Below are 72089 nucleotides of genomic sequence, written 5' to 3' on the forward strand. Positions count from 1 at the left end.
TTGCAGCTTTCAGTCCATACAGAGAAAGCAACCGTAAAGTGACAGATAAAAAGGCGTTTCCTCATGTGTGTTAGCCAGGAATATTTTTTTCTCCTCAGGTACGGATAAACGGATGCTATACAAGAGGCACTGTACTCCCACATCCTTTACAGACTTCTCTGCAGTGGCTGATGTCCCACACACTTGTTGCCGGATGGCAATGTAGTATGTAACTTTGAGCACTGACTACGCTCCATATCATCCACGTTAAAACTTCTAGATTTGGAGGAGCTAGCCATAGAGAGATGCAAAACAGTGGCTACAGCTGGTTCATCTCTCCATGATGAAATGTGTTGGTAGAGTCCAAACATCACCTTCAGCAAGAAGTCAGTTGAACATCAAGTACTCTGGGGAGTGTAGCAAAAAAGTGTGCACTACCATATAAGAATCATAATGGAATACTGAGCTATGCTACATGACAAAGAGCATCTCAACTCAGTCATCAGAAATTCATAATCATGGGAGGCTCTTCCTCACATCCCAAATCTCTTAATAAGTTACCTCAGGAGCTCCTCAAACATAAAAAAAAGGGAAAATTAGTTAGGAAAACGAAAAACACATTCAGTCGCACTCCAAATGACCCACCTTTGCAGATTACATTAAATCCAATTGCTGACAATTCCACAGTGGATGTAAAAATGTTGACAATACAAGTCTTTGCTCAAGTTACACAATGCTCTCAAGTTACATGATGCTCTAAAATTCAGCAAAGAGTAATATGAAAAACTGTAGCATTCCCCAATATAAGTGAAGCTTTATCACCCTAAACGGAATGTTGCAGCCTAACTACTGGGAAAGACACCTTGTGCTGCCTTCCAGCAACAAAGATTTTTTTCATTTCATAACTTCTTTCAGAATACTGCAGCAGTGCTCAACTGTTACCCTCCTATACAGAGGGCATGCCCACAATTCATGGTCTTACAGCCCCTGGAATTAAATGCTAGTTTCCATGTTTTTGACCACATCTCTAGGATATGCACCATCTTGTTGAACCTGTTTTTTTTGTTTTTTTTTCTGCCAAGTCCCAACACAAAGTAAGACAAACCCATCAATCGTGCATTGCATTCTTTTAAGAGTTCCACTGCAAATACCATCCTCTGCTTCTCAGCTAACAGACACAGTACTGTTGCCACAGCTAAGGTGCTTGGTTAAGTACAGACCATGAGATACACTCATGTAGTTCAGTGAACAACCAGCAACAATAAGTCAAAGGTCATTAACAGTATCTCAAGCAGAAAATGCAGCTTACTGTTGTCTGCAATTACACAAAAAGTATCAACTAGGAAATCAAGAGTACACAGAATGAATTTGTCAGAGTACCACTCTATTATAAACTGCAAACAGGCACATATGTAAGCCAGTTTTGTTACTTGCAGTAAACTGCAACAGTAGACTGCAAGGAAAACACAATGCAGAGACAAAAAAACACAACGGTGAGTCAATTTTACAAAACAGTGATGTACAACAGAATCACAATCTTGTGAAAAGAAACATACTAAATAACAATTTTATTCCAGTAACAGACCACGAACAGAAAAGTAAATTATAGACTGAAACTTGAATGATACCCCCCATGTTACAAGATGGTTCACAAAAAAAAGTCTGAAGTGAGTAGAAAATAATTGTGCTCAGAATACCTTTAAAAGTGTACACAGCAGGCAATAATGACCACACCTCTCAACCTCTTAGCACAAAGCCAAACATAATAGGGGGACAAAGCCCCAAAAATAGGGGCATGTTTTAAATATTGCTTTTATACACTGGAATAAAAGGTCTTCCTGTGTTATCATGCATTTTTGAAGGACATGAAGTCCAAAACTCAAATGCCTGTCATTTAGAGAATTCAGCGCTCACTGATTTGCCACAAAAACCCAAAAACCCACAAATATTTTGCGGAATGGACCAAAAATAGGAGTCAAAATCTAAACATTCTGCGAAAACCTAGACAGTTGAAAATGACATTAGCAAGCCTCAAGGCCAGTTTGTAAACAATTGTGTAATAGTTAAGAGACAATCACTTGGAGGACTGGAGGAAGGGTATTACTCATTCCACATTCTTCCCCAGGAAAGAGTGCAGCCATCAAAAAGCATGACAAAAGCAACCAACTCACATGTTACTTTGCTACAAGAACGTAAAAATACCAGTAGAAACAACATGAGCCAAAACCCCACACAAACTACATAGCCTTCACGAGGGAGAACAGTACCTCAAAATTTCAAGGATGCATCAGAATTCTGGAAATCTGTGGTTTGCAAACTCAGTGACACTTCTGAAGTCCTCACCTCTGTGCTTAAGTGATATACATTTCACTGCAGCACTTTTGAAAATTGCTAGTCATATTTCATTTAATTCAATGTTAGTTTTTATTTAACCTTCTGTGTAATACATGTAACAGAAACAAATGTGATGTCAAAAACAATGGCACTATTCAAACTCCTCTCCTACTCACTAAGAGAACCACTCAAAGTAGAAATAAGTGACTGTTTCAAGTTTTAGAATAGTAATTAGTTTTCACTGTATATACATGTACATTTTATATATATATATATATATATATATATATATATATATACACACACACTATATATATATATATATATATATATATATATATATATATATATATATATATATAAATAATTCACTGGGTAAAGCATACTGCAGATTATTTTAACTTTATATTTTATTACCCAGCTGCAGCGTGTTTGCAATGGGAGCCCAGGGAGAAAAAAAATTAAGCAACATTTCCACATGCACTAATATATAATACACATGTTAATACAGAACCACTGCTGTGAGGTTAGAATTGATAGTAACTGCTTTAAGGTTTGTGCAAGGAGGAACATAGAGCACTGCTTGTATAGCAGTTTTCAGTCAACCTTATTTGAAGAACTTGACAACTGCACTACATGTGCAAACAGGGCAGACAGACAGTGTGGTTATACAGAGGAGACCAAATGCACTTGTCATACAGAAGTATTAGGACACAACAGCACATCATAAAAAATTATCACAGTCCTGGGGTACTATGATCAGTGTACCTGTGATGCCACTCAAACAGTTGTTTAACTGGGTGAATGGGCTAGTACAAGACCAGTTGCAATGAAAAGCAAAAGTTAGTGGATACAATTACTAAAACAAAGTATTTTATCTTAAACGCTGTTACGGCATCTAACGTCCTTGACTGTTCAGATGGAAGACTGCTCCATATGTTACCAACTTGCTTAAAGACGACTGCATCACCATATTTGTTATAACCTATAGGGCAGTCTAGAAGCTAAGCCCATGGATGAGTAAACTCACTTTGCTGGGTGGACACATAAGAAAAACAAGCTACTAAAGAACTCCAGTTTGATACTTAGTTTGGACCCTTTCTGAAGCTTGGAGAAATGCACTTTGGGTATAGAACAAGCCTGGCAGTCATTTACATTTTTCCTTATTTTAGAAAAAGAGCTAAAGCACAAAACTGAACTGATATATTTTGATATATAGAACTGGGCAGACCTACTGTTACAAAGTTTCCAAGAATAATCCCCATGTACCTGAAGAAGCTTCACTAAAGGCAGAAATAAGAGAGCAAAGTCAGGAGCGCAAAAAAAGGCAAAAGCACAGGTCCAAAGAAGAGAAGCTCAATTTATCCAAGATGTGCAGTGGTAAATGTCACAAGACAGTTCAGTAGCAGGACCTGAACAGTGTGACATACAAGGAAAGACAAAATGGCACTTGACCAGAGGAAGGAAAATGGTAAGATTTCTTAAATGAAAAAATGAGTAGCGACATGTTCCAAACCAGGGTCATAGTCGGGCTTAGGCATAGGCCAACTAGGCGGCCACCTAAGGCAACGTTTTAGCAGGAATAAGATTACAAGATCAACTGGAGAGCTCAATCTGCAACTTTTGAAGAATGCGGACAAAACAGTTGCAAATCATTAATACAGATATACTTGGGGCAGTGTCACAATATTACTAAACGCCAGGTTGAACAAAAGAACTGTAAAGTGGCTATATAACAGACTGCAAAAAAGATGATGAGAAATGTATGCAGGAGTAACACAGAAGAAATTTCAAGAAGACAAAATAAAAAGTGGACAAGAAAAGGTTCAGGGACAACATGGCCAAGCAAGAACAGAGCCGATTAGTTTCAAGACATACCCATGAAGAAAGACAGTTCCAATACAAAAGAAGAAACAGGAGGCAAGATAACTCCAGTAGAAAGAAAACCTAAACTGTTCTATCTGTAAATATTAAACTGTATGAAATTATGGAAATAGGGTACTTTTACACTGATGCAAAACGGAAAAAAGGATCTTTCTTACCTGTAAGCAAAATGTAAAGTATGTGAACAGATATCAAAGAATGCAGGCAGAAATCATGACAAAGCATAACAACACAGTCCTTTGGAACAGGATATGGGTTATGCGGCAGAAAAACATATCAGGCGCACTTATAAGGGCACCCAAAAAGCATGGAAGAATGTATACACATGCAACATGGAACACAGAGTGGAGCGTTTAAAGGAATGAAAGTACTAGGACCCAAAGAACAGCTCTGTGGACAGATCATCTACCAAACTCATGTGGGCAACAAAATATTGAATGCAAGCTTGAATAACTATGGTAGGGCAAACTGTTAGTGTACCACATTTTTAAGAACTTTCCTCAGTTTGAAACTTAAACAGTTAATGTTCCCTGCTGCTGCACACTGAACGGATCTGTCATTTCCAGTGCTAAGAATTTTAACTCCTACTGTGGTAAATAATACTGATTCATCTTAAATCAAAATGTGTACAAGTGCAAAGTAACACATTTTAACTATCCTGTAAAGTGTCCTAGTTGAAATGTTAATATGGAACAAATGAGAAAAATACTATGAAAGGCTGAGTTCCAAATTATGGAGATGGTTGAGAGCTACGTGGAAAGGTTAGACATTTACAGATTAAGACCATCTTTATATTCTTAAAAAAGGCATTGGTGTAATGAATAATCACATAAGATCTCACAGCAGACATCAGTAAAAGTATAAAAATGCAGGGATGGTACATATAAAATTGAAATGGCTGCTTTAAAGAAAAGTTGTGGCAAGATCATAAGGTTCTGCTGCCATTTTACAATTCAATAATGGAATGGTTGGTTACTCCCAAAAAACACCTCTCTATAATGAAACCTGAAATTGCATGAAGTATAACAGATCTGCTTGTTTAACTTATAAAAAGTATTAAATTACTGTTCTACCTTAAGTCATTTATAATACGGGGAGTTTTCTCTTCTAGTTCTTTCTGAAAATGCATCTTGCCAAGAAGGACTAATTCAATACAGAAGCAGCAGGTGTAAAAAAAATGGAAGGGTGGTTCAAAAAGTGAATGTACTGAATATGAGGTAAGAGAGAACAGAATGGAAGGACTTTCGCGGATAACAAAAATGAGTAATGCATACACAGGAAACCTGTGAATTTGATATATAACAAAGCAAATAGACAGCAAAAATGCATATCACAACATGATACACACAGTACAATGTACACATCAGTGAATCTAATGTTAAATAATGCACACAGTATCATACATACAGAAAACACTACTGTAGTATACAAGACTATTTACAGAAAAAAATAAATAAGGAAGATGGCAGACTTAAATGTCTTTGAATTATACTTCCCATATGGGTTGAAGGTTGACTGTGTGGCCACCCCCATCCTACAATGGGTCTACCTACCCCTCCTAATCAACCCTGGACGTGTTCGGACTGACAATAATCAGGGTGACCTGGGACCATGTGTCATCCTTGCTATCATGATGGGTTGTAATGACCTACTCTCATCCCCCTCCCAGAGTTCATCTTGTTACATTCAAGGGCTACTATGAACCAAGCCTCCACACAGGGAACATCTACACTAATGTCCTCTCACCAGGACGGGTAATGTTTTGCTATTACTGACATCAGACAGTTATGGCAGTGGCATATTTAAAGGGATAGAGAGCATGCAGATTTGGAAAAGAAGTCTGTGAGGGTCATACTGGAGCCAGCTAGATTGGAAGTAGAGATAGCCAGGATGGGAGGAGCATTCAAGTACACTATAAAAGGAGGCAATATTCTCCTCCAACAACCTATTCTTAAATGCATTTGGAATACATTAACTTAATCACGGAATACGAAATAAGATTTCCCTGAAAGTTGAAATCCAACAAGATTTTCAAAAACTTGGTGCACTTTACAGCAGAAAGATGCAATGCACACCAAAGAATGGAAAACCTATATAGTCCAGACAGTAATTTATAGCCCTTTCTTTATCCAAACAGCAACCTGCATAGCATAACAGCCATTGTCTAGCACCCTCTCACTGATTTCAATTCCATAAACTAACTGCCCCTTTGCCTCGATCACCTCTGCCTTTCCCACTGCATACAATGCAGAATGCCTCCTCTCCTCCAAACACCACTGTATAAACCAACCAACACAAATTGTCACCTCCATTTATCCCTTTATACACATTCTACCTAATGCTCCCGCACACTATTTCATTAATCTGAAATGCTGCTCTAGAAATTTCTTGCTTACAAACTATATGTTTCCTTCATTTTTTGGAATGAAAAACAGTGTTACATCTTTTTTGTTGTACTTCCAGTGTTTCTTCTTATTTAAGCAACGATTTCACTTTACAATGATTTTGTTTACTTTTCATCAAGCATTCTGACATGTATATCTGAATGGTGTGTATCTAGAAATGGGCTGAGCTTGAAATAGCACCTGCTAGCTCAGTGCTTGACCCCAACAAACAAGTACATACATGTATATACACATATTTTAAATAGCTTCATAATGGAATCTTCCTACTTAAACAAATCCATAGGTACATTTAACAGCTGATGTTGCTCCTTTGCTGCGCCTCTGTAATGCTATAAATTTTGTGGGCTAAACAAGCCTAGTTAACCAGATAAATGTCTGCAAGACTCAGCTGGTCATTCAGACTAAAAAACCACTAACCATCACCTAGATCTATTTTACCTGCTATCTTGACATCATCCCTCCAGACAGCTAAGATAGTCACTACTTAAAATGAAGCAGCCAAAGCAAAACTCAAAAAACAAGGTAAAGTCTATTATTAAACAGTAGGTAAAAGAGCATGGAATCTCTCTCTAGATTTCATTCTATTTAATTATCAGCTGTAGTGGAGATGGTGAATTTACAATCTACCCTGTAAAAGCAGGATGTTTGCCTTTCTGCTTTTTAATTTATCTTGCCTGTCCATGTCATCTAAAGCTAACACCTTCAGAATTATGTTATGTGGGGTATCCAATAGGATTTTGTATACACTTGTAAAGTATTCTGGGTAAACAAAATCCAGTTGTCTTCAGCTATGAAGATATTTGTTGTATTTCCTGCACTACAACATCTAGTTGACAATATATGTTTACAGGTAATACAGCTCTCCTGTGCCTTCACTTAGTGCAGAATATAGTATGCTGTGTACTGTTACTGATGTGTAGGTGTCTGAATAGCACAGGTCCATGGTCTATGTAGTTCCATCCATCATTCCTCCCATGATGTGGGGCACAGGTTGGAGCTCTTCTAATATTGGACAGGCCTTTATTAATGAAATTAGTACAAAAACACTATTTCTATACCAGAAAGTCTATAGTGTGACACTATGTATACCATCTCAGTGAAGTTATTAATTCACCTTTCTATGAAAACATGTCATGTTCTCTAAATGGCTGCAAAATACATTAACTTGATAAATGCAGCTTCAGTACTACAGCATAAGCAAGTTCATTTTCAAAGTATGGCGTTCCACTTGCTAAACACAGTAGACAATGTGCATTTCCAGTAGGAGATTTTTGTAACAGTGACCTATATACTGATTTTAGTGTAAAAAGATGTTATGATAGGACTTTTCTGGTTCAAGCAATAATTCAAGTCACCACTGTTAGCAAAGTAAAAAACCAAAGCAGCACACTTTTTTTGCATTGGAGACGTGTATAGTAATGGGAATGTATGCATCTCCAGTGGCTTACTAGAATTGCTTTGGAAAGTGCAGCAAAATACCTTAAGCTACTTAGTTTATGAATTCAAGAATAAAACAAAATTAGCCTGACAGGGTGGGAGGCTGGCATAATGGTTAAGGTGTTTATCTTACAAACATAAGGTGCAGGGTTTGATTCTCACATGGGGTAATTGGCTAGGCTGAAAATGGTCCACAAGGGCAGTTAGCCTAGTACTAATCTATGAACCTACAAGTCTCTTAGCAATCATCTTCCAAGACAAAGGAATAAACTTCTGAGATCAGGCATACTAACTCTCCTTGTACTGAAGCATTACCCTTGCCAAGGATATGGAGTTACCTAGTAGTAGTATAGGGAGAGCTAGTATCGCACATACTCTACTACACCTTTAATCACATATCCTACCCCAGCTTCCCACACTCAGAGCTGCCATTATATGTACACCACAAGACGGTGCTGCAGTGACTGCAGCGACTCCTAATGTATAAAAATTACTACTCAAGATGCTTTGCCTTACGAGTTCTGTACTATTAACAGTTTACAAAAATACTGTGAGATGAGTTGCTAAAGAAATCTTTTTTCACTTTCTTTTTTCCTTTGATTCACATATAATTTGTTCAGATCTGTTTGTTTAACTTAAACACGTATTAAATTAGTTCTCTACCTTCTTAAATCTGATATGAGAGTTTTCTCCTCTAGTTCTTTCTGAAAATGCATATTGCCAATAAGGGCTAATTCAATCAGCATGTTAACAATCTGTGTTTGAAAATACACCTTCTTAACTGTCTGTCGCACACAAAACTGTGAAAACTTAGTACTTTTTCTCTGCCTCTGTAACATTAAACACAGGAGAAGTGACTGCAATACAAAAAATAAGGACTATTCAATACAGTAACAATTTACTCAAGCGAATAAGTAATTACAGTCTTTACAGCAAAAAGCATGATACTAGAAGTTAAAGGTGCCTCTTCTGATATAACCACCTTTTTCCCCAAACACTGCAAAACATTTAAAGATAAGGCTACCACAATAAAAAAAAATACATAAAAAGTTGATCTAAATTCATTTCAGATTGACAGAGAAATTATCAAACAGGCAGAAATGGTTTCCTTCATTGTAACAGCTGTAAAATGTCTGTAAAAAACATTTTCTACGAGGCAACTCTGCTGGGGCAGATAAGCAAGATGCTCCAGCTAGACACATGCCCCCTTCTGCTTTTATAATCAAAGGCAATGAAACGACATGCAGGAAACTTTGTGAGGAAATTCCACACAGCTGAATTATCAGCTGACTTCCATTAAAGAAGATCTATGCATGGATGAAATAAATGTATTTATGGAGAAATGAGGACACCCGAGATTCAGTTTTAGAATACTATGATACTCCTCCAATCATCATATTGTTATATGTGCAAGACAAGGTCTGTCTATATTGTAGCACCTAACATTTTATAACTACACAACATATATACATACAAATATATAAAATGAAATACATTTATGTGCATATCAATATAATACAATATATGAACACATGTAAATACATGCGTCTGTATATATACGTATGTATGAACAATTTATGAACACATTCACTTATGCGTGTATTTATTAACACATTCACTTATGCGTGCTAACATACACACACTTTGTCCTGAATGTTTATTAACCTGTAAACAAAAAAAAAAAATAAAACTCCGCTAATTCAAGAGGGAAAACTTCCAAAATGTTTCCAAACAAAAAAAAAAAATACTCTTCTTGCACATTTGTGGAAGACCATTACTTTCAAGTCAGCAACACAGCACATTTTAAACATACATTTACCTTTTGCCCTTTTTTTCAGGCAATGCGTCCAACCAGTTAGACTAGTCAGTCACATCTTTGCATCCATGGAAATGCTGCAGCTGTCAGTAACAAACTACACATCAACTCTGTTAATCTTTATCCATTTCAAACAGATTCTCATTTTAGGTCATATCAACAGTGGCAGAGTGAGCACATGTCAAACTGCAATCTTTCTGAAGAGGTGAATACTAAAATGTAGGCTTGTAACAACATCTCTTGTACAACTACAAAACCTACAAGCCCTACTACAACTCACATAAACAAGCCATTTTTTTAACAAACACCTGAAAATAATTAATGCCTTCGCTTTACAACAGAAAATGTACCCTTATCTGTGACATTTTGTAAATGATACAAATACAAATTTATTTCTGGAAAAATGAGGAGACACCTGGGATTCGACTTAATGTGGACTAATTCCAAGTAAAAATAAACAAAATAAAATGGGAAATACTTGAAAGAAGTAAGGTTCATATGTGCTTATCCCAAAAGCAGGCAGCATCATGCTGTGGTCAGTACAGACAAGTGGGCAAGTTATGCAGTAATGTTTTATCAAGTTGCTCTGTCTGCAAGCTTGCTTTACTACCATGACGAGGGTCACAGAGCCAACGTCAACAGAACAGATGCTCTCAGGTTTGGGAAGCATCCTTCATACAGTTTTATACAGAGTAATAAATAATGCTGATCTTACTGCAATACAATAATATTTGTGTGGCTCTGTCAGCTCTGATTTGCATTGTGCGAATTGGCACTGCAAAGAGGGCAGCTCCCCTGAGACACACAGCTACCCCAGAGAAAATTAAGTGGATTTGGGCTCCAACCCACAAAAAGGAAGAACATCACAAATGGAAAACAATTTCAATTTAAATCAATGTACAATTTGCTTCAATGTGACCTTTGTGAATTTTCTTTTGTCAGTATTACTTTGTTTTTGGTTCTTATTGTGCTAGTTTACGTTTCCTTGTACTGGCACAATCAATAATGCTCTTAACCTCAAATAGTGACCTCAAGGTCAGATGCTGTATGATTAGCTGATTTTGAAACTCTAATGACTGGCATTATTTATTAAATGCAATCCTTGATGCTTTACAAGAAAATCAAAGGACAGGGCAAAAATATAAGGCAAAATTCAGGGACATTCAAGAGGTATGTCACAAACTGCAACAGTGGCTATCAAAGAAATACCACATACTGCAAAAGTTTCACTCTGCTGTGAAACAATGCTTTGTTTTTATGTCAACTATGTTCCCAAGATATTTGAATGAACATTCTTTCACATTATCTTCCTGTATGCACAACATTCTGCCACGTGACAGAAAAAAAGAACAACAAAGTAAACTGACATGAAAGCATTTTAAACCAAATCCATGTAAACTAAGTAATTAAACAAAGCAATGAATACTTAGCATTTTTATCCAAATCCATGTCTGATTAAAAAGTTTACATACCTAACAAAACACAGCAATGAATACTTGTAAACTTTCAGATCGAAATCTCTAAAGACAAAAAAAGTGTGTGCACGTGTGTGTGTGTGTGTGTGGGGGGGGGGGGGGGTACTTCCTGGCATATGACTTTTCTAAAGTTTGCTGTAACTCCCTAACTGGTACATGATGGACTCCCCGCTGTCTAAAAAATTAGCACCAAAGGAAAAGAAAAAAAGAGACAGAACTCACTAAGCACTCTTCAATTGGGTATCACAATCTGTTGGCAGAAGCATGTTTGATTAGCTTTTGAAAAGGACATAATAAAAAGCAAAAACAAACAAGACAATGGCACAAGAACAAAGGCAACTGTGCGACTTGATCTGTATGATCCTACTACTCCAAAGTCAGCCTGCCATTCATTCACTTACATCCTGCTGACTGGTCAAGCCCACTGGAATGAAACTGCATCATTTTAAAAAGAACAAATTTGGGAATGCCTTTGCAGAAAGAGCAAAATGGTAGAGTGCAAGTGAAAAAAATACAAAAATCTGTTAGGGCAATGCTTGCAACACTTCTAGGAAATGAAAGGCCAAGTTCTAACTCAATAAATTTGCTGTGCCCAACATATAAGCAATTTAGAGTTGTTGGTTGCAGAGGGACGGTGTACACCATAGCTTTCATCATCTTATTTCAAGAATAAGTGAAAAAAAAAAGACCCTCACATCATCAGTACACAATAAATATGACAAGTAATCACGCAACTGACAAAATAAGAAAAGGCATACACACATGTCATTCTGAATGTCTGATCGTACTTATTAATAATTGCAGTTCTCAGTGTTTTGTCAAAAAAGGACAGGGAAAAACTCTTACGGAAAGTCGGGACTGTTCATGAAAATTAAGGACAGCTGACAAGCACACAGCACATTTCCCCACAAATAATGACAAAATTCATACTTAATCAGAATCCATAAGGAAAAAGAGGGGAGGATGAGAATGTACATACATTTTAAAACAGTACGCTTGGGGCACTCATCTCTCAACTTCAGCACAAGAAGTCTAGACAAAGCCAAAAAGAAGGAAGGGACTAAGGACCAAAAATATGGGCAGATTTTAAATATTCCTCTTATAAACCCAGAAAGTTGTTAGAAAATGCATACTAATGCAAAACCTGCTTTAAGAAATATGCTGAATGAATGAACTCTGAAATTAAATGCCTATCATAATTTAGTGGCTTCATTCCTCAACAACTTGGCAGAAACACAAAAATTAGGAAGAGGACAAAAATACTGAAGCAAAAATCTGGAAATTCTATCAAAATCTAGACAGTTGAGAAATATGTCTTTAAGGTATTCTTCTACCAGTACAAACCAATTATCAACCAGAGAAGCTCAACCAACTAAATTTGCTGCCATGATTTCTTCGGGTGAATACACATACTCTGTTGTGCTTCAGATGTCTCATTAGCCTGTTTCAAGATCTTAACATTAAAGCACAGCTGTAAATGCAGACTTCAATTTGCAAACTACAACTGTAAACATGTCAACATTCTCCACAACAATGGCAAAATTTAAAGATACCAAACTGTTTACATATCATGAGTTTTAAGACTGACATAAACACAGCCCAACAAATCACTAGTCAACTAAGCAGCACACAGGACACAACAGCTGAAAAAAAGTTACCCATTAAAAAACTGATCAACAGATGCATACTAAGCTGACAGTAGCTGCTCATCTGCAGAAGTACCCTGCAATGCAATATGCAGCTTTGCTTTTAAAGAAATACAACTGGAGAGGGAGGGTACTTTCTATTAAAAACTAGTAATATACACCAAGGCTCACCATGAAAAAAATACTAGTAAAACAACAAGCACTCAAACTCCTTTAAAAGCTGGTAACAACATTACACTGATGTTAGTCAACCTTAATTGATACTTTGAAATTGTCATCATAAAAAATTATTAAATCCAAAACTTATTTCATAATACTGCTTTTATGTGCATTATACCAACTAAGTAGCTTTGCCCTGACAAAATACACCAACAGACGCTAGAATACACACATATTTCAAAACACAGAGCTTCATACCACCTTATGTGTATTGCAAATACAGCACTATAAAATTAATAAAAATGAGGTTTTCAACAACCTCTCTCGATGGTGACATGGACACTTACAAACCTCTAACTGGATACAATTTGACTTTGCCAAAATAAATTGTACTATTTTACAAAGGTAAACATAAACAAAGCCCACTAAAGCATTACGAGTGCGAAACCTGCCATTATGTTTAGGGACGCACAAATATGACAATGCCCAAAAACATCAGCATGACTAAATTCTGCAATCCATCATCATAGAACATATGGAAAGATGTAGTTAGGACAGCATTAACTTTGCTGTCAACTACCGCTCAGATGAAAATCTAGCACAAAAACTATTATCCTGTAGGGGACTTGCATGCACATTTACAACAGAATTTTTTTTTCTCACCAACATGGAACCTCAGGCTAACAGAAGGCAAATAGGCAGGTCATCCCTTCTCCAGTTATGATCTCTATCAAAATCACACCCTACAAATACGCACACGCTGTTGTAAACATTTATAACCACTGTGGCTACTCCACACCAAGAATCTATTTATAAATAAGGCACTGCTCCTCTGTCTAAAGAATGTTCTTTTTTTACAGCACAGATGTTCATAAACATGTTAACCACAAGGTATCACGTTTTACACACCATGTTATCTGTTCAAGTTGCCATTGTTTCCTATAAAACATTGTATACAGTTATTAATTTCTTAATTATGTACCCATATAACATAATACTGATTCCTTTAAAAGTGTGCCTGGATAGCAAGCAATCCATGCAGAGTATATAAAACATCAGATTAAACATACCACTGTCTAGATCTTCCATGACAGTACTAAATAACCTCCGTCATCCCGGTAAATAGTTCTTCTTGATATGGTCATTACTAACATGGGCGACCATTGCTCTACACCAACAGTCAGCTCCTCCCTGGTTAGATCCGACCACAATCTAATCACCCTGGAAAATCCACATCCCTCCCACCCCCACCCCACCCCCCACCCCCCAGCAAAGGTGACAACCATGAAAAACTTCTCCAAAGTTAACTTTGGGATCCTAAAACAGAGGTGGCTAACTTCACGGCACCCATGCAAATGGAGAATAGTTGCATGACTGCAGAATCATACACCAATGCACTGCACGAACACGTACACAAATGCATGGATCTCACCATACCAAACAGAACCAAGACACTCTCTTCCAAAAATAGGAAGCCAATCTGGTGGTCATCTGCCATAAACAAACTCTAAAACAGAAGGAGGAAACTGATGCGGAATAAGGTGAAGTCCCAAGACTGGAAAAACTCCCTTATCTGCCTCAACAAAAAGTTGAGATCCCTCATCAAATTCTCTAAAGCTAGATATGAAAACAGAATTGCAGCAGATAGTAAAGACAACCACAAGGCCTTCTATAGTTATGTAAAGAATCTCCACGGCAATACCCAGATTTGCTCTGAGCTACTGTACAATGGTACCTCCTATACCGAACCAACAGATATTGCCAGTATACTGGCAGACAGATTTAGTGCCAACTTTACCCCCCCCCCCCCGGGACCAATCACAATACCAGTAGATTGCCAGCCACCCAGTATTACTACACTTCACAGGTTAAAACAGTACTCTCCAAGGCCAAGAATACAGCTTCTATGAGACCTGACAATATCCCTAGTTGTGTTCTATATGAACTACAGAGTGAACTGGCACCTCACCTGTGTGCTCTGTTCAATCACAGCCTCACCTCAGGCTTTGTCCCTGCCAAATGGCGCACTGCTACAGTTATCCCTCTCCACAAAGGAGGAGCGACTATAGACCCTGGGAACTATCGCCCCATTAGCTTGACGAGTCTGATATGCAATGCTATGGAAGGCATCATCATGGACCTAATAAACAAGGACATAGGGAATCTCCAAACTCTGGATCACACACAGTTTGGTTTTGTGAAGGGTAGATCATCCCTGCTCAACTTGGTCGACTTTTTTGAGTCAGTAACCAGGGCTGTGGATGAAGGCAAGGTGGTTCATACAGTCTACCTTGATCTGACCAAGGCTTCTGATACCATTCCCCACTCAGGAATCATAGAAAAACTCACTAAGCTTGGCATCAACCCCTACATCACTAGGGGGGGTTGCAAACTGGCTCACAGATAGCTGACTCCATGTCAGACTGCTGATCAGTCACGAGTGGAGTCCCAAGGAGTTCAGTCCTGGGTCCTCTCCTGTTTGGTATCTACATCTCTGAAGTCCAGCTAACACAAAGGGACTCTGGATGACAAAGTTCGCAGGCGATTACAAGTTGGGAACTATTAACATCCTACAGAATAGCCTCACTGTGACCAATGACTGGTGTCAGAACCATGGCCTTAAGCTCAATGCCAAAAAATGTGTTGTCATCCCCTTTGGGAAAAACCTGGTTTCTGTGAATTACCATATTTATGGTAGTCCACTGCACAAAAGACATTATAAGAGATCTGGGAACACAGATTGACGGCAACCTCTCTTTTAATCACCACATTGCCACTGTGGTCAGAAAGTCCACCTATGTGGCACATCTCATTACTAAGGGTTTTGCATCCAGAAGAAAGAGGTCATTGTCTCCCTCTACTCTCCCTCAGTAGGCCAATCATAGAGTACAATGCCCCATTTGGCATGTACCTCACTAGACACCTGCAACAACCGGAGAGGCCACAAAAGTACCTCACAAAGGGGATCCTAGGCCTTAAAACACTTGTTCTATATGGACAGACTCAAAAAAACTCCAACTATTTTTTGTCTCATATCACCTACTTAGAGGCGATCTCTGCTTGACTTACAAAGCCATGTCTGACTCAGCTCTGGCAGAAATGCTAAATCTAAAGAAATCCCAATCCCTCTGCACCACACATTCCAGAGACCTCAACCTCATTACCACAATTAACAGAACATGCTGGAGGGACAGGTTAATAACCCAGAGACTGCCCATGCTATGGAACAGACTTCCCGTACATGTCAAGCAGAGCACCTCGCTGACCCACTTCAATAGAAATCTTGATGAGTGGATGGGAAATCACCCTGGGAATAACACCAGTGGCTCTACTCGACAAAGGCACTGGGAACGAAGGTTGTGGCACTATGCCAGGGCAATCCTATGGCTAGGCTTGTAAAGGCGCCAGGGCCATTAGCCTAGTACACACCTATGGGTAACTCTTCCTAGTTTAGTTCATTTTTCTACTGTGACTGTTGTTGTGTCTTTCGGCTTTTCCCGGTTAGGGGTCGCCACAGAGGAACTCCGGTCCACTAATGATTGGTAGTTTATTTTTACGTGCCAAGTTACCAGCCCTGATGCACAACCTTCAACGAAGGTGCGCCCATTCACGCATGTCTCCACGCAGAAGACGCTCTAGCTGAGAATCAAACCGTACAGTGTCTTACTGTGAGGCGACAACGCTAACGCAGCACCACCACCGCGGGTTTTATTTTTCTACTGTGACTGTGATATACTGAAACTGTACCTACACTGGAATGTGAGAAATAATCACAATTAGAACCACTTAAAAAGCTTCTCATTAATTAAGTGATCTTAAAGAAGAAAAAAAATCAACCAAATAATTCAGCTCTTGTAATTAATATAAATCCAAAATAACATACAATAGTCATATGACCCTTCTGAGAACTGACCCAACCAATCTTAAGGTCTAATTTTTTCATCAAAAAAAATCCTGTTTTGTAAACCCTGCAGCAACCACTTCAGGGAAGGTAGTCCAATAATATAGCAGGGTTACCACCTGTCCCGCTTTGCGAGGGACAGTCCCTCTTTGGGCAGTTGTGTCCTGCAAAAAAAATGTAAAAATGGCAAATGTCCTGAGATTTTAGAACAAAATTATTTCTTATATTTTATGTAATAGTTGTATAAAGCAGTTATTCTGTATCTGAAACACCTAAATGTTATAAGAAACAGAATAAGCAACTAAAATGCTACACGAATAAGCTTTTATTTAGGCAAAAAAGTGACGTTATGTCCTCTGTACTGGCTGTGTGTATGTTTCGACCTGCAAAATCTGACGTTTCTACCAAAAATGTCCCACTTTGGGCATTTGAAAAGGTGGCAACCCTATAATATAGCCCCCATCTTCCAAAATGCATTTCCTTTGTCCTACATTGGGCCAAATTCTGTACATAAGTTGCCTCCTTTTCTACTGTCCATTTTCTGAAAAACGGTACATTGGAAACCAAATCCTCAAATGTGAACATGAACCACAAGAACTTATAAATATAGTTCTCCTACCACACAAATTGAAACAACTTTCCAAATTAGTCTAAGAACACTGATGTAAATAGTTGCAAAAAGTTAAAGCTCAAACAAGCGAAACTCATATTATTGGCAAAACAAATTATCATCCTAAAGGTCATAGTCCGTGATTCAGAACTTTAACAAACCACGCAAATGCATCGCTTAGAATGCGTTTAATGCGCAGAAAAAAAGTCAAGCATCCTACACTACAGTGCAGTTAAACAACTCCCATCAGCAACTCTCAAAGTTGTTGGCTTAGATGCCGTTTCTAGATTGTGGGCCTCAAGTAAAACAGTCACTAATTGATAAGCACACCCAACTGCCAACCGTGTTTTGTGCAACTAGAGTGTATACTGTGCTGTGGTGCTTTCTGCTGCTGGCTTGGAGGCAGTGTAGAATTTCGTAATGGAATGTGAACTGCTCATCCGGATCTGGGCTTTCGTTGTATCTGTAGCAGCTAACCAGTAAGAAACAAGGGAGGGGGAAATCTGCTGACCAAGGAGAAGCATTTCTCTCCTCCTCTTTTATAACCATCACCGATGTTAGTGTACTACACATGACAATAACAGCAAAATACACAGCACTTGCCTTAAAGAGTAAAACACAACACTGTCATATTTTAGATCTGGTACACAGATGGTGGCTGGTTATGACAAGAAGGAAACAAAGTGTTCCAAGATTAAAAAAAACTCGTACCTGCAACAACGAGGAAACAAATGCACAGAGATCAGCAAAATCCTGGCACTGCGTGAATTCATGTGTGTTTTACACCTGAGTATTCAAAAAAACGGAGATACTTAACGCACGCAAAAGTTAAAGACTTTTGCGTGAAAATACATCTGTCCCCCGAACAAACTTAGAAGCCCAGAAACGAAGGCACGGGAGCAGTCCTAAAGGGAGACAGTGCTAATAACGAAGTCCAATTCGGTGACTCCCTAGCAACGGTGAAGATCACGTCTCCTAAGCGACCGGACGAGTTCACATCGATCGAGCAACACTGGTGAAACTTTTGTACAATCTCTCCCCTTTAAAAGTGCAACAACATGAGAATGACAGCAATCTGGGAAGGTCGGAAGTATTCGCTGTCCCAAAAGGTGTGTGATGCTCTTCCTAAATCAACTTAAACAAACTTATATGACACAAACTAAATCATCACCACCCGCGGTGAAGGCCACCTAACAGGGCTAAACACAACACATACGCACAAAGACAAATCTTACTTGTCTAAAGTCCAAGGAATCCAGGGCACCTACTTTCGACTATCTTCCTCATCCGCAGGTCTCCTGTCCTTACTCGTGACGCTTTCGGTCAAATATTTACCCTTCTCAACTACCCCTTCCCGCTGCTGTTCCCTACAAGCGTGAGGAAGGTAGATGAAAACGTCCTAAAATAAAAAAAAAAATCCATGCATGCGGAGACGCTACATCTCTCTCAATTTTTAATTAGTCTTCACCTTGTCTAAAACACAAACCGACTGAAGCTTTGACAAAGGTCAACTCTAAAAAGGGCAATCTCCCCTCCTACTCCCCCCTCCCCGTTGGTATCAAAGTGCATTAAAGATATGGATGCTGCCTGAGGCACGGCGTAACACCACCCGTAGCCCTATACTCGCAGCAACAAGTACATCCTTCTAAAGTTTCGGTCCCATACGGTCCAGCCTTGTCTAGCTTTCTTGTTTTATTTCTATCGAAGTTGTTTGCTGCAGGCCACCATCACGCATTTGTACTCAGTTAAAAATAAACTCGCATCAGATGAGCTGGCCGAATTCCTGAGCTCAGACGGGTTTATAGGATGAGCATCAGGTCCAGGCAACGCTAAGGGGGGGAGGGAGGGAGAGATGGAGACCCAGGCAACAGCTGAGGAGGAGTACAGAATTCACTGACAACATCCTTCAAAACAAATACATCTTGTTAAGGCATCACATAACTTTTTAAAACTCACCGCAAACTCTTGTGTCAGGCTCAAACAAGACAGCAGAAAGGAAGTGGCACGCTGAGTGGCCTGGCGAGGAGGAGACTCCAGTGGCTCGTAGTGGAGCTGAGAGGGAGGCAAGCAGCGGAGCGGCTCATCGCAAAGTTACTTACGTTTAACTTCGGTGGGGCTGGGCTGCTTACAGCCAGACATGCTGATGATGATGGTGAATGATGGACTTAAAAAAGAAGCTGTAAAGTCGTTCCGGGAAGAATCAAAATGGCGTTTTCACTGGATGTGCAAAGTTCATCAGTGTTTCGTTTTACACCTCTTCTTCCTTGATGGAGAAGATGGACCTAAGGAGTTTTCAAACGCCCTAGTGCGAGTGTCGTTTTCCGATCTCTAGCCTCTCCCCCTCCCTCGGTCGGGGCAGCCCTCTCTCTCCTCTCTGAACCTGATAAGTAGACACATCACGTGTTGCTCCTGCTAGGCTCCTGGGGACGTGTTACGGAGGCTACTGTTACTAACAGCATCTCTACAGGGAGGGGTCTTCTAAAGCTAAACTTTTTACATTAATTATCCCAGCTGCTTCTCTGTGGATCTCTCTCCTCCGGTCCTGTCAGGCGCAGGGAATGGGCACACTGATGGCAGTAACTGATTGTAGGGTAAAGGTTGTGTTTCGGAGGTGGGCTATCGCACAGGTTGCTGCTGACGACATTAGTAGTATTTCTCCACAGGAATTTGTAGCGTGATACTGTCTGGCCCCACGTTGCTGCCATTATATGGTACCATCACAGTTGCCGCCTCCATTACTAGCGATGCACAACAGGACCAACAAGGAAGTTGCGCTGCTAGATTTACAACTTCTTAGAAGTTACTGCAAGTTAGCTACTCCATGTCGAGAGGCGTTGCTTATTCTAGAGCCATGGGTACCAGCGGATCACGGCCTTACATCCGTGAATAATGACTTAGTCGGTTGTGTAAGAGTACGACAGTGCAGACTTTTTTTTGCTCACTGGGAATTTTGTAAGCAGTAGGCATGCAAAACCAAAACTTAAGACTCAAAAATTACTTATCTTAGCAGTAGCTAGCTGTGGGTATTTGTGAAAGCTATGTCGTGCACCTCCACACTGGTGGTAGGGTACCCAAATGTACACTATACCCTTTAAGCAGCTGGAGGTTTGCGAAACCATCTAATCGTTAGGCATAATCGTGTGTAATGATGAAAGGGAGCGGGAACTCGGGTGTTACTGAATCTGAAACATCCTCCCCCTTTCCCCTTACAGACTTCTCCCGGGCGTATTAAAATACAATCCCTCTTAACTTAATATAGTGACTTTTTATATATTTTTAAACCAGAACTAACTAGTCTGTTATACGGAGAAAATATTCTTTGGAAACTTGGTATTGTTCACCTTTATCCTGAACTATATACATTACCTGTCCACTTATTTTTTTTTGACTGAGCAATTTAATTGGACAGCTCTTGGCCATCCTTAAAAAAAGTAGGCGTTTTGCAAATTTTAAGCTAAAAAATTAGATGTGTTCATTGGCACGTAATTTTAAATAAAACGAATTCAGTGCCTGGGATTAAAACGTTTGTATGTAGCATCACAGAGGCTGGAAAGAAAGCAGCAGATTGTGCACTGCAGACTGTGTTGAAGTGATACAAGAACCCACAACAGGTAATGTTCAGGATGGTAGTAACCAGGTGTACCAACCACAGGAACAGTCAGCAGAATGGATTTTTGCCTCTTAGTTCGATTTACAAACCATTATATTTCTAGTTTGGTGTATTACAAGATACTTACTTCATAGTGCTGAAGGCTACAGCTACCTTATACCTAAATAAACTTGTATGCGTCATACATATTTTTGTCAAAAGTATTTATTTCTAGAATTGTCAAAATCAATTTCACTTCTAATGTGATTTGTCAGCAGTATGAGAATACATTTCCTGGTTTGCCCAAAAGTGTATTTTTTAATTCGGTGGGGCGATGAAAGTGTGCAGAAAGTACAGATTTCTTGTTTTGGCGTTGGTAATGTAAATGTATTTTTACCTATTATTTGCTTAATTATGATTTTTTTTAGAATTTTCCGTTGAATTTCAGCTGTATTAGATATGGTGGATGGAACTGTACCCCTCAATCATTTAGCTCTAGAATTAGAAACAAAGCCAGACTAATGCTGGATAAAGGCCCAAAAATCAAGCCACAAGTTTTAGATATTATTTTTGTATACTTTAGTTAGGACAACCAATTTTGTATTGACATGCATTTTTTGAAGGATGTAAAGTCTGAAACTCAAATAGCTGTCATTTAGTGCATGCAGTCCTTAACAATTTGCCAGAAAAAACACAGATTTTTACAAGGAACAGACCAAAGGTATGGCATTCTGCAAAATCAGTGAGAATTGAAAGGTATTGCTGGAGCAGCTTTAAAGAATCACACCAGCCCATCTTAAAATATTTCTATTGTACCATAAATGCATTTTCATTTTATAGGCTGCCATTAGATCCTGGAATGAAAATCACTTAAATCAGGACATAGCAGTTTCATTGAGATTTTAAGATGTAGCCAGTATTCCAAAGCTGTCCTGGTATTTGTATAAATGGTACATATTATGCATGTTGGGGGGGGGGGGGGTTACAGAACACAATATAACAATTCACTCACTGCAGCATACCTCATCACTGTGCCATCTTCTTGGTATTACTGTTCTGCTTAAACTTTTCTTCTGGCAACAGCGGACCACAAATTGGTGCCAAAAATAATGCAACAGTTAGTAAAAGTAAATTCTCAGTAGAAAATATATGTTCTCCATAAATAATGAATATTATAACTTAGTTTTAACTCATTTGTTAAGATCGGGACATTAATATATTCCTGATCATCAGTGGACATTCTAAGTAAATTCATTTTAGATTACAGTTTTATGCCATTTAAATGTATTGCATACCACAGTTTCTGTCTGTTTTCTGTTTTACATTTCTGGCTGAGCTGCTAGCATTTCATTTTCAGTAGATACTCCAATGCAGTACTGCAGTTCTGCAGTAGCGCAATATCACTAATGCTCTGTATTTGCTAGTAGGATCCACCTGTTCATACTATGAGAGGATGCTTAAGAATGTGGGAAGAATCTGATTCTGAATTACATTGCATCGAAGCACAAGACACAGTTCCATGACTTCTAATGCAAACCAGATATCGCTCCTCATGGTGAACTATGTATAGGTCTACATTTTTTCTAATTACTTATTTATTTTCACCACTCACTCCAATTCTAATAATGCTACATGGCAGTGATATGTGCAAAATACTCACTATATGATTGACAAAATTGCATATACTTTTAGAATACACAGTAATATTTCCATCACCACCATCTTTAAATAATCGTGGAATATCTGTGAAAGGATGAAACCATTATCTTTGTGTGTCTTCCACTCTTCTATGATAAATTTGGGTGAATTCTTGCCTTATGAATTTCAATTATTACATTCTTGATTCATTGTTTGTTGGTAGCATCCTACAATTTGATACCACATCATGTAATTATTTTATTGTAATTAGAGGGCATTTCTCCAGGAAGATATATTCCTCAATAGACCTTCCTAGTTGATGAAAGATCAGCTAAATAAATGAATATACAATCTAGCTTGCAATCAAATATCATTTGCAAAGTGTAAATTTAAGGTGAGAATTATAGTCTGGTTATAAACCAACCAAGTAACAGCTTTCTTTAATTTGAAAGCAAAATTTTAAAGGGTACATTTCAAAAATGTTGGATATGGTTAATTGGCATTGTATCAACTCATCGGATATTTGCCTTTTCCATCAGTAGTACTGGAGGTCAAGATTTATTAATTACGTCTTTGTTAACTGGGTAAGTAAATTTGATCTTGGGAGCCTTTCCAGCAATCACTCGGGTTAAAAACACTGAATTTGACCGCTTTGAAAATTATAGTCCTGCATATTAGAATTGAAGATGAACAGCTGACTCAAGTTCTTCTGTATGTCACAAATAAAGTACTGTCAGTAACAGCAGACCTTTTCTACAAAAAGTATTTTTACACAAGAGTGTTAGGTCTGGTGTTTAAGTTTAGTTCCAAGATGCCTGTAATCAATCCTATGAATGTGACATCATCATCAGAATCAGATGACATAATAGCAATGTTTCAAATGCAGGCATGTAGCAGCATGAGGAAAAGTAGGCAGACTTTTTAACTCATAGGGTTGGATCTCCTATCTTTTAAATATTTTAATGTAATGTTAATACTCAACCACAATTTGTGTCTAAATGCCACACTAGGCATTGAAGAAGGAATAGTGAATCAGTTAAAACAATCAGATTTCCATGTACTTTTTATTTGATTCTGAAGTAAGTATTTTATGCATCAAGGTAGAGGTTTAACTGACTGTTCTTTTTGTCAGTAGTTTACTACTGAAGACATTGCCAAGTTCATGCTTATGTTTAAGCGTTATATCCAATACACAGATTATATTCAAACTGCCTTACAATACTGACAACATATTGGGCTAAAATTCATTCTTTCCTCACAGCATATTTATTTTACTGATTGAAACTTGTGCTTTTCACATGTGCCCTCTTGAGTTTTACTAAGCTGTAAAATTGCAAAGTTCACTCATATTCTGTCATGCACAAAATCACAATTGGAACCCTTAATTCAGAACACAGCATGTTTGACTGGCCTTAGTTGGTTCTTGAATGCAGCATTGTATTGTAAAATGTCATGAAAATAATACAATTTTCATCTTTTCTGCACAGCTACACCCATATAACACTGTAACACAAGTGAAAGGAAATGAAATAACTTAACTGATTGAGTAGCCTATATCCTAGATACCCATTTTCTGCCTTGAGATGACATCTTAATGGGAAAATTTTTGAACAAAAGGAAGAGGACCATAAAGCAGAAACAGAGCTAGTGGAGCTCTAGCTGAAATATGTGTCAGTCACAAGTATGAGTGGCATATTCATTTAAAAGCCACAACTTGCAACACAATTTCTTCTTAAAGTTGTTGTCTGAGTACAAGTAAATTATCTATCTTATTCATGCATAATTTCTCTTAGGGAATTCTGCAATGGACTGCAGGCCTGTCCAGCACTAGTACTCTGCCTTATGCCCATTAGTCGCTGGGATGGATTAGACTTTGACTCCCATGCAGCCCTGAATATGATGACATAGGAACTGAAAAAATAATTGAATGTTGCATCATTACTCTATCAAGAAGGGCTCCTGATTTCTAGCATCTACAAGGAAACTAACTTCAGGGGATGAGCTACAACACATCTGTAGTGAGATATAGTAAGATGCTATTAAAGGTGTTTTATTTGATCATTGTTTTCCATTTGCCTTTTCCACTACTAACACACGTGACCATGCTCATGTTTTCACCATCTAATCTTAACATTGTACTGTCAATTGTCAATAAAGATAAGGGTAATTTTAGTAAGTTACTGCAGTTTTAAGGCATATTTTTCTTTGTATGTATGTATGCCTGGTACATGCTCCTGTGATCAAATGGTCAATAAAACTGTATGTTCACTCAACTACAGTAATTATTTGACTAAACAAACAAGAATTAATTATTTAGTAAAGCAACAGTTTCAGATAAATAAGTAGAATAATATAGCTTTGTCTGAGTAATTAAAACTTGATACATTTACTAGAAGCAGATTAAAGATGTTTCACACACCTCATTACCACAATTAAGAGAACATGCTGGAGGGACAGGTTCATCTTCCAAAGACTGCCCATACTCTGAAATAAGCTTCCCATTTATGTCAAGCAAAGCACCTCACTGGCCTTCTTCAAGAGAAATCTTGATGAGTGGATGGGTAACAGAAAGTTTACTCCAGGGATCATTCCAGTTGCCATATTGGATAGGGGCACTGTGAACTAACATTGGGTGGCACAGTGCCTGGGCAATTATTTTGGGCTAGGCTTGTAAAGGCTCCAGGTCGATTAGCCTAGTACACACCTATGAACCTATGGATAGATAAATAGTCATGCTATTTCCTTTAAAGCAGTGCTTTAACCATAGCATTTTTATTATATGTTCTTTAAACAACAATAAATTGGATTTTTATATATATTTTATATGAATATTTTGCTGTTTTTCCACACAGAGAAGTATGTTGCCTTGGTGGAAACATAATTTGAGACTTTGTTAATAGTAGTAATGCCTCATACAGATACTGGACCAAATGTAGAGAGGAGCAACTCAATATATTTTTAAACTTATATATACGCTGCACTAATCAGTAGAACATGACCCTGGGAAATCACTGACAGATTATATGATGATAGTATATGAATAAATTATGGAATCTGCAATATATCAAATTAGCTTTTTGTAAGTCAAAGGCATCAGTGTCTGTTTTAAGAGGACAGTCCAGTAAAAAGAGAAATGTTGGCTTATACTAGCTTCTTCATAATGTTTCATAAGAAATACACTGTAGCGTCATAGAAGACTTGGTAATTGGATACCTTTCTTTCCTTATTTTTTATTTGTATTTATTAACCAGGATAGAGCACTGATCTCCAAGGACCTTTTTTAGACAGCGTGGGAACACTGTCTGTTTCAGTGACTTACGCAGAGTTACACAGTTAAGGAAGTAGAGGCTAAGGGAGTCAAAACCTGGACTGGAAGAACTTTGTTAATGGGACTTAGCCTTAATCCTTTGTGCCAATTGCTTTTTTTTTTCTTCAGGAAGTAGTATCTGAATGCAGAATAAAGGTAATGTACTTTACAGACCTAAATGTATAAAATGTTCTGCCACTTAGAATGCACCTCCTAAACAGAAGACAAATAATGTATAGAGAAAACAATTTTTCTAGGATAGAAGAAAATTACTGTTACCTTTTTTCTTCTTGATTATGTGCTTATCCGCTTGAGTATTGCATAGTCTAAACCCAGTAAGCCAGAGTTATGACTATCCTGAAGCTAGAATCCCTGTATCCATTGTCTCCTGCTACTAATTTATTCCATGGCAGGATTCTAATATTCTTTGATTCTGTTCTTGATCTTCTCCCGTTCGATTCTCAGCTGGGACGCCTTCTGTGTGGAGTCTGCATGTCCTCCCTGTGGTCAAATGATGTTTAAAGACATGCAGGTAGTTGCATGCATGAATGGGTGTGCCTTCTTTGAAGGTTTGACGTTGGGCTGGCAACTCGGCACCATAAAAATATCCACTGCCAATCATTAGCAGACCGGAGTTCCACTGTGGCAAACCACAACTGGGAAAAGCCGAAAGACATTAATATTAGTTTTCATCACAGTCTGGGTTTTATGCATAGTAATGTAATCTAACAAACTGTGTTTGCTAGAATAGTGCTGGTGCAAAACTTACTCATTTCCTCAATGGAAGTATTAGGTGCAAAATCCATTTGAGCCATGTATGGTTAGCCTGTAGCATCTGGGTATTCTAGCAGTTTCTGAAATATGGAAAAAAAGAAAAATGACACTTGGCTCAGCAGTCAAACAGTCAGGGAGAAGGCAAGGGAACTGTTGCCATACCATACAATGACAACCTCATTTATTACCAAAGCAGATTCCATATTATCCATTAAGATAATTCATGATCCAAATTAAAGTTAATAAACTTGACCCAAACTAATGTTAATAAGCCAATGACCCTCTCAGTAGCTTGTCTACATATTCTTACAATGACATTGACTTGCTGGCAGAAGTGACCCTTCAATGGCTCATGTCCAGTATACAGAACTAATCTTTAATCAATCATTTTCATTCAATGGATAAATCTAACGACATGAGTAGACAAAACCTTTAGCCATAGGAACACTGCATTGGTTGCTCACAACTGCAGCAACAAGCAACATCAATTTAGTAGTTATCATGTCTGAATTGATCATCTGACCACATTTATTGTGTAACTGATCACATTTATTGTGTAACCATGCAAAAATCTAGAGACAGCAAAGATTTTGATTGTCTAGAAATATGAGGAACTGCGATGGTCAGTTCTTTATCAAGTTGTGCACTCTGTACACTATAGCATACTATACCAGTTCTCACCTGATGGTAATTCTATTTCAGTTCTGTGTTTGTGAATATCTTAAACAGCATGAGTTTGTTTGTGTCTTTTGGCTTTTCCCGTTTAGGGGTCACCACAGCGGAACTCCTGTCCGCTAATGATTGGCAGCAGATTTTTTACGTGCCGAGTTTGCCAGCCCTGATGCACAACCTTCAACGAAGGTATGCCCATTCACGCATGTCTCCACACAGAAGACGCTCTAGGTGAGAATCGAACGGCACAATGTATTGCTGTGAGGGGACAACGCTACCGCAGCACCACCACCGCAGTATCTTAAACAGCATGAGTACCTTACACAAAAGCTATATCAGATTTAAAACTCACCCAAGGTCATGTCCCAGATAAAGGTCATGATATCATGTAGAGAACATCAATGGTCCATCTCGAAGGTATTTCTCACTATCAGAACATACTTAAATGGAATGAAAGATGGAAATGAGCAATTTGTGTAATGCTGAAGTGAATAAAAACTATTAAAATGTATAAATTACATATGAAAATAAGGAAGGAAATGTTAGTATTTTTTCTTTTCTATTACTGCATATGTACCTTTGTCACTTTTGTTAAAAATATGTTTAATAAAGATGTTAAAAACACCTTCTGTGCTAACTGTATATACATTTTAACAAGGTAAATCATTTTTTGTTTAATGTAGGAAAAGGTTGTAATTTTGGACAAAATTCCATTGTTAATTTTCCTTTTCTGAGATTGTTAGTCAGTTTGGAGAAATCTTTTTGTTTGTCTATAACTGAGACCCAGGTAACTAGTTACACTGACTGTTACATTTCTCCACATTATGGCTTCCCTGCCTTCATCCTGAAAATAATATCAGATTAATTATATAAATTCATCTTAATGTTGAAACCAAATCAGCTTCAATTGAAAACCATCTGAATTCATTTTTAGCACCTTTATTAAATTATCTTAAGATGGGCAGCCGCTGTGGTGCAGTGTTTAGGGTTGCAGCTTCACAGCAAGAGGTTCTCTGGTTCAATCCTTGGCTGGGGTGCCTCCTGTGTGGAGTCTGCATGTCCTCCCTGTGGTCATGTGGGTTCCCTCTGGGTGTTCTGGTTTCCTCCCACATCCAAAGTAGGTGGATTGGACACTCTACATTGGCCCTAGGTGTGAGTGTGTGCCTTCTGTGCAAGGTTGGGCACCTTGGCTTGCATCTCAACACCATAAAACTCCACTGCCAATCATGAGTAGACAGGTGATCCATTGTGGTGACCCCTAACCGGGAAAAGCTGGAAGAAGATTAAATTACTATGTATATGTTTTCTTTCGTTAAATCACTTGTCATTTATTTATTTATTGACATTTTATTACTGGGAAAGTCTGACTGAGTAGAAGCCTATTTTCAGTGTTTCAGTGGGAGCCGGGGAGAAAAGCTCCAAATTATTAGAAAACATTTTAAAAACAATAACTTTACAATCTTCAAAAATAAAACAAAAACACCTGCAGTTTAAATAATTATAACAAATTAGTCATAATATAAAAACATTGGTTAAGAATCCATACACTGTGTATAACAATCATTTAATATTTAGAGACATTTTAGACAGTTTGTAGAGAAATTCAAGGTAAATTACATTAATACTAATAGGAATTGCAATATGAAGTGAGAGAAAAAAACAGGCTTATGGTATATTTAGAGAGAAAGTCAGGGAAAAGAATTAGATAGCAGTAAGAAAGTAAGTGAAGAAGGGAGACTGAGGTATAAGGAATAAAAAGGTACTTATTCACATTAGGTATATAGTTTATCCTGGTTTTCGAGCAAGAACAGAGCTAGATTTTAGCTATGAAGTCTTTCAGAGTCGTTTTGAAAGATGGGACAGATCGTTTATACCTGATGGATACAGGTAAGGAGTTCCAGGTCTTGGCAACCTTGTACAAGTACAGACAAGCACAGCAGATTTGCTAGGTTTTCAGATAGACAGGAGTTTTTTGTAATACAATTTCAAAGATCGAATGGGACCATAGTTGTGTAGAATGTTTTTTAGTGCTGAAAAAGCAGTTAGATGCTGGATAATTTTATAGGTTGTAAGAAGTTGTTCTTAAGCCATTAATTCCAGCATTACATGCATTGCTAAATACTTGCCTTCCATTAGACCTCATTCCTCCTCCTGAACATTACTCTTCATGTTTTGTTCCCACAAATTCCATTTATTTCTATGCAATTTGCTCCTTCCTTTTTATAAAGATCCCACTTCCAGTCCTTTTATCTCTTTAACAATAGTCAATACTACAATTACAGTTGGTTTAGATTTTGTTTTTCATTTTGTAGTGATTGCTTTTTTTTGGCAGTCAGTAGCATTACACTTAAATAAGGCCTTACTATGTTCAAGCAATTCAGATCCTATGTCCCAGCTCAAAAGAATAACTTCCTTAGTTACAGCCATTTGATCTCCAATTATTTGTGACAGACTACTCTGTAGGGAAGTTTTAAAATCTGCCAACACATTACATTCCCCCCAAAATGTTCCCAGTTACCTGTCTCATTCCCATCAAACATCCAGCATTTATTTATTTTATTTATTTTACATTTGTTGACTGGGATTGTCCGACTGGGTTAAGTAGCCCTTTTTCAGCAGAGGCCCAGGGAAAAAAGCTCCACAATATTACAATAAGTTTTAAACAGAAATAAAGATAAAATAAGTGTAACAGAAACAGACAACATAAAAGTTTTAACAAACAGCCAAAATAAAAGTTTCAGTATTCTACAGTTATAGTATTTTACAATAGCAGTATTTTAACACATTTTTTACAAACTGTTAAGGAATGTTATCAGTTGTCATTGCCACAGTTTGAGTCAGGACAAAATGAGAAGTAGACAAGAAGAGAGGCAGTTTATTCAGGTTATAGCTATTAGAAATTGCAGTCTAGTTATTGACCATATTAAGAGGCAAATAAATATGGATAAAAATGACATGAAAATAGAGGTGGGGCAGTTGGTGGAGTGTCTATGGAATAATAAGGTGGTTTATGGAGGATAAGTACAGAGAAAGGACCAATGAGATTTCAAGCATTGTCTGGTGGCAGCTTTAAATTGTTTAATATGTTTAAGGACCTGATTTCTAATGGCAGTTTGTTCCATGATATGGTAGGATGGTAGCTATACAGGTTACATCCAATTTTGGTCTTAGATTTGTATATTTGTAGCAAGTCTTGGTCGGAGCTATGTAGTGACCTGGTGGGGTTATATTGTGAGATGAGAGGAGATAGGCTGGGACAGTAAGATTTCTGGTATAGGACTGAGTGAACTATCAGGAGTTGGGAGAGAAGTAGCTGGTGGGGTAGTTTGAGTCAGTTTAAGTGTGAAGAAGAGTGAGTTAAGGGCAGAAAGTAGATTAAGGTATGAGAAGTAGGGGATGTTTAAGGAGGGAGAGTGCAGTGGCAGGACCAGTGACTTTTAAAGTGCTCTTAGTTTGGGTATATATTGTCTTCTAAAAAGAGTTATTTATTGCAGTTTTAAGTATCCGTGTATATGGTTTAAATTGAATAAAATAGGTGGGGGGCTATGCCCACCACACCCCTTCAGTGTGGGAGGCTATTCCCCCCTTACTATATATACTAACTCCAGGATCACATTACAGTGGGGAAAAGGGCATATACCTTTCAGCAAAATGAGTTTCAGTCAAATGAGTTTTCGGTGAAGTGAGCTTTCAGTCAAGTGTGCTCAGTCAAGTGAGTTTCAGTCTAGTGAGTTTTCAGTCAAGGGAAGTAGACCCATATGTATATATATATATGCGTGTGTATGTATATAGATATATATATATATATATATATATATATATATATATATATATATATAAATACACACACACACACACACACACACATATATATATATATATATATGTGTGTGTGTGTGTGTGTGTGTGTGTGTGTGTGTGTGTGTGTATAGTACTAGTACATAGTAGTAGTAGTACACACATTTACACTATTTGCATCTTACTATCCATATCCATATATACAAGACCTTCCAGTTTCTTAGTTTTTGCATTATCTTTTATTGAGTCTCTTCCTACATATCCTATAACAGAAGCCTTTTTAATCCATACTCCTAAATTCTTCATCTTGTCCCTGTAAGCATGGGTATTGCTGAACCAAGTCATGCGTGAGTACATAATTTATGCCTATAGTTGTTTTAGCTTCATCAGTTTTATATTTGGAAGAGGCTTGAGGCAGTTTTGAAGTGTTCCCCAACACTGAGATGTCCTTTTCTAGATTTTATAAAGTAAATAAAATATCAGAAACAACACACCCCTACCTGGTTCCTTTGTTCAAACCCAGCTTATCAGAGAGAAACCTTCTCACTTTAATAATGGCTTCCAATCCTTCTTTTATTCACCTAATTAAGTTTATTATTTTATTAAGTAATGCAAATGCTTCCATTTCCCTACTCATAAAATCCCAGCTTAATCCATCGATTGCTTTCTCTGCATCAAGACCTGCCAACAACAGCAGTATTTTTTTTTAATTCTTCTTTCCCTGGATCATCATTTTTCTATTAATGTTGTCAAATGTTTGCCCCCCCACAAAACCACATTGATAAATTTCTGTCAATTATAACAACACCTTTGCCATTCTTTTAGATAGTATAGGATTAACACATTATAATCATGGTTTAAAATTGAAATTGCTCTATATGAGGTTGGGTCTGTTGAGTGTTTACCCTCTTTCAGTAATACAGCCACCACAGCTTTTCTTTTTCAATATGCTGGTGCTTCCCTCTTTCTACAATCCTACTAAACAAAATCTTCCAAATCCTTATCACTTTCTTCCCCCTAAATTCCAAACTTCCTCAGGAATACCATCTGTTCTTGGAGACTTCCCTGAAGATTGATTCTACATCATCATTTATATATCATCTTCTCCTATTTTAACTATTAGCTGTTGAGACTCATTTTCCTCTAACCTTGGCATAATTAAGTCTTCCATAAATATTTCCATTTATGCTCTTTCCTGTCTTCCACATTACTTTGCTTTATAAAGTTTCATAACATTTCTGAAATATCTCCAGTACCTCTCAGTTTTCTTGCCATAGGCTCCCTAAGTTTGGTGACAGCCCTTTCAACTTTCTGTTGTCTAAGTCATTATGCTAAAAGTCTTTGTGCTTTGGAGTTATCACAAATAGTTGCTTAACAGCAATCTTTCTAAACCCATGCATATTATCCAAATACTCCTTTATTTTCTGTTTAACATTATACAGTTGTTTCTCTTCTTGTTCTGTGAGATTACCATTATTCTGCAATACTTTAACCCTTGTCAGCCCATCCCAAATAATTCCTGTTACTTCTTAACCATAATTCTTTCACTTTTACTCCTGCCATATTTTAAACTCAATTTTCATCTTATCCTACTCACTAGCTATCCCTTCTGAAGAAATTTCTGTCTTTCATAGTAACTCTTGAATAATTTTCACTACCCATTCCTTAAAGTCCTTTCTTTTTAACAGCTAAGCAAGAATTCACCAGTGTCTCATTTTTACTTCATGACTCTGCATTTTGATCTTGTTTTCATGATGCATGATCTGAAATAGTTACTGGATGTCTGTTAAAGCTTTCAATAAAATGCACACATTCCTGTGAAATATAATTTCTATCCAGTCTAGCCCAGTTATTGTACCTCGGGCAATAATGTGTAAATTCTGTCTGAATTCCTACTACTGAATACACATCTTCTAAATGAAATATGTTCATGAATATCTTTAACAATCTATGTTTCTTTGTTATATTTTCCCTTCTATGTCCCCCTTATACATCTTCAGTATTGCAAATCAAGTTCAGTTTACCACTGATAAATATTACCTGTTAAAGGATGATTACTTCTCCCAAGAATATACTTATGCTCCATAATATCAGTTTTTGGTTGAATATAAATACATTGCAGCATAATCCTTCTCCCTTGCCAGTAGTCTTTCACTACCATAAATCTCCCATTACTGTCTTTTTTTCCCTCTTCTATCACTATTGTTGCCCTTCTAGCAATCCCCTTTTCCTTTGTCCCTGATATTCTGCTGGGGTAGTTTTCCCTAACTCCTGGAGAGATGGGATGAGCAGTAGATTAACAGTCCTAAGTGAGTACACTACTATGATTGGTTGGCTTAGCAGAGTTACTTAAGTTAGGTGAAGTGTTCTAATGAGACATTAGCCAGGGGGAATAAAGGAGCACAGTCGATTATTCAAAAAGTGAGTTTTAACAAGTTTCTTGAACTGTGATGGGGATTTGTTGTCAATTATGTGGGCAGGAAGGGAGTTTCAGGTTTTTGCTATACAGTGGCTGTAGACAGACTTACCAGCTTCATTGTTATATTTGATTACTTTGAGGAGGTTTTGTGTGCTAGATCTCAAGGGCCTGGCGGTTGTATAGGGTTGCAAAAGATTTTGTAGGGCTGGGGTGTTTTCAGACTTATGTATTATTTTGTGGGCTAGTGATAGTTGATTGAGTTGAAGTAGTAGCGGTAGTTCTAGCCAACTGAGTTTTTTTAGGCATTCACAGTGATGTGTTCTGATGGTAGAGGTTGTAGTGAATTTGGCTATCTTATTATAACAACTATCTAGTTTGCTTAGGTCAGATTTGCAGAGATTTGTAAGCACAGGAGAGGCATAAAGTAGGGTGGATAGTAGGTGAGTCCTCGCTATTGTAGTTTTGGAGTGGTCGGTGAGGAATTTTTTATTGCAATACAGTAGGCCAAGTTTTCTATGTACTTTTCTATGGGTATAGAAATATGCATATCAAATCTAAGGTGATTATCTATTTCAACCCCTAAGAGTTTGGTATGATCTGTGGGGGTGATTGTGGTCTTGTTAAAGGAGGAGATGAAGAAAAAATCAGTGGAGGTGTGGCTCTGTGGGAGCTAAAGAGTACTAGCTTTGTTTTACTTGGGTTCAGAATGAGCCTTTGGTTTGTAATCCAAGTTTCTGCTAGGGAAAAGCATTCTTGTGTTAGGGAGTGAAGGATGTCCATTGATTTGGCTGCGCATATTATGGTGGCATCATCTGCATATTGCACTATTGAGGCTTTAGGAATACTGTTTGGGAGCTGATTGAAGAGGGTAAAAAGAAGTGTCCCCAGGATGGAGCCTTGGGATACTCCTAGGGAGACTAGTAGGGAGGGGGAGAGTTGGCATTGCCACATAACAACTTGTTTCCTTCCCTTCTAGGTAGTTTTTGAACCCAGAGATGGCAGAGGTGGTAAGGTTTAGAGTTGTTAGTGAAAGAAGGAGTTTATTGTGGTTAACCATATCAAATGCTTTGGACAAGTCAACAAAGGTGGCAGATACAAGGAGTCCATTGTTTCTGTGAGTTTTGACAATGTTGGTGAATTCTGTTTGGTGATGGTGCTATGGAAGGGTCTAAAGCTATGTTGTTGTGTTGCTATTAGATTATTTTCTAGGAGATAGTTCATTAGTTGCTTGTGTATTACCCTCTCTAAAATTTTAGATACAGGGGATAGTATGGCTATAGGGCGGTAGTTATTGAGTTCCAGGGAGGTTCCCTCTTTATGTAGAGGGATGATATGTGCTATTTTCCATAGCTTGGGTACTATACACACAGAGATGGATCTGTTAATTAGGATGGAGACAGGATATGATATGGCTTCTGCAGCCAGGTGGAGATATTCAGCGGGTAATTTATCTGCAGCTAGAGACATTGGTTTGAGCTTGTGGAGTAGTTTTTCAATGGATTTGGTTGGTTCTGGGTGGAAGCTGAAGCTGGGGCAATTGTTAGTTGGGGGTGGGGGTGGATTTGCAGGGGTGGGGATGTTGTCATAGGCTTGGTTGTTTGCAAGGGTCTGGATGGTTTAGGTAAAATATTTATTAAATTGAGTGGGGATGTCTTCTTGGTTGTTATCTATTTTGGGGGTTGAGGTAGTTGTTTTACCTGGTTGTAGAATAGAGTTAATTGCTGCCTAAAATGTTTGTGGGTTGTTCCTGTACTTATCCTGTAACTTTTGGTATTAAGATGCTTTGTCTGTTTTGATGAGTTATTTGGGTTTGTTATGTAGTTCAACGTATATGTGTTTGTTCAATTGGGATTTACTGTTGAGGTAGTTGGGCAAGGCCTTGTTTCTTTTTCTGAGGAGGGATTTTGTGTCTGGGGCTAACCAGGGGGCATATTTAGTTTTAATTCTTGTTGTTCTGGATGGGGCATGATGGTTAAGGGTGTTTACGAAGGTAGTATTGAAATATAGTACAGCTTCATCAAGAGGTAGGTTTTTTAGGGGGGGTCCAGTTGCACATTTTTAGGTAATTTATAAAGTTGGAGCAGTTAAAGTGTTTTTTGTTTCTAATTAGGCATGTAGATATTTGGGTCAGTTGTGGTGATTTTGATCTGAGTAAGAATGTGGCTTGGTGGTCACTCAGGGTGTCTGGTAGACACCCTGCTAGGGATATCAATGATAGGTGGGATACGAGTATCCAATCTACAGTGGATTGGTGTTTGGTTCTCTTGTCTGTTCTTGTGGGGGAAGTGATGAGTTGGATTAGGCCATGTAGGTTAATATGGGAGAGTGGGTTATGACTGGAACAGTTTTGCCAGTCAGTATTAAGGTCTCCTAATACTATGCTTTCCTGGGGGAGGGAGTTAGATATCCATTCTAGGAGTTTTTCTGTAATGGGGATATTGTTGCCTGAAGGGATGTAGCATCCTATGATGCTGATGTGTTTACTATCATTAAGTTTTAGTTTTGTTAGAGTGAGTTCAACTTTATCGAGGTCTGGAGTTGTTATGTCTACTTTCTCAAGGATGAGGTGAGATTTATACACTATAGCAACACCCCCTCCCTTTTTTACCTATTCTATCACTACAAGTTATATTGTAACCTGGTGGAGTGATTTCATTGTTGTAGTTGCCTGGTTTAAGCCAAATCTCTGTTAATATGACTATCTCAGGTTGATAAAAGGAGAGTAGCACATGAAGGTAGTGGACTTTGTTTAGTGTACTTCTGACATTTAAATTTAAAATGAAGAGCGTGGATTTGTCTTGGTGGAGTTGGGTATCATTCAGGTTGAGGGTTGGGGCTCTTAGATTTTGTGGGCTTGGGTTTGGGTGTATATCACCACAGCTAATGAGTTGGGTTCTGAGGTAAAAATAGAGTTTGGGTAGTTTGTTTAGGGTCTTAAAGTTCTTTATAGTTGTTTGGGACTGATAATAGCTATTGTTCTCACTTATTATACATTAATGTTTTTGAAGGTGTATTTTCAGTCTTTGTCTTACATACACACACTAATGTCTGGCAGTCTGATCTTTTACATAGTTGCTTCTTCTCATCTCCATTTGAACCTATGTCACATTTTCAAGACTTTTTTTGGTTTGATGAAAACACTCAAACAAACAAATAAACAAACAAACAAACAAACAAACAAACAAACAATCAAACAAACAAACAAACAGACAAAAATAAACCTAAATACATTTTCAGAACACCCCAGTCCCCTATTAATTTAGAGCAAACACTAAATTATGCACATTTTCAACAAAGTTTAAACTCCAGATATGACCACTTGCCCCAGATCAACAGCTACACACACATAGGCATAACTTCATCTAAAATTAAGGTTACTCATGCTAAAATGTGTGTTCCAACCCCACATTCCCATGTACACTGATCACTGTTTGCTGTTTTCTTATCTCTATTCCCCTCCCAGATTTGAAAAAAAGCAACTTACATGCTCTCAAAAAACATGTTTAACCACAATAAATGTATTGTCTACCTTTAAATAAAACTAAATTATGCACCGCTCTATTAAATTCATTAAAGTATTAAGGCTTCTGGGGAGGCTGCTATCTGTTATTCACCTTTCATATAAGCTTTATTTTTCACTAGCCCACTTGCTATTGTACCTTTACCTTTTGCATTTCCCTCAGAAAGACTGTTCAGAATGCTGAAAATTTTGTCTGTGTACATGACTTGTCTACATGTAAAATTAGTAAGCAATGAAGGAAAACAGCTAATAACTTTTTAGAAGCATGAAGGAATCTTTGTAAATTTATCTCAGGAATGTACAGAATTCCCCCAGCTAACTGCCTTCAGCTGCAGATTTCTTGTCTCTCACTAAGAGCATTTGCTAATGAAGAATAAAAACAAGTTAATATCTTTGCAGATGCAATGCGTTTAAAATTTTCATGGCTTTCATAATTTTGTCTTATTTTCCAAGCCCATTTGATAAAAAAAAAACTTTTTTATAGATTATGTCAAGGACATTAATCTAGACAACACAACCTTATAAAAACAAGAGGACATTATCATCTTAATTATACATATAATGTAATCAATATTATGTTGTCATCTTGGGCTGCTGAGGTGAGGGTGGAGTATAACAATGTACTGATCTCCCATCACCAGACTCTGGTTCAAGTCCAGTGCATTCCTGGTTCTTGTAGTCAAAGCCTGAGTTTTTTTTATGTGTTTCAAGAATTTTCCTTTGCAACACTGGAAAATGTTTCACTGGGAAAGTCTTACTGTGAGATTTATTGTCCGAGAATGAGAAACATATTTCCCTTTTGCTTGCTGGCTCACTTTTTTTGTTTGAACTTATATTTCTTTTATTTTCTCCTTAGCTGGCTGTACATCCTAAATGTCTTTGTTCCTCCAGGAAAAAAAATACTCTGAAGACAACTGGATACATCAGCATGAATCTCACACCTGCTTCTCAACATTCCCTGATTGGTTGGATAAATTTGCTTCTCCTCTGTCTGGTGTACAGTGAATACTCATTTTCCACAAACACTCTGTGATTTATACTACTTTTCCCTTCTTCCATAGTTTTGTCAGTATCACCTGTTTCTGCTGGTATGATTACATTTTTACTAATATAGTAGGTCTTAGCTGCTTTCTTATGGCCACATTTGGAGCATACAATTAATGTGCCATCTAATTAACAAATTCTGCTTTGGAACTTTAATCCAGTTGCTTGTTTGTGCTTTTATAAAATTAATAAAATTTGTTCATCCCAATTTCTCTGGTACAGCAGAAAATATCAGGTTTTCTCTGTGTGTTCTGGCTTCTAACTCTGCTATTTTTTGAAACAGCTCTTCTGAAGAAGCCTCATGCTCAGCCAGCCTTTTCTTTATTTCACATACTATTTTTGCAGTTTTATCAGTTCATCTGAATAGCTAATTAAAGCTTCTTCTTTTTCCCCACTATTTTGTTGTTTGTCTTGATATATTCCTTCAGTGTTTCATTTATTTTAATAACCTCAGAGTACACTTGATTAATTTTTCTTCTAAATCAATGGAAATCATCTCTTGAACCAATGCTGAAACTTGAACTGCATTTTGCTGAATAGCCTCATGATTCTTTCCCAGCCAGTGTTTTCTCTTTACATTTTCTGGCTGTTTTTTCTTTCAGGTTCCCCAAATTTCTTCTTAGCTGGCATCCAGTCAATGTGCTTACTATTCAGTAACTGAATTTTACCCAAGCTTACAATTTTACTGGTCCTTTTTCTTTCAGTTTCTGTTTTCACTTGGGGAGAGTTGAAATAAAGCTGTTGATCATTGTACAGCCATCTTGAAAGATAACTCTTTATTATTGTCCACAACATCCCCTCTGGTTGATAAAATATGCCTGACTTGTATGTAAAATGAAAGGGACTAAAATAACTTCACTGCTTTTTATCTTACTATTCATATCAATAAACAAGAGCTTCCAGTTTTTCAGTTTTTGTATCTTCTTTTGTTTAATCTGTTCCCACATATCCTTAACTACCATAACAGAATCATTTGTAATCTATACACCTCAATACTTAATCTTATCATGTCCCCACAAATATGGGTATTGCTGAACCAATTCATGTGTATAGGTACATAATTTACTGCTATAGCCTTTGTTTAATCTTCATTAGTTCTATGTCCAGAAAAGGCTTAAAACTGTCTTAAATTGTTCCACCACACTGAAATGTCCTTTTCTGGATTTCATGAGTGCAAAATAATATTATTTGCAAGTAAAGCCAATTTTTCTTGATTACCATATCATTATCTCCTTGAATTTCTGAATGCCTTATTTTCTTTGCCAGCAGTTCTAAATATAAAGGAAAATACAAAAGGGAAATAGGGCACCTGTGCCTGATTCCTCTGTTGAAACACAGCTTATCAGACAGGAAACCTACCACTGTAATTCTTGTTCGTAATCCTTCATATATCCTTTCAATTAACCCTATTATTGTATCATGGAATGCAAATGATTCCAATACCCTCCTCATAAAATCTCAGCTTACTATTTCAAATGGTTTTTCTGCATCAAAACCCAACAACAACAGCAGTATTTTCTTAGATTCTGCATCCCTCTGGATCATCATTGCTCTATTAATGTTGCCAAATGTTTGCCTCCCTTCCACAAAACCACACTGATCCATATCTATCAATTTTGGCAACATCTTTGCCATTCTCTTAGCTAGTACAGACATAAACACTTTATAATCTTGTTTTTTTATTTGAAATGGGTCCATACGAAGCTAGGTATGATGGGTCTTTACTCTTTTACAGTAATAAAGCCACCACAGCTTTCTTCTAAGATACTGGTGCTTCCCCTCATTTTAAAATGCTACTAAAGAAAACCTTTCAAATCTTTATCACTTTCTTCTCTCCTAACTTCCAAGCTTCCAAAGGAATACCATTTGTTTATGGAGACTTCCCTGTCAATTGATTATACTTTGCTGTTTCAATCTCATCTCCCCCTGTCTTAACTATTAGTTTTTGAGACTCATCTTCCTCTAGCCTTGGCATAATAAAGTCTTCCATGAATACTTCCAGTTCTGCTTTTTGAATTCTACATTCTTCTACATTATATACATCTTCATAAAAATCTTACATATCTCCAATTCTTTTATATGATCTCTGGTTATTTTTTCTTGTCATAGGCTCCCTAAGTTTGTTAACAGCCCATTCTTTCAGTTGCTTTAGTTATGCTAAATTTTTTTGTTCTCTGGAATTGTTATAGCATCAAACTTTTTAAATATATGCATATTATCAAAATTTGCTCAAAGCTGCAGTGAGTTAGGCCTTCTGCCCTTGCTCTGCTTTTTTCCAAAAACCTGCTGTCAGACTACAAAAGATGAGTGCTTATTTGCAACTGTTTTCTGCACTTCTGTTTAACTAAAACAATATTTGCTGCACATCCGTTTAAATTGTGCAACTGTTTTTTTAGGTTAGTGAATTGAATCCTTACCTCTGTTATGGTCTTTGTTTCCTTTTTATTTTCTCTACTTCTCTTCATTTTACTTGTTGCTGCACTTGAAAAACACTAGCATAGAGCTGATTCTAGTACTGTTTGTGACCATTGCAGCTTGTAGTGCATTAATCTTTTGTCTAGAGAGGCCTAGCTGTTGCTTCATGGGAGGGAGTTTCAGTTTGGTCTGATCTGGCTAGAGTTACTGCTACAAGGCTCTGTTTTAATGTGTTTTTGACTGGAAATGTTGAATTTTGGCTTGGCTTCTGTTTCTCTGCCTTAAATAGCTAGAGTTTAAACCAGTTTGTGCTTGTTTGTTCGAAGCTGCAGTGAATTAGGCCTTCTGCCCTTGGTCATCTGTTTTCTAAAAAACTGCTGTGAGACTACAAAAGATAAGTGCTTATTTTCAACTGTTTTCTGCACTTCCGATTAGCTAAAACAATATTTGCTGCACATCTGTTTAAACCGTGCAACTGTTTTTTAGGCTTAGTGAATCAAATCCTAACCTCTTTTCTGATCTTGTATCCCCACCTGCCCAACTGTTGTTGTGTTCTTAAAGCCTGATGGCTTTTGAGTTGGCCACCTCTACTATAAATTTGATATTGGACACGCCTACCAGTCCCATTGCATCAGCTCATTCTATTGAGTACAGTGTGATCAGTTGTGAAGGCCCACCCCTTTAACTTCTTAACCTTGAATTATCTTCTGTCTCCTCACTTTCTACTTAAAAAATATATATGTATATATATATATATATATATATATATATATATATATATATATATATATATATATATATATATATATATACATATATATTGTACCTCTTTCTACTTCATTTTGCTCCTTGTGCTTATGCTTTGGTGTTCAACTGCATTTAGTTTGCCACATTTTAAACTGCTTGCTAGTAGCCTGATTAAATTGATGATAGTATTCTACTGAACTGCTGCTTTATTTGAGCTGTTTTATACTGTTGTGATTGTAAGCTAATTTATCACATTTGCACTGTTTTAAAGCAATTTACTGCTTAACTGCATTTCATTACTGTTTAACTGGATTTCATTGCCATTTACTGGAATTCATTACTGTTTAACTGCATTTTACTGCATTTCATTAGTTTGACTGCATTTTTCATACTGTGAGTTCTGTTTTTGTCTGTAAGGAGTTAATCTGTGCTTTTTTGTGAGTTTTACAGTGTTCTTACCCTTAAATTGAATAGCGTAGTCTGGATACTACATTTGCTGCATACAGAGCTGTTTGTTTTTGCCTTCTGTGTTTCTAGCACCCATCTTGTGTTGGTAGGGGCCTATCTCCTCTACTAGTGAGAGTAGCAGGGCTGCCTGGACCTTTTCTGGCAGAGACTGGTAAAGAAAACATTGATTAGCAGGATTGGCTAGATTTCTGTGTTACTAGAACCTTCTATTTTTTGTGGTATTTAAACCCCATGTTTGAGCTGGTTTGGTCATGTACCACAACTGCACTGTTTTTAACCCATTGCAAGGTACTCCAGCTACAGAGTTTCCCTTAGTAGCACTTGTGCGATCAGCTAGGAGTACTCCACTTAGATTTTCCACCCTTTACCCCCCTAGATGTCTCTGGCCTCTCTCCCTCAGATTCTGACAAATATGGATGGACAATTTCCTACGGTTTCTCCTGTCAGTCTGGTTGATAGGGGCTTCCTGAGACAATGTAGCAACTGCCTCATGTACATGGACAGCCTTCTACTACTACCACCTAGGAACACAATTTGTGAGAGATGCAATTACATTAAGAACCTAGACTCCATGCTCTCTCCCTCACATGCCAGTGTATCTGGCACTTAGAAGGTTGTCAACACAAACACCACACCTCAAACACCACCCACACCTACACAACACATACCCAGATATGCGTAGGTCTTCAACAAAAACATATCAGAATAAAAGAGACCTCTGATTCAAAACACATGCGACCTCCACTGCTCACCACACCACACATCACACATAGTCAACACACCTGTGTCTTTCAGCCACTAAGGCCTAAATATAAACCCAACATTTTAGTCATAGGAGACTTCATTCTGAGACACACAGATGTGTCCCTCACAAGGCTGGATAAGAAGAAAGTCATGGTTAGTTGTTTGTCAGGTGCCAGAATTCACCATATCACCCATGCACTCAACAACAGGTACTGTTATGACTCTGCCATAGTCCATGCTGGTGTGAATGACTTGACATGTACCTCCCTGAACTATATGAAGAGAGACATGATCAAGCTCACTAAATATGTGTCCCAGGAAGGTATATTCCTAGCCTTAAGTAGCATTTTACAGTCACCCAGAATGATGCCTCAATACAAACAGAAAAAATGATTGACTTTAATAATTGCCTTAGTTTGTAGTGTCATTCCAAGGGGATCCAGTACCTGACAGCCTGGGAAGATCTGATCGACAAACCATGATGCTTTGTCAGAGATGGCCTGCATCTGTCTCCCTTGCCCTTCAGGCTTCTGGCAAAGGCTCTTGCCTCCCCCATAGTGCCTTTTTTAGGCAATGGCATGAGGTCAAAACTACCAAGATGAAAATTTCATCAAAATGCAAATTAAAGGTCATGCTGCTAAACTCTAGGAGTCTAAACATGAAACTGCACTCATTGCAAGCATTCTTAATCCTGTAAGATGCTGACATTTGTGCAGTCACAGAAACCTGGTTCAAAGCTGTGGAGAGCACCCCAGCCATACCAGGTTACTCATCCTATCATACATTCATACCACAAACCATTGGCAGCAAAACAAAAGGAGGTGGAGTTGCAATATATATTAAAGACATACACACCTCCAGGCTGGTCAAACATTATCATACACAGGAGATACTCCAGATGCAGTTAACCATTGACATGACCCCTATTCAAATCATAGCTAGCTACAGGTCCCCAACTTTGACTCAAGATGCCCACTCCACCTATCTGGGCCTCTTTGAATCTATCAGGATTCAAGCCTTTATCCTGATCCTGGGTGACTTTAACTATCCAACCATAGACTGGAAGAACTACAGAACTACTCACGTCAGAAAACAAATGCCCAGCGATTCCTTGATTTCATTAAAGGAAATGGCTTGGACCAACTGGTTGACACCCCCACAAGAGGTGGATAATATCTTGGACTTGGTATTAACCAACATGAGTAACCACTGCAGGATCCCTACAGTGTCTTCCTCCCTGGTAAGATCCGACCACAAAGTGGTCACCTTTGAAGCCATCATCTCCCCCAATACCCCTCTCCTAGCTAGCGTCAAACAAAAAAACTTCTCCAAAGCTGATTACAACCTCCTGAGGGAAGGTATAAACAGCTTTACAGGCCCCTCCACCTCATATGTCCAAACCTACACCATAGTACTATACAAGCATTTATATAGCTGCATGGAATCAGGAATACCAGACAGGACAAAAATCATCATCCTTAATGAAGAATAAACCTATGTGGTGGACATATGCAATAAATAATCTCCATGATAAAAGGAAAAAAAAATTGCTGTCCAGGACCAAGAAGGAGCAAGTGCTGAATTGGAAGCAATCTCTACTCAGCCTGAACAAGCAAATAAGAGCGCTAATGAAATTCTCCAAAGCAAACTTTGAGTCCAAACTGGCCACATCTACTAAAGACAATCATAAGACCTTCTTTACATATGTCCACAAGCTCAAGGGAAGCACTCAGATCTGCTCAGAACTCTTGGTCAAGGACACCGCATACACAAACACCATAGATATAGCCAACCTGCTGGCAGACAGGTTCAGTGAAAACATCACCCCTCTGTCCCCCCAACAGTAAATCAGGACATCCCCAGCACCTGCCCTCACAAGTCATCACTGCTCTCTCAAAGGCAAAGAATACAGCAGCCATGGAACCCGATAACATCCTAGGCTGCATCCTACATGAACTCAGGCGGGAGCTTGCAGCACCATTAGGCACCTTATTCAACCAAAGCCCGAGTACTGGCTTCATCCCAGCTGAGTAGAGGACAGCCACTGTCATCCTTTTGCACAAAGGTGGAGCATCCACTGATCCATGAAATTATAGACCCATCAGCCTAACTAGCCTGATCTGCAAGGCCATGGAATGGATTATCATGCACCTCATTAACAAAGACAATGGCAACCTCCAAACACTCGATCCTACACAGTTTGGTTTCATCAAGGGAATGTCATGCCTATTAAATTTGGTCGACTTCTTTGAGACAGTCACCAAAGCTATGGATGAGGGGATGATGGTGCACACTGCCTACCTTGACCTGGCCAAAGCCTTTGATACTATTCCCCACTTAGGTATAATAGATAAGCTCTCTCAACTAGGGATCAATCCGTATGTTACCAGATGGGTAGCAAACTGGATCACTGATAGAACCCACCTAGTCAAAGTAGGGGAAGACACCTCAAGCAGTTGACGAGTAATGAGCAGTGTACCCCAGGGATTGTTCATGGGGCTTCTGTTGTTTGGGATATACTTTTCTGAGGTGCAGGTCAAAACCAGTGGGCTATGGCTGACCAAATTTGCAGGTGACTGCAAGCTGGGTGCTGTCATCAATTCCCCTAGTAATGTGGTCTCACCCAAACAAATGATTGGTGCCAGAAACATGGCCTCAAACTGAATGCCAAAAAATGCATCAACATCCCCTTTGGGGAGAGTAATGTCCCCGCAAATTATCACATTAATAACAATGTCCTAAGCACACAATCAGTAGTGAGGGACTTGGGCACCCAGGTTGATAGTAAACTGACTTTTGACCACCATATTGCCTCCATTGTACGGAAAGCTTTCTACATGGCCCACCTCATTAGTAAGGGTATCTCCTCCATGGACAAGGAGGTCATATCATCCCTGTAGTCTTCCCTTATAAGACCCATTATTAAGTACAGTGCCCCTTTTGGCATGTACCTCACAAAGCACATGCAGCAGCTGGAGAGAGCACAGAGGTTCCTCACTAGGAAAATCCAGGGCCTCAAACATCTATCCTACACAGATAGGCTATAAGGCCCGTCCTTTAACTCAGTCTCATACAGACTCCTCAGAGGTGACCTCTGTCTGGCATACAAAGCAATCTCAGACCCTGCCTTGATGTGACTGCTGCATATCGGCAAGTCAAGCTCCACTCGAGTAACCCACATATGCAACCTCAACTTGGTCTGTGACATCAATAGGACTTGTTGGTGGGACAGATTTGTATCCTTCTGTGGAGTAGACTCCCTCTCCACATCAAGCAGAGTACCTCATTAACCCTTTTTAAGCACAACCTGGATAACTGGATGGGGAACAGAAAAAAACACCCCTGGGATTCCACCTGTGTCCCTGCTGGACAGGGGCATCGGGTGCTGATTTGTCAGAACAAGGGCTAAATTCCTGGCTAGGCTTGTAAGGGCCTCAGGGCCAATAGCCTAGTAACTTCCTATGATCCTACGTACTCCCTTACATTCTCTATAGCACTTCTTCTCTTCTTGTTCCATGAAATTTTCCTTATTCTGTAGTACATTGAACTTTGTCAGCGTCTCTCAGTAATTTATATTACTTCTTAACCATATCTCTTTCTCTTTTATTTCTGCCATATTTTTAATTTCCATTTTCATTTTATCTCACTCACTATCCCTTTTGAATACATTTCTGTCTTCTCTAATAACTCCCAGATAATATCCACTACCTATTTCTCAAATTCTTTTTTTTAACAAGTAAGTAGGAAAGCACTAGTGCCTCATTTTTACTTAATTACTCTGTATTTTTATCTTAGTTTTTATCAGTGCATGATCTGAAATAGTTATTGAATGTGTGTTAAAACTTTAAATCTTGTGAAATATAATTTCTTTCCAGTCTTTCCCATTTATTGTTCTTTGGAGAATAATATGTAAATCCTGTCTGTGTTCCTACTACTGAATTCTTATCTTCTAAGCCAAATATTTTCAAACATTTCTTTGTAAATCTATGCTCTTTTGATATATTTCCCTTCTAGGTCCCATTTTATAATTTCTCCAAGTCTTTTGGGTTTCTAATACCATGATGGGAATGGACCCCATTCCAAGTCAAAGTACAATTAAATTAAATTAGTATTGTTTCGATCTTTGATGTCAGCCAGAAGTGCTCTTCACATACTGGTCCCGCAGTATATCCTCACCATTGCAAATTAAGGTCCAATCGCCTCTTATAAAGCTGTTTATTTTTCCCCAAATTTTTAAGCATCATGATAGTAATTTTTGGTGGAATATAAATACATGCCAGTGTAATCCTCATACTTTGAAAAATAGTGCCTTACTATCACAAATCTACCATTATTGCCTTTCTCCCTCTTCTGTCACTCTTGGAATCCCTCTTGCAATCAGTAGTATTACTTCCCTTTACATTTGTTCATGTTAATCTGCTAAATATCCATCCTGAAATCACTGCTTGTCAAATTCTCATGCTCATTTCTATCCAAATATGCCTGCAACATTACTATTTTTATCCTACATTTCTTTATGTAACTCAGTACTCTTTTTGTACCTGTAAGGCCATTTACATTTATTATGTACAGGGTAGCCATAATTATGAAAAGCTACTGCTCCCATGTATTGTACATTACAGTTCTTTTGAATGTATATTTCTAACTTTTTTCTTACAGGTACACACTATTTATCAGGCTGATCTTTTATACAGTTGTTTCTTCTCATGTCCATTTGATCCTATATCCCATTTTCAAGACTTTTTGGTTTAATGAAAACTCAAAAAAAAAAAAAAAAACATTTTCAGAACCTCCATCCCATGTTAACTTTAGAAGAAATACACAAAACTGTGTACATTTTCAACAAACGAAGTTTAACCCTTCAGATAGGGGCAATTGCCCTAGATTGACTGCTGCATCCATAGGCATTTCCTAATTTAAAATGATGGTTGCCCATGTTAAAGTGAAAGCTACAACCTGGGTTCCCACTTACACTGATTGCTGTCTTTACTTTTTATATTTATTCCTTCCCCAGATATGATAAACAGCATGCATGTTTTCATAAAATGTTAAGTTTTTAGCCCTAAGAAAAACCTGCACTGGCTATCTTTGAATAAATCCAAATTGTACATTTGTTGTTAAATGCATTAAAATAATAAATCTGTTGGTAAGTCTATTATTTCTTATTCACTTCCCACAATGCCAGACTTTATTTTTCACTGAACTGCTTGCCACTGTACCTTTAAATCTGGCATTTCTCTCAGCAATGGGTACTCAGACTGAGAAGAATAATTGCTTGCACCTGCGCACAACTTGTCTCCAATTAAAAGTAGTCAGCAATGAGGGAAAAAAAAACAGTTAACAACTTTGCAGATTCTTGAAGGAATATTTGTACATTTTACTCAGAACACAATGTACAGACTTCTCCTGGCCAACTGTCTTCAGCTGAGGACTTTGTGTCTCCACTATGTGCATTTGTTAATGGGAAACAAAATAAGAAAATAACTTTGCAGATTCAAAATACTTAACATGTTCACACCTGTCATAATTTTGTTTTACTTTCCAAGTCGATTTGCTCAAAACAATGACCAGATAACTACCCATGTAAAAGAAAAGAAATTGTGATCTTAATTCTGCATATAATATAATCAGTGCAGTTTTACTCATAACTCCCACCACAGCCGCCTTACCACAGCAGCCCAAGATCACATTATATTGACTTAAATTTGCTTTTGCCCAGTTTTCCTTATCTCGTTACAATGTAAAACCTATATATCTCATAAATAAGAAAGTACATTTACTTTAATATTTTTAACATACATGCAACATTCACTAAAAAGATGCTCCCACCACATTCAAAATACTCCTGACTGCACATTATACAAAACTGCTTTACAATATAACATACGATTTACATAATGAAATGTTTATACAATTATTACTAAGATCAAAAATGGTTTTACTTACAGTTTTCTCTTTAGTGTCCTTTTAAACATTAATGACACAAAGTGGGGAATCTGCATTAAGATCCATCCACAAAGTCAACAAAATTCCAATCATTCTTAGCCACCTTTTCTTGCAAAAGCCATATTTCACAAATGTGACATGCTTTATAGTCTCCCATTTATTCTCTAAATTCAGTGTTGCAGGTCTTCTTCTATTCATTGCTTTCATCAATCACAGGACAATGGTATAAGTCCAAGGTACTCCTGATTCTTCTAGTTACCTCCTGTTTTTTTTCCTGTCTCTCAAGCATTTTCCTTTGGATGATTGTCTGGGAAATTTGTTTTCAGACAAATTATAAGAGCAGCCGCCTTCTGCTTGCTGTTTCAGTCTTTGTTGGATTAACTTTTTTATTTCTTCCTTAGCCTGCTCTGCATCATAAAAAAATGTTTGATCCACCAGGAAATAATATTCTAGATATTTACAATAATAGCGGCCAAAGAACGCCAGAAACCGCAGTCCAAAACTCACCAAGAGAATAAATAGCTGCCTTCCTGTGTAATACGATGGATAAACAGTCTTCAAAATTGTTTAAAAGAATCCAACAACAGCAAACATTTGGTGAACGACCCACCTCCAGCTGCTTTGCAAAAACAAAGCAGTACGCTGTCACAAACAGGTATACATGGTTTCCAATACTGCCCAACAGTATGTATCCACGGACACAATGTGAAACCAAATTGCATTTATTTAAAATCACAGCAAAATCATAGCATAGATAGGTTAAGCGCTTTCACTCACTCAAAGCGAGCTTCATCAGAACAACCCAAGTACTAGTTCAAAGAGTTTAAATAACTTCTTTGGTGCCAATTTTCTTAAAGTGGCAACACTCTCATTACACAATATCAAACATATCATACATGTCCACAACCCTATTACAATCACAATTTATGTGGTCTTATATGAATAAATAAATAACAATATTTAATGTAATAAAATTACACTATAATTAAAATAATAATAGTTGTATATCTATGTCAAAAATATGGAAATAAGTATAAAATTCCATATGAAATTTGAAATTCAGTATAAAATTCTATCTAAAATTCTATCTAGTGGATGCACTAAAATAACACATGAATCCATAGGAGTAATCAGAACTAATGTATACCAATTATCTATTATATGAAAGTGGTTTGATGGAAATATGGTCGTTCAGACCTGGCGGTGTGCCTGCATCAGTAAGTAATTGCCACCAAACTTCTTTATATGCAAGTACATTTTTATAATCACCTCCCCTAGGGTCCATTTTTAAATTTTCCAAAATGGAAAATTTGAATGTATGTTCTGATCCAAATTTCTCTATATGCTATAAAGAGCATTATTTAAATCCTTAGTCCTAATGCTATAGAGATGTGCATATATCCGTTTTTTAAAATGCCTCTCAGTTTTGCCTATGTAGTATCCTGAACACTCTATGCATTTGGCTAAATAAATGATATAGTTTGAGTTGCAATTGCCCTGTTTAAACCTAATTCTTGTCTTGTTAATATTGTTCAAAATTATACCTTCATCTTCGTTAATAACATAACATTGATTGCAACAACCACATTTTAAAGTGTGCTTAGTACTGTTAACTGTCACAGAATCCCATGAACCTCTTTCCAACAAGCTTTTTAGTTTTTTCCCATTTTATAAACAAAATTTTGTCTTAAACCTAATATGTCCGTGGAATCCTGATCCACCATCAACACATTCCAATATTCTGTTAATATCTCTTTAATTTTGTTTATATGTGGTCCGTATTCAAGGACACAAGCCCTACTGTAAACTTCCAAATTCTTCAAATTTTTCATGTTGTTAACCACATCAACTCCATTCCTATTAAGACCTAATAATGGGGTGAATTTCTTTCCCCATTCACTCATTACATACTCGTTAACATCTCTCATCATATTGTGATCATAGCCTCTTTCCTTAAACAACTCTGTAATGTATCCAAGTTCACTTGACATATCTGTGAATTCAGAAGTCAACCTCACTGCCCTGATATATTGTCCCTTATAGATGTTATACATCATTTTTAAGGGTGATTGCTGGTATATTCTAAGTACGAGTTGCTAAAAGTCTCTTTCCTATGTATCCTAGACTTGAAACCTTTATCTGTATTTTGGACAAGTGTGTCAAAGTAGGCAACACCATCACTACTACTAGTAAATGTAAATTTCAAAAATTGACTACTATGGCTCAAATATTCCATTAAATCATTAAATGTATCTTAATGTTCATCCCATAAAATGTAAATGTCATCTATGAAACAAGAGTAATATTTGATGTTATTTTCATAAAATGCACTATTGAAAATGGTATTCTCCTCCCAATCAAGCATTACCAAGTTTGCAAATATGGAGGCACAAGCCGACCACATAGCAACACCTTTGGTTTGTCTAAACAGCTCACCTTCAAAATAGATGTAATTATGATCAAGAACTATAGACATCAGTTCTAATATCAGACATATCTTGTCCCATGCAAGGTGACTGTGTTTCCTAATACTACTGGTAAATGCTTCTAATCCCTCATCTTTTGGTATACATGAGAATAAATCTACCATGTCAATAGATACAAATAAATAGCCCTGTTTCCATAAGTCCACTGGATAGTTTTTTAAGAATTCCCAAGAATCCTTAACCACATGATTAACTTCTCCATATGAATGCTTGAGCAAGGTATCTACTAATACCCCAAATGGAAAAGTTTTGGACTTACTGCCTGCTATTATAGGCCGAAAAGGTGGATCCTTGGTGTCTTTATGAATTTTGGAAATACCAACAATAGTGGCCATTTTAGGATATTCAACCTTAAGAAAATGGTATGTATCCTCAGTTATTCATCTATCCAATAAAAATTCTTCTATATGCAGATCAATTGGACAGAATTGGAAACCGTGTATACCTGTTTGTAACAGTGTACTGCTTTGTTTTTGCAAAGCAGCTGGAGGTGGGTCATTCACCAAATGTTTGCTGTCGTTGGATTCTTTTAAACAATTTTGAAGACTGTTTATCCATCGTATTACACAGGAAGGCAGCTATTTATTCTCTTGGTGAGTTTCGGACTGCGGTTTCTGGCGTTTTTTTGCCACTATTATTGTAAATATCTGGTATATAGGAACAGTTGTTGCTACTGATTCAGGTGTTGTTCATGTAGCCCGAACTCAACAAGTCTGAAGCGTCATCGCCCATTCAAAAGGAAGCATTTAAGAAACTTCAGTGGGAGGTTTCTTTACTTAGGGGTGATGTGAGTAAGCTTATTTCTATGCTGTCATAATGTGCTGTTAACACTAGTGATACTATTGACCTTAATGGTATTGGCAACTGCAAAGGAGTTATGAACAGTAGCGGTGGTTACATTAACCATTGTAAATCCATAAATTTGGGTCATACAATCAGTAATGACCATATGGGCGAGGAGAGGGCATCTAAAGATGGTTCAATACTGGTTACCTCGTCTACAGAGATTCCTAATGGATGGAGACAAGAGCAAACAAACTTTGGAGAAATTGATTTACCCAGTCTACATAATCAAGTAGAACCCAGCAATAGTAGACTTGCACCCACAGATTTTACATTTGATTTTTCCTTTGGAAACCTGACCAAAGAGGCCAGGAGGACTGGCACTAAGCCAAAAAGAGAGCAACTGATGCACACTTACCATAACACCAATCCTAACAATGGAAATGACAAAGGTACTGTTCTCCAGAGATTCCTAATGGACAGAGGCAAGAGCAAACAAACTTTGGAGAAATTGATTTACCCAGTCTACATAATCAAGTAGAACCCAGCAATAGTAGACTTGCACCCACAGATTTTACATTTGATTTTTCCTTTGGAAACCTGACCAAAGGGGCCAGGAGGACTGGCACTAAGCCAAAAAGAGAGCAATTGATGCGCACTTACCATAACACCAATCCTAAGGATGGAAATGACAAAGGTACTGTTCTGTCTACTAAGCATAGTGTATGTGGTGGAAATGGACTAATGACATAGGGAAATAAGAAGTTTTACTTAAAATTTTTTTTCGACAATTGTTGTGATTTTGACAATTCTTCAGACAATAAGGACAATGCACGTTTTGACCCACACAAGTTAAAGGGAACTTTAAAAGATTTACTACATTTCTAAATCTGCTTTCTCAACCGAAAAATCTGAATGAATACGTAGGTACTCTAATATATAACAAATTCCTACCTCATTGGGAATTACTGTAAAGAGGCTCACTACATCTAAAGTGACAAGGATGTATGGTTGATTCTCATCTAGTTGTTTAGAATAGGTGTACAAATCAATGAGGAATTGTTTACTGTCCTTAAGTATATTGATATTTTGATCTACTAATGGTCTCAGTAGGCTCTCCGTATATATGGAGAGAGGTTCTGTGACCCAGCCTTGGCCGGCCACAATCGGTCTCATAGGAGGATCCGTGCTAGACTTATGGATTTTGGGTAGTCCTTGAATGACCGGTATAACCGGGTCATTAACCTTAAAGTAATCATACAATTCCTTGGTAATGTTGGAAGATATAAGTAGGTCATCTAACATGTAATAAACATCAAATACTTTTTCTGTTAACACTTTCTGATCTATTCTAAGATAAAATTTCTCATCATTCAAAAGTTGTTTCATTCTCTCATTATAGTCAGTTGCTTGCATGAGTACTATAGGGCCACCTTTATCAGCTGGCCTGATGACTATTTCCTCATCATTCCTTAAATCATTTAATGCCTTTCTTTGATGATAATTCAAATTCTGTCCATGTCTTGTGACCTTTTTATTCTGAAAATGATTATATATATCATTTTCTAATACTTTACCAAACACCTCAACTACAGGATGTAGTTGTGGTACATAAGTACTGTTTGCACGAAATCCAGAGTGTCTTACATTATTATCTTGACCAAAATCCAGCCTTAGTTGTAAATTTCTAATAAACATCTTAGTGTCTATAATTGTCTCAGCTATATCACTGTTACTGGTTGGAATAAAGCTGAGGCCTTTATTTAGGATTTGTTCTTCATATTTATTTAAGATTCTACTAGACAAATTGATCACTAGTGAGTTGTCCTCTCCCACATCTTTTTCAACATGGGGCCATGGTGTTCCTCTATAGAACCTTTCCTCTTGTGTCTGCCCCTGCTGGCAGACCGTTTCCTTTCCAAAAAAGGCTCAATCCTATTGATGATGATTATGAGAATGAAGTAAAGGAACTTAGAATGAGGTTCATAGAAAGGGGCTATGATGAACATAAAATTGATGATGTAATTACTGAAGTAAATAGCTTAAGATCTAATAGAGCGAAACCCTTTTTCTCAGAACAATCTGACCATTTTGAGGTGATGACAACTCCTATGAATGAAACTAGAGCTACCATGCCTTTTAGCAAGGTTGGCCTAGAAGTGAAAGGACTAATGACTAAGCATTGGGATATATTATTATCTGACAGGGAGGTGTGCAAGGTAGTAGGACCACTACCTTAGGTAGCATATAAAAATCGGCCTAATTTAAAAAATTTGTTATGCAGGCCTAAGTATATGCGTAATAGGAACATCATCCCTAGACGTAATATAAATACTGTAGCCTGTGGGAAGTTTAATCAATGCACTTATATTAACTCTGACACAGATTTCATACATCCAAATACTGGACGTAAATTAAATTTTTATACCAACACGTGTTGTGATAGTAGAAATGTGATCTATTTGGCTAGTTGTAGTTCATGCCCGGCGTTCTATATTGGGAAGACCAACCGAACCCTTAAAGAATGTATCAGGGAACACAACTACCATATCAGGCTGGGCTCAGACTTCAATGCCTTAGCCAAACATTGTAAAGAGGCAGGGGACAATCATAGTTTTAAATTCTGTGTTATACAAACCTTAACACAGGGTTTTAGAGGGGGTGATCTGATAAATAGGACTCTGGAATGTGAAACCAAATGGATTATTAGATGGAGAGCGGATGAACCCCCGGGCCTGAATGACAAAGTCCAGATTAAGCCGTTTTTGAGGAGCAGGAGAATATATAGACCTAAGTGAATCATAGTCAGCTTTTATGCCTTAGACGCATTCTTCAGTACTCACCAATTTACTAAGTTATTAATTCTTAAATATTTTTTAAAACAATTTTTATTAGAACATACACACTCACTTACTTTGGTGTAGATGATGAACTGTATATACATGAGTTTTTAATTAAGGTGTCAGTGTTTATGTCGTACCTTTATGTAATAGGTACACAGACTTGACATTCCCAATATTTGCATTTTTTATAATATTAACTACCTCAAAGGAAGATCTATTTGTATAGACTTTTATTCTTGTCGTTTATTTTTGTATCTTATTTCTCTATTGAGATTTTATTTGTATATGTTTAGAAGAGTAGCGCTTTAAATGAAGGAATGTGATCATGTGGTGACTGTACAACCTATTAGGAATTGAGGAGGGCTATTTAAATGAGCCCTAAATATTGCAAAATGTATAAGTCTGAAGAAGCCTTTTGGCGAAAGCGCTCACTTATGTTTTATGTCAATAAAAGTTTTTATTTGGCGCAACAGGATCGTTTGTGCAATGGACTTTGCCTAACTACCTTCTAGACGTCTACATTTCATGCTATTGCCATAGGGAACAGCGTTTGATGGTGTTTGGATTATTCTGTTATTTTTTGATAATGCTGGTTCCGGTCTCTGTTGGCGTGCTGCTCTGCATTTGGACTCTTTTAAATAAATAACAATATTTAATGTAATAAAATTATACTATAATTAAAATAATAATAGTTGTATATCTATGTCAAACATATGGAAATAAATATAAAATTCCATATGAAATTTGAAATTCAGTATAAAATTCTATCTAAAATTCTATCTAGTGGATGCACTAAAATAACACATGAATCCATAGGAGTAATCAGAACTAATGTATACCAATTATCTATTATATGAAAGTGGTTTGATGGAAATATGGTCGTTCAGACCTGGCGGTGTGCCTGCATCAGTAAGTAATTGCCACCAAACTTCTTTATATGCAAGTACATTTTTATAATCACCTCCCCTAGGGTCCATTTTTAAATTTTCCAAAATGGAAAATTTGAATGTATGTTCTGATCCAAATTTCTCTATATGCCTATAAAGTGCATTATTTAAATCCTTAGTCCTAATGCTATAGAGATGTGCATATATCCGTTTTTTAAAATGCCTCTCAGTTTTGCCTATATAGTATCCTGGGCACTCTATGCATTTAGCTAAATGAATGATATATTTTGAGTTACAATTGCCCTGTTTAAACCTAATTCTTGTCTTGTTAATATTGTTCAAAATTATACCTTCATCTTCATTAATAATGTAACATTGATTGCAGCAACCACATTTTAAAGTGTGCTTAGTACTGTTAACTGTCACAGAATCCCATGAGCCTCTTTCCAACAAGCTTTTTAGGTTTTTCCCCATTTTATAAACAAAATTTGGTCTTAAACCTAATATGTCCATGGTATCCTGTTCCACCATCAACACATTCCAATATTCTATTAATATCTCTTTAATTTTGTTTATATGTGGTCCGTATTCAAGGACACAAGCCCTACTGTAAACTTCCAAATTCTTCAAATTTTTCATGTTGTTAACCACATCAACTCCATTCCTATTAAGACCTAATAATGGGGTGAATTTCTTTCCCCATTCACTCATTACATACTCGTTAACATCTCTCATCATATTGTGATCATAGCCTCTTTCCTTAAACAACTCTGTAATGTATCCAAGTTCACTTGACATATCTGTGAATTCAGAAGTCAACCTCACTGTCCTGATATATTGTCCCTTATAGATGTTATACATCATTTTTTTAAGGGTGATTGCTGGTATATTCTAAGTACGAGTTGCTAAAAGTCTCTTTCCTATGTATCCTAGACTTGAAACCTTTATCTGTATTTTGGACAAGTGTGTCAAAGTAGGCAACACCATCACTACTACTAGTAAATGTAAATTTCAAAAATTGACTACTATGGTTCAAATATTCCATTAAATCATTAAATGTATCTTAATGTTCATCCCATAAAATGTAAATGTCATCTAAGAAACGAGAGTAATATTTGATGTTATTTTCATAAAATGCACTATTGAAAATGGTATTCTCCTCCCAATCAAGCATTACCAAGTTTGCAAATATGGAGGCACAAGCCGACCACATAGCAACACCTTTGGTTTGTCTAAACAGCTCACCTTCAAAATAGATGTAATTATGATCAAGAACTATAGACATCAGTTCTAATATCAGACATATCTTGTCCCATGCAAGGTGACTGTGTTTCCTAATACTACTGGTAAATGCTTCTAATCCCTCATCTTTTGGTATACATGAGAATAAATCTACCATGTCAATAGATACAAATAAATAGCCCTGTTTCCATAAGTCCACTGGATAGTTTTTTAAGAATTCCCAAGAATCCTTAACCACATGATTAACTTCTCCATATGAATGCTTGAGCAAGGTATCTACTAATACCCCAAATGGAAAAGTTTTGGACTTACTGCCTGCTATTATAGGCCGAAAAGGTGGATCCTTGGTGTCTTTATGAATTTTGGAAATACCAACAATAGTGGCCATTTTAGGATATTCAACCTTAAGAAAATGGTATGTATCCTCAGTTATTCATCTATCCAATAAAAATTCTTCTATATGCAGATCGATTGGACAGAATTGGAAACCGTGTATACCTGTTTGTGACAGTGTACTGCTTTGTTTTTGCAAAGCAGCTGGAGGTGGGTCATTCACCAAATGTTTGCTGTCGTTGGATTCTTTTAAACAATTTTGAAGACTGTTTATCCATCGTATTACACAGGAAGGCAGCTATTTATTCTCTTGGTGAGTTTCGGACTGCAGTTTCTGGCGTTTTTTTGCCACTATTATTGTAAATATCTGGTATATAGGAACACTTGTTGCTACTGATTCAGGTGTTGTTCATGTAGCCCGAACTCAACAAGCCTGAAGCGTCATCGCCCATTCAAAAGGAAGCATTTAAGAAACTTCAATTGGAGGTTTCTTTACTTAGGGGCGATGTGAGTAAGCTTATTTCTATGCTGTCATCATGTGCTGTTAACACTAGTCATACTATTGACCTTAATGGTATTGGCAACTGCAGAGGAGTTACAAACAGTAGCAGTGGTTATATTAACCATTGTAAATCCATAAATTTGGGTCATACAATCGGTAATGACCATATGGGCGAGGAGAGGGCATCTAAAGATGGTTCAATACTGGTTACCTCGTCTCCAGAGATTCCTAATGGACAGAGGCAAGAGCAAACAAACTTTGGAGAAATTGATTTACCCAGTCTACATAATCAAGTAGAACCCAGCAATAGTAGACTTGCACCCACAGATTTTACATTTGATTTTTCCTTTGGAAACCTGACCAAAGAGGCCAGGAGGACTGGCACTAAGCCAAAAAGAGAGCAACTGATGCACACTTACCATAACACCAATCCTAAGGATGGAAATGACAAAGGTACTGTTCTGTCTACTAAGCATAGTGTATGTGGTGGAAATGGACTAATGACATAGGGAAATAAGAAGTTTTACTTAAAAATTTTTTCGACAATTGTTGTGATTTTGACAATTCTTCAGACAATAAGGACAATGCACGTTTTGACCCACACAAGTTAAAGGGAACTTTAAAAGATTTACTACATTTCTAAATTCATTCCTTTAGTTTTTGGTGACAATACTTTGTATCCAAAATGAATGAATTTAGAAATGTAGTAAGATGGGTAGTTTGTCAATGATATGTATTAAGGTATTGATTATTAATTGTTATAAAGTGTGATTGTAATGTTAAAGTGGAGTTTGATATGACTTTACATTTTTGAATGGATAAAAAAATGGTTAATTGTTTAATTGTTGCTAATTAATTTCATGAAGGGTGATGTATATAAACTGTTTTTTCACATTGTAAGTTATTCCATTAGACGGCGAAGGCCGAGGTACCAGAATTGAAGTAAAGACATTTAAAATCCAGTATGGGCTGCTATTTTCATTTTTGGTGAAAAGTTTTTTTTGTTTTACGAATTGTGTATGGTTACTTGTGTTTTTTGGAATAAGAACCAACCCCGAAATGGGAATTATGTACATGATGTATTTTATGATTATGGAGGGGATTACATTCACAACAACAATAAGAATTTTCATCAGGGATGGAAAAACGGGAAACAGATAGATTGGAACAGGGGAGGAAATGGAGGAAAAAGAGCTTTTACCATCAGGAAGTGGAAACAGGGAGGAAATGGTAATGGTAACGGATGAAGGAACAGACAGTTATGAATAGTCTAATAATGTTCAAGACATTGTGACAAATGGTGTCATCAATTGTTACAATCAATTTAAAATTTATAATTAACACATACCCCATTGGACAAATCACTTTAGCTTATTATCAAAGGGAATGAAGTACATTCCCACTTCTAATTTTAGACTTGTTGACTGTCTAAGTGAATTTAAGTTATACATTAGGAAACTGAATTTAGCATTATTTTAACTGGGAAAAGCCGAAAGACACAATTCAAGGATAATGCTTATGAACCTGCACTTAAGACAGGAGTTGTTAAGAAAAAGAGTACATTTATACCACCTATGAATCCTAATGTTCAAATTTATGATAGATTGGTTACATGGAAGATTTATCAGGCACAAAATCAGATTACTAAGAAGAGAATGAGAAGTAATCTTTCTCATGAAGAACAAATGATACTCAAAGAGTTAAGGAGCAATAATAATTTAAGGGTTATGAAACCCGACAAGGGAGGGGGTGTTGTTATATTTGACAACTTGGAATATATTTCCAAAATGCATGATATTCTTCATGCATCTGGGAATTATGCAACAGTCTCCCTCAATGAAATTAATATTGCGTACAGGCGAATTGATCTGCATATAGAATAATTTTTATTGGATAGACAAATAACTGAGGATACATACAATTTTCTTAAGGTTGAACATCCTAAAATGGCCACTATTGTTGGTATTCCCAAAATTCATAAAGACACCAAGGATCCACCTTTTCGGCCTATAATAGCAGGCAGTAAGTCCAAAACTTTTCCATTGGGGGTATTAGTAGATATCTTGCTCAAGCATTTATATGGAGAAGTTAATCATATGGTTAAGGATTCTTGGGAATTCTTAAAAAACTATCCAATGGACTTATGGTAACAGGGCTATTTATTTGTATCTATTGATGTGGTTGATTTATTCTCATGTATACCAAAAGATGAGGGATTAGAAGCATTTACCAATAGTATTAGGAAACACAGTCACCTTGCATGGGACAAGATATGTCTGATATTAGAACTGATGTCTATAGTTCTTGATCATAATTACATCTATTTTGAAGGTAAGCTGTTCAGACAAACCAAAGGTGTTGGTATGGGGGTAGCTTATGCCCCCATATTTGCAAACTTGGTAATGCTGGATTGGGAGGAGAATACCATTTTCAATAGTGCATTTTATGAAAATAACATAAAATATTACTCTTGTTTCTTAGATGACATTTACATTTTATGGGATGAACATTAAGATACATTTAATGATTTCATGGAATATATGAACCATAGTAGTCAACTTTTGAAATTTACATTTACTAGTAGTAGTGATGGTGTTGCCTACGTGGACACACTTGTCCAAAATATAGATAAAGGTTTCAAGTCTAGAATACTTAGAATATACCAGCAATCACCCTATAAAAATGATGTATAACATCTATAAGGGACAATGTATCAGGGCAGTGAGGATGACTTCTGAATTCACAGATATGTCAAGTGAACTTGGATACATTACAGAGTTGTTTAAGGAAAGAGGCTATGATCACAATATGATGAGAGATGTTAACGAGTATGTAATGAGTGAATGGGGAAAGAAATTCACCCCATTATTAGGTCTTAATAGGAATGGAGTTGAAGTGGTTAACAACATGAAACATACGAAGAATTTGGAAGTTTACAGTAGGGCTTGTGTCCTTGAATACGGACCACATATAAACAAAATTAAAGAGATATTAATAGAATATTAGAATGTGTTGATGGCGGACCAGGATTCCATGGACATATTAGGTTTAAGACCAAATTTTGTTTATAAAATGGGGAAAAAACCTAAAAAGCTTGTTGGAAAGAGGTTCATGGGATTCTCTGACAGTTAACAGTACTAAGCACACTTTAAAATGTGGTTGTTGCAATCAATGTTACATTATTAATGAAGATGAAGGTATAATTTTGAACAATATTAACAAGACAAGAATTAGGTTTAAACAGGGCAATTGTAACTCATAATATATCATTTATTTAGCCAAATGAGTAGAGTGTTTAGGATACTACATAGGCAAAACTGAGAGGCATTTTAAAAAACGTATATATGCACATCTCTATAGCATTAGGACTAAGGATTTAAATAATGCACTTTATAGGCATACAGAGAAATTTGGATCAGAACATACATTCAAATTTTCCATTTTGGAAAATTTAAAAATGGACCCTAGGGGAGGTGATTATAAAAATTTACTTGCATATAAAGAAGTTTGGTGGCAATTACTTACTGATGCAGGCACACCGCCAGGTCTGAACGACCATATTTCCATCAAACCACTTTTATGTAATAGATAATTGGTATACATTAGTTCTGATTACTCCTGTGGATTCATGTGTTATTTTAGTGCATCCACTAGATAGAATTTTATACTGAATTTCAAATTTCATATGGAATTTTATATTTATTTCCATATTTTTGACATAGATATACAACTATTATTATTTTAATTATATTATAATTTTATTACATTAAATATTGTTATTTATTTATTCATATAAGACCACATAAATTGTGATTGTAATAGGGTTGTGGACATGTATTTTTGAATTGATATGTTTGATATTGTGTAATGAGAGTGTTGCCACTCTAAGAAAATTGGTGCCAAATAAGTTATTTAAACTCTTTGAAATAGTACTTGGGTTGTTCTGATGAAGCTCACTTTGAGTGAGTGAAAGCGCTTAACCTATCTATGCTATGATTTTGCTGTGATTTTAAACAAATGCAATTTGGCTTCACATTGTGTCCGTGGATACATACTGTTGGACAGTATTGGAAACCGTGTATACCTGTTTGTGACAGCATACTGCTTTGTTTTTGCAAAGCAGCTGGAGGTGGGTCATTCACCAAATGTTTGCTGTCGGATTCTTTTAAACAATTTTGAAGACTGTATATCCATCGTATTACACAGGAAGGCAGCTATTTATTCTCTTGGTGAGTTTTGAACTGTGGTTTCTGGCGTTCTTTTGCTGCTATTATTGTAAATATCTGGTATACAGAAATGCTTGTTGCTACTTATTCAGGAAATAATATTCTGAAGACAGCTGGATACAGCAGCTTGAATCTCACACTTACCTCTTGACATTCCCTGATTTCTGGGATACATTTGCTTCTGCTCTGCCTGGTGTACAGTGAATAATACTTTTCCACAAACACTGTGCTGTCTACAGTTTGTAATACTCTTCCTTTATGACAGAATGTTGTTAGTATCAGCTATTTCTGCTGGTATAATTGCATCTTTGCTAATATAGATCTTGGCTGCTTCTGATGGCCAGGTTTGGAGTATACACATGATGTACCCTCTCAGTTAACAACTCTTACTATGGAACGCCAGTTCAGTTGTTTATTTGTACCAGCGGTATCACTAGAGTTTGTGCTGCCTGGGGCTGTCTTTGAGTATGCCACTCCCCCTCACAAAAATCATAGTCATATGGGGCCCCCTGCATACACAACCCCCCTGTAGCCATTCCAGTGTCCCATTACTTGGTTATTTCTCCCCATTTACCATAAACACTGTAATGTGCATACTGTTTCATGCTTTACTTCTGCAATGATTATTTGATTTGATTAAATTTTATAGCACAGACACTGATAGATATCTGCTAAACAAAGCAATACAGTCTCACAATGAAAACAGACTTAGCATTAAAGCTTCTCTGCCCTTGAAACTCACATTAATTGAATCAGAATTGAAACCCACATTAAAAGAAAATGCTTCTGGCCAGTGGCAGATAAAGTTTACCTTTGGGCTGATTTCAAATCATAGGTCCTTTTCACACATATTTAAGACCATGCCAACATACATGTGTTTTTTCATTCGCCTTCCCGATTGTACTAAATTATATTCCTTGTTTAATACAGCACACTTGTTAGAGTGTGTTTTAAGTTTATTGTTTTGAACATTTTTCCAGTAAGCAATGAAACAAAATGTATGAATCAATAATGACAAAACTGCCCAATTCAGAACATTTCCATCATAAATGTCACTCAAACTTCTGTCATTACAATCCACCAATATCAGTAAATACACACAATCTCTACAGAAGTAAAATTCATCTAAATAATTCCACATTAAACAGATCTCTATAACACTCCAGCTAGAATTCACAAACCTAATGGGAAAGAATCCACCCTTGACTAGATACTAACTAATAGCCACCCTAACAATTATACTCCAGGAACCCTTCCCTATAATATCAGTGACCACATGCTCACTTACATTATTAGACAAAAAGTTCAATTTCCAACTACTCATAATGTCAAAACTTCACGCTCTAAAAAATTCTTTAATCCTGATAGATTTCTAAATGAACTAAAAGCATGTGATTGGTCACCACTAACCTATCTTGAACTTAATGAGGCTGTAACCTACTTTAACACTAACTTTCTTCAAATACCAGATCACCACTCACCTTACCGCTCTACTAGAATAAGATCCAAATCTGCCCCATGGCTAACTAAACAAACGAGGCAAAAAATGCTCCTTAGAAATAAAATATGGGCTAAATGGAGAGCTACCAAATGCCCATCTGACCACCTCCTCTTTAAATAATTGAGAAACACCACCAAAAGAGATACTCTTAGGGATAAAAAAGACTTCTACCTAAACCTCCAACAAACTTCACAACAAACTCCACAAAAATTTTGGTCAGGTATTAACAAACTTCTTCAGCCAGGAAACACTACTACCCCCACCCCATTAGGTTTCAACCAAAATAATTCCAACCAAATCCCTGATGCCTTTAATAACGACTTTACAGAAGCCATTCAATCCCTAGCCAACTCATTATCACCTTTAACTGCTTCACCATCTAATTCCTCCAAGACTCTATCCCCAACCTTTCATATACACCCTGTTCCTACATCTCTTATACAAAAGCTACTTAACAAACTAAAACCTTGCACCCCATCTGCTGACTGTCTCCCATCCGAATACCTTCAAATTGCCACAAAAGCCATAGCCTACCCAATATCCATCCTCATTAACAGAACCATCTCTGAAGGCAAAATCCCTACCATATGGAAAGTATCCCACATCATCCCTCTACATAAAGGTGGAACCTCAGTTGAGCTCACTAACTACCGACCTATTGCCTTACTCTCCCCATTAGCTAAGATAATGGAAAAATGTATTCACAAACAACTACTCAACCATCTACTACAAAATAATCTACTAGCCAACTGCCAACATGGTTTTAGACCATTCCATAGCACTACTACTGCTCTTCTCTCCTTTACTGACTCTATAAACAAAAATCGTAACAATAACTCCTTTTCCTCTGCACTATTCATAGACCTGTCAAAAGCCTTTGATATGGTTAATCATACTCTTCTTCTAGATAAAATAAAGTACCATTCTCTTGATCCGCAAGCATTACAATGGTTCAAATGTTATCTTCAAAACAGACTGCAAGCTGTACTCTGGGAAAACAATCTGTCTTCATTACTTCCTGTAAATATTGGAGTCCCTCAAGGCTCTATCTTAGGTCCCCTTCTTTTTTCTATATTTATTAATGACCTCCACATGAACATACCCCAAGCCACCTGCATTCAATATGCAGATGACTCTACCTTAATCTGTACTGCTAATAACATATCCTCCCTCCAGTCCCTCACCCAAACTGCTTTCCAAAATGTTGAAAACTGGTTCATGCAACACCGCCTTCTCCTCAGTCCTAAAAAAAACAAAACTACTGCTTTTTACTCCAACTCATAAGTCACCCACTCCAATCTTCACTATAACCTCTAACAATGCTACTAACATTGCACCAGAAACTACCACCCACCTATTAGGTGTCACAATTGATAATCATCTTAACTATGACAACCATATTAACTCCACCATAAAGTCTGTCAACAAAAAACTTGGTACTCTGTATAGAATTAAACCCTTCCTTACCCCCTCAGCCAGGAAAACCATCGCCCAAACCTACCTGATTTCTACCCTTTTCTATGCCTCTGCTATATTTACTAACCTATCAAAAAATAACATCTCCAAACTTTCTACCTGCTATAATAGCATAGCTAGATTCATCACATCCTCTCCCTTTAAAACTCACCACTGCCTTAACCTTAAACAACTAGGATGGCTAGAAATACAGAACCATATACTCTGTCAACAGTTACTTATCACCCAAAAGATCCTATACCACCCCAATGACACCCCCATCCTCACTAATCTGATTTCTCCATATAAAAATCTGGCTACATACGTTCAGCAAATAAACTCCTTGTCTCCTCAATTAAATCTAACAACAAAGCTGGTGATTCACTTTTCTCAAACACTATAGGGAAAAACTAGAATCAGCTCCCTCCTGAACTATCTACCCTAGCATCTACCTCTCAATTCAAAAAACACATTAAAGAACATCTGAAAACTCAGTGGCTCTGTCCTTGTGCTAACCCTGACTGAAACTTTTATTTCCCTCCAGCTCATACCCTTCCACTCTCCCCCATCTTTTGCCTCCTAATCTGGTTACTTCTCTTTTGCTTTCCTCTTAGTAATAGGATACAATTTAAGGACTTTACTCTTTCTGCCCATACCTTTTTTGTTTCTAATATACTTGCTTATTTAGACTTAGTTTAACTTTTAGCATAATGTCTATAGTCAACACTTTTATAACTATATTTCCTTTTTTTCCCTTTTACCAATGTTACCATTGTATGATTAGTTTATATGGCTATGTTTTACATTTTTTTTTTAACATTGTTATTGTTTTTGCTTGGAGCTTTTCTCCCCGGGCCTCTACTGAAAATGGACATATATCCAGCTAGACTAGCCCGGTCAACAAATGTAAAATAAAAATAAATAAATAAATCTGTAACTAGTTAAAAGGTTGCTGCTAGAAAGCAACTTTATATCATTGTTTCATCTACAAATAAAGTGCCTGCTTCCCTTGAAGAATAGATTGCCTATGTTACATTAAAAAAATGATAAGCTAGCAATATTGCAATAGGAAATGGATGGCAAACTGATAACAGGTTTGTAGTTACTAGGTGTCTCCTCCAAAGGAGGACATTCTCAGGACTGCAGCATCCACCCCCTTTAAAGTACAACACAGTACAGTGTCAGCAATCCATCTACATACTGTGGGAGTAGAACCCACACCCTTCTGCATCAAAAGCAAGTATACTACCTGTTGTACTATTAACAATGCAAACAGACTTGGTATAAGCAGTACTAAGCTTCTCTTCCCCTGAAGCTCTCAGCTCTTTGTAAAATCCACTCGACACACAACTATATCTGTCAACTTTGCAGCAAAATAAAGCTAAAAAAAGCCAAACTTTATTGGGGGGGAGGACAAATGCACAAAATCAGGGGCTCATTTTAAACATTGCTTGTATAACTTTAGAAAGCTGCTAGAATAAAATGTGTTGTGTTAACATACATTTCCTGAAACTTAGATGTCATTATTTAGTGAATTCAGTTCTCACTGATTTTCCAGAAAAACACAAATTTTAAGAGGAACAGACCAAAAGTATGAGCCACACCTGTCTCACAAGAACCCATTCTCCCTAAAGCTGCATAAATATGCTCATCGAGAGGTGCATAAAAAGATCTCCTTACTTGTTTGCAGTTGAACTTGTTCCACACTTGGAATTCCCTAAATAAACATCCACTTGGCTTCTGGCTCATGTGTTAAACTCCACGCACCACACAGCATGTCAACAATATGTGCAACAATGCACAAATACTGAGTAGCCAAGAAAAATGCCTACTGGGGCGGACCACCCCTCACGCCCCTCAGCTACGCCACTGATTTGTACTTTCATAAAAGTAATACAGTCTGTCCCTTCCTGTTTCTCTGGTACATCAGAAAATCTCAGGGGTTCTCTATGCTCTGTCTTGTAACTCTGCATTTTTTAGAAACAACTGTTCTTATGAAGCCTTATGCTTAGCCAACCTTTTCTTGATTTTAGCTTCTGATTTTTGTAATTTTATCAGGTCATCTGAATAGCTACTTAAAGTTTCTTTTGTCTCTTTCAACCTTTCGTTATTTTAGTTGATATATTTCTTCAGTTTTTTATTTATTTTAAACACCTCTGAGTGGCTTTGATTTTTTTCCTCTAAATTACTGGAAGCCGTCTCATGTACCAGTGCTGAAACCTGAACTGCTTTTTACTGAACAGCAGCCTAATTCTTCCCAGTCAGAGTATTTTCTTCTCATTTTCTGTTTGATTTCTTCTCAGATTCTCCACATTTCATCTTTGCTGACTAGTTGGCATTGTAATTGATGTCCAGTGACTGGATTTTACACAGACAGTTACCCTGACTCTTTTTGACTGTTTCTGTTTTCAAACTGGGAGAGCTCAAATCAACCTATTTAATCTATGTGCAGCCATCTTGGAAGTTCAACTCTCTGAATTCTTTAACATAGCATGTACTAGTGTTCATGCAAATTCAATATTAATTAAAACATACACACACACACACACACACACACACACACACACACACACACACACACACACACACACACGCGCATACATACATGTATATAACCCAGCCACTGGGAATGCACAAGCCAGTGCATTTCTTTGCGCTGGTCTCAAGCCCTGATAAATAGGGAGGGTTGTGTCAGGAAGGGCATCCAGCGTAAAACCTTTGCCAAATCATACATGCGGTCAACAGTACGGATATACATACCTGATCGGTTGAGGCCTGTGTTAACAACGACCACCACCAGTACTGTTAGCCAACAGAGTGCTTGCGGAAATTGTGCTACTGTTGGTTGAAAGAGAAGAGGGGGGAAAGCATGCCCGAAGGCAGGTAAAGGCTAGGACTGTGGTAATGAGGGTTGGAAATGTGAATGTTGGCAGTATGACTAGTATAGGGAGAGAGCTAGCCGATATGATGGAAAGAAGGAAAGTAGACAGGAGTATAAGGAGATGAGGTGCATGGCAAAGAGAGAGGTGGCGAAGGCTAAGGATAAGGCTTATGAAGAGTTGTATGAAAGGTTGGACACTAAGGAGGAAGAAAAGGACTTGTACAGATTGGCTAGACAGAGGGACCGAGCTAGTAAAGATGTGCAGTAGGTAAGAGTGATAAAAGATAATGAGGGAAACGTACTCACAAGTGGGGAGAGTGTGTTGAGCAGATGGAAAGAGTACTTTGATGGGCTGATGAATGAAGAGAATGAGAGAGAGAGAAGATTGGATGATGTGGGGATAGTGAAACAGGAAGTGCAATGGATTAGCAAGGAGGAAGTAAGAACAGCTATGAAGAGGATGAAGAATGGAAAGGTTTTTGGTCCAGATGGCATACCTGTGGAAACATGGAGGTGTTTAGGTGAAATGGCAGTGAGTTTTTAACTAGATTGTTTAATGAAATCTTTGAAAGTGAGAGGATGCCTGAGGAATGGAGAAAAAGTGTTTTGGTACCAATTTTTAAGAATAAGGGTGATGTGCAGAGCTGTAGTAACTACAGAGGGATTAAATTGATTAGTCACAGCATGAAGTTATGGGAAAGAGTAGTGGAAGCTAGGTTAAGAAGGGAGGTGATGATTAGTGATCAGCAGTATAGTTTCATGCCAGGAAAGAGCACTACAGATGTGATGTTTGCTCTGAGAGTGTTGATGAAGTACAGAGAAGGTCTGAAGGAGTTGCATTGTGTCTTTGTGGACTTAGAGAAAGAATATGACTGGGTTACTAGAGAGGAGTTGTGGTATTGTATGAGGAAGTCGGGAGTGTCAGTGAAGTATGTAAGAGTGGTACAGGATATGTATGAGGGTAGTGTGACAGCGGTCAGGTCTGTGGTGGGAGTGACGGATGCATTTAAGGTGGAGGTGGGATTACATCAAGGATTAGCTCTGAGTCCTTTCTTATTTGCAATGGTGATGGACAGGTTGACAGACGAGATCAGGCAGGAGTACCCGTGGAGTATGATGTTTGCAGATGACATTGTGATCTGTAGTGAGAGTAGGGAACAGGTGGAGGAGACCCTGGAGAGGTGGAGATATGCTCTAGAGAGAAGAGGAATGAAGGTCAGCAGAACTAAGACAGAATACGTGTGTGTGAATGAGAGGGAGGATAGAGGAATGGTGAGGATGCAGGGAGTAGAGGTGGTGAAGGTGGATGAGTTTAAATATTTGGGATCAACAGTTCAGAGTAATGGTGAGTGTGGAAGAGAGGTGAAGAAGAGAGTACAGGCAGGATGGAGTGGGTGGAGAAGAGTGTCAGGAGTGATTTGTGACAGACGAGTACCAGTAAGAGTGAAAGGGAAGGTCTATAAGAGGGTAGTGAGACCAGCTATGTTATATGGGTTGGAGACAGTGGCAATAAAAAAAGAGAGGAATCAGAGCTGGATGTGGCAGAGTTAAATATGTTAAGATTTGCACTTTGTGTGACAAGGGTGGACAGGATTATGAACAAGTATATTAGAGGGTCAGCCCAGGTTGGAAGGTTTGGAGACAAAGCCAGAGAGGCAAGATTACATTGGTTTGAACATGTGCTGAGGAGGGATGCAGAGTATATTGGGAAAAAGATGCTAAGGATGAAGCTGCCAGGTAACAGGAAAAGAGAAAGGCTTAAGATAAGGTTTATGGATGTGGTGAGAGAGGACATGCAGGTGGTTGGTGTGACAGAGCAAGATGCAGAGGACAGGAAGAAATGGAAACAGATGATCCACTGTGGCGACCCCTAATGGGAGCAGCCGAAAGAAGAAGAAGATATATATATATATATATATATATATATATATATATATATATATATATATAAAATATATATATAAGTTCCATTCAGAAGCTGAACTCTTGAGAAAGTTGAACCTCATATGAGCGAGACCATATAATCGACTTTTAGAAATGTTGAAGCTTTTGAATGGATATTGCAGTACACTGGGTATTGGTCACCTCCAAGTGAATACCTACAAATCGCAGCTGATGCTCTGGCCTACCCAGTATCCATCTTGATTAACCGATCTCTGTCAGAAAGTTACGTTCCCACATTGTGGAAAGTCTCACATATAATTCCCCTCCACAAAGGCGGACCCTCTGCAGAACTAACCAATTACCGCCCCATAGCTATTCTCTCTCCACTCTCCAAAATACTAGAGAGATGCATACACTCTCAGGTCTCACACTACCTCCTTACTAACAACCTCCTTTCCAGTACTCAGCATGGTTTCCGACCAAACCATAGCACCACCACTGCCTTACTCTCCTTTACTAACACTATCCTTCAGCATAAAAACAATGGCTATCTCTCCTCTGCTACTTTCCTAGACCTATCTAAAGCATTTGACATGGTCCCACACAAACAAATTATCTCTGTCCTCAGTAACCTATCCTTCTCACAATCAGTCACCAACTGGTTTCAGAGTTACCTGTCTGACCGCCAACAATCCGTTGTATGGCAGAATGACATATCTCCCCAACTACCTGTCTCCATAGGGGTTCCCCAAGGATCCATCCTTGGACCCCTACTTTTCTCTGTTTACACCAATAATCTAGCCTCTGCCACCAAACATGGCACACTCATCCAATACGCAGATGACTCAACCATCATCTGCTCAGCCCAGTCCCTACCCAAACTGCAGAAAGTCACACAGGAAGCCTTTTCCTCTGTTGAAACATGGTTATCCGATGCCCAATTAATACTCAACCCAAACAAAACTAAACTACTCATCTTCCAACTCACCAAACATACTCAAAACAACTCTCACTTTAACATCACAGCAAAAGACAACACCACTATATACCCAACTGAACACACCAAATTGCTAAGAGTGGAAATAGACAATAAACTAAAATTTGACATTCACATATCCATGACCATAAAAAAGCCCACAAAAAACTAGGAGCATTATGCAGAAATAAACAATTTCTCACAAAAGCAGCAAAGATTTCAATAGCAAATTCCCACCTTATCTCCACCCTACTTTATGCCTCTCCAGTATATACCAACCTAAGGCAATGTGATCTAAACAAGCTAGAGACCTGCTACAACAAAATCACCAAATTCACCACAGGGGCATCCTACTGTAGTCACCACTGTCTCTCACTTGCTGAACTGGGCTGGCTTGAACTCCCTCACCTCCTTCAATGGTATCAACTCTCACTCGCCCACAAACTAGTAAACCATCCACTAAATGTCCCATCCCTCCAGAATCTACTCCAACCCTATCGCACCACCAGACCACTAAGATCCAGCAACAAAAATCACTTGCAGACCACTAAAGCCAATAACTCTGCTGGTGAAGCACTATTCTCTTGCGCCATAGCCAAATTATGGAACTCACTCCCACCAACAATTACCTCCATACCGTCATGCACCAACTTCAAAACTTTATTAAAAGTGCACCTAAAAACATGCTGGCTATGCCCTTGCAACTCCCACTCAAATATCATCCACCCCATCCAACTACTACCTTTCTTTCACCTCCACTAACTACCTTGATGATAGCAAGCTCAGATGCTCATAAGCCTAGTACTTATTATACAGCAGGAACTTCTCATTGTTACATTTGTTAATGCCTGTTATGTACTTCACAGATAAAGATTCTAGTTGTCTACTGATGTACTATGTTCTTCATCTGTAAATATGCTGTAAGTAATTTCTATGTTAAATTGTTAATCTCTATGTAATCCAATGAAACTACTGTCTGTTTATTTTACTGTGGAGCTTTTCTCCCCGGGCCTCCGCTGAAAATGGACCCATGTCCAGTCGGACACTCCCGGTCAACAAATTTAAATAAATAAATAAATAAAAAAATAAAATAATAAATTGGGGAATTTATCCTTTTCCCCACTGTAGTGCCAATTTGGAGTTGGTATATATAATATGCATGGTTATGTGTGTGTGTGTGTGGGGGGGGGGGGTGCAACCAACCTTCAAAAATGTAGATTTTTGTTGTTTTCTAAAGTTCGACTTTTCAAAAATTTGATCATATGGTCTTGACCATTTGAAATTCGACTTTTTGAAAAGTAGAGCTTTTGAATATGATCCATATATAGGAGAGCTTTGCTTCTATGATCTTAAATTGGGTATT

This window comes from Protopterus annectens, chromosome 3.part0, assembly GCF_019279795.1.
Source record: "Protopterus annectens isolate FY-2018-M chromosome 3.part0, PAN1.0, whole genome shotgun sequence".
Classification (NCBI taxonomy): domain Eukaryota; kingdom Metazoa; phylum Chordata; order Ceratodontiformes; family Protopteridae; genus Protopterus; species Protopterus annectens.